Source organism: Phragmites australis, chromosome 8 (assembly GCF_958298935.1).
Source record: "Phragmites australis chromosome 8, lpPhrAust1.1, whole genome shotgun sequence".
Classification (NCBI taxonomy): Eukaryota; Viridiplantae; Streptophyta; class Magnoliopsida; order Poales; family Poaceae; genus Phragmites; species Phragmites australis.
This window is the reverse complement of record NC_084928.1, coordinates 31,357,227-31,427,680: the sequence shown is the minus strand read 5'-3', so window position 1 is coordinate 31,427,680 and position 70,454 is coordinate 31,357,227. Positions and strand designations below refer to the sequence as shown.

General features: G+C 42.6%; 7 protein-coding genes across 8 annotated transcripts; 4 read left to right on the top strand and 3 right to left on the bottom strand.

The window, feature by feature from the left end:
- Positions 1-6,087: 6,087 nt before the first annotated feature.
- LOC133927052 (cellulose synthase A catalytic subunit 5 [UDP-forming]-like) lies at positions 6,088-12,421 on the bottom strand. 2 transcript variants are annotated; one of them, XM_062373310.1, is made up of 14 exons: positions 11,808-12,420; positions 11,075-11,273; positions 10,794-10,993; positions 10,639-10,714; positions 10,380-10,554; positions 9,730-9,996; positions 9,299-9,644; positions 8,799-8,936; positions 8,457-8,582; positions 8,139-8,351; positions 7,783-8,044; positions 7,520-7,707; positions 7,027-7,377; positions 6,088-6,915 (listed from the first exon to the last, which is right to left on the bottom strand). In XM_062373310.1, the coding sequence occupies exons 1-14, from the start codon at positions 11,886-11,888 to the stop codon at positions 6,331-6,333; spliced, it is 3,207 nt and encodes a 1,068-aa protein (XP_062229294.1). In that variant the 5' UTR covers positions 11,889-12,420; the 3' UTR covers positions 6,088-6,330. The 2 variants fall into 2 exon arrangements, with proteins under 2 accessions (XP_062229294.1, XP_062229295.1); XM_062373311.1 differs by lacking the exon at positions 6,088-6,915 and having other exon boundaries at positions 7,087-7,334; positions 11,808-12,421.
- An 11,869-nt stretch (positions 12,422-24,290) lies between these two features.
- On the bottom strand, positions 24,291-26,342 carry LOC133927739 (uncharacterized). The gene is made up of 4 exons (XM_062374150.1): positions 25,822-26,342; positions 25,561-25,756; positions 25,241-25,431; positions 24,291-24,990 (listed from the first exon to the last, which is right to left on the bottom strand). Exons 1-4 carry the CDS (start codon positions 26,340-26,342, stop codon positions 24,291-24,293), a joined length of 1,608 nt encoding a protein of 535 aa, XP_062230134.1.
- Positions 26,343-27,430: 1,088 nt separating this feature from the next.
- Positions 27,431-28,061, top strand: LOC133927738 (uncharacterized). The gene is made up of 2 exons (XM_062374149.1): positions 27,431-27,742; positions 27,924-28,061. Exons 1-2 carry the CDS (start codon positions 27,431-27,433, stop codon positions 28,059-28,061), a joined length of 450 nt encoding a protein of 149 aa, XP_062230133.1.
- Positions 28,062-37,201: 9,140 nt separating this feature from the next.
- On the top strand, positions 37,202-37,682 carry LOC133927737 (uncharacterized). The gene has a single exon (XM_062374148.1). It carries the CDS (start codon positions 37,202-37,204, stop codon positions 37,592-37,594), a length of 393 nt encoding a protein of 130 aa, XP_062230132.1. The 3' UTR covers positions 37,595-37,682.
- A 10,059-nt stretch (positions 37,683-47,741) lies between these two features.
- LOC133927049 (AT-hook motif nuclear-localized protein 18-like) lies at positions 47,742-49,260 on the bottom strand. Its single transcript, XM_062373307.1, has one exon. It carries the CDS (start codon positions 49,183-49,185, stop codon positions 48,178-48,180), a length of 1,008 nt encoding a protein of 335 aa, XP_062229291.1. The 5' UTR covers positions 49,186-49,260; the 3' UTR covers positions 47,742-48,177.
- Positions 49,261-55,080: 5,820 nt separating this feature from the next.
- On the top strand, positions 55,081-58,216 carry LOC133927051 (uncharacterized). Its single transcript, XM_062373309.1, has 3 exons — positions 55,081-55,320; positions 55,411-55,951; positions 57,167-58,216. Exons 2-3 carry the CDS (start codon positions 55,429-55,431, stop codon positions 57,580-57,582), a joined length of 939 nt encoding a protein of 312 aa, XP_062229293.1. The 5' UTR covers positions 55,081-55,320; positions 55,411-55,428; the 3' UTR covers positions 57,583-58,216.
- A 2,132-nt stretch (positions 58,217-60,348) lies between these two features.
- On the top strand, positions 60,349-67,080 carry LOC133927050 (cinnamoyl-CoA reductase 1-like). Its single transcript, XM_062373308.1, has 6 exons — positions 60,349-60,517; positions 61,202-61,371; positions 61,919-62,104; positions 62,584-62,746; positions 62,976-63,165; positions 66,787-67,080. The coding sequence occupies exons 1-6, from the start codon at positions 60,397-60,399 to the stop codon at positions 66,917-66,919; spliced, it is 963 nt and encodes a 320-aa protein (XP_062229292.1). The 5' UTR covers positions 60,349-60,396; the 3' UTR covers positions 66,920-67,080.
- The last annotated feature ends 3,374 nt before the right edge of the window (positions 67,081-70,454 follow it).

The window sequence follows — 70,454 nt, the reverse complement described above, 5'->3', positions numbered from 1 at the left end:
AGATCTGCCAGAATTCTGTGAGTGCTGCGCGGGAAGCATCAGAAGCGAAGAAGATCCTGATTACAACCAAGATTTTGAAGAAAACTCCGGAGAAGGCAAGTCCTATTTCCTTGATCATATTGAACCTATGTTTTCGAATAATATACATGATCAACTAAAATCGGACTTATTATCGCATGTGCTATATATTGCATTTCCTTCAAACTACTTGTAGTAGTTAACCCTATCAACACTGCCATGCCATACATGTCATCATCCAGAATACATATCACCCTAGGAATACCTGTTGTTAAATATATTAACGATGGACGACGTCTTGATATCTAGCATGCTTAGGATTGAATACATCTCCTCTGAGATGTCTTTTTTAAAATACGTCTCCTCGGAGATATTGCTTTTAAAACACTTCTCTTAGAGACCAATTTGCTATTATCAACAATAACTCATATACCATGATTCCTTGATGGTTGTGAATTCCGTGATGGTCGAGAAATCCTTGATGTCATGTGGGACATGGAAGGTGATGTGTAAAAATGGGTGAAAACTGTTTTGGCGCGGGCAGGTAGAGTGATCCTCCGGGGAGGATGCTCATGGGGGCTTGAGTTACATGATGGTATTCATTGCCCATGAAGATGCCTAGCCCGGCCGCTTAAGGACCGAGTCTTGCGCCGTCATGCTTAGTCACCCCGTGCAACCATGCGTCCTGTATGGGCAGGACTTGATTTTCCTTCACTAGACTGAGTTGGGCATCATACCAGGAGGCTGAGAGCAACGAGCAGCCAGGGGTCTATCTGTCCCGCTGTTTGGAGGTTCAGGGACCGGCTTAGGCTTAAAAATGGAGGCTGGCCTTCGGAACATGCAGCTCTGGAACTTGGCGTGTCTCGTGGAAAAGCCCGGCAGGAAAGGTGTTTGGAGAGTCTCGGTATGATTCGCTCCTCCGCTTGCAACGGTTGGAGGCTGAGCATATCGTATGGGTAAAGCTGTACAACCTCTGCAGAGTGTAAACCTATTCGAATAGCCGTGTCCACGGTCATGGACATGCAAAGCATTGACCTCACTTGAATAGACTCCGGGTGCGTGCATCTTGATGTGTGAGTGTGTGGACTAGATGTCCGTGTGATGTGGTTCCTGGCTCGATCCGCCAGAAGCTGTGTGGTACTAGAGGTACACCAGATGTGATAAAAGGGACTGCGGAGTGAGGTATAGCCCCTCCCAGGACTGAAAACCCCCAGATACAACTTGTTACCAGGTCACCTTCTAATACGTTGGGGACTTGAGGTGATACTCAGTACCAACAGAAGATGCCTGCCTTTGTTTCAAAAGCTTTGTTGCGTTTATTTCAAAAGGGTAACAGTGGAGAATATAACTTGATACCTGCATAAAACCTGCTTTACGCTTAAAACTATGCCGTAAAGCCTTATCCTTGAAATATCCATTATGCATTTATCAACCCCTTTGAAGTAATATAGGACTTGTTGAGTACCTTTCGTACTCACTCTTGCTGTCATTCAGATGAAGAAGCCGATGCTGACTTCGCCGGAGGAGAAGCCAGAAATGAAGAATAGTATCTAAAGTCGCGTTCGCACCCTCGTTGCTTGTGGCTTGAGCTTTTGTTCCGCTGTGTGCTTTGATGGCCGCTAGGCCAGATATGTAATATACAGTATGGGTTGTAACCTTTTGTACTCTAAACCATATTAATTATGCACGAAGTTTGACTGTGATATCATTCTGTTGAATTCTGTGCGTATCAGCTACTTGATCCAGGGACTGATACAGGAGGCACAGGGGAACCCGGGATCGGGGTCCTGACAGCTACCCGAGAGATCGGGAGCGGGAGAGATTTGTTGGCGGTCAAGATCGCAAGATAGATGTCACATGTTATTATCGGAGCGCTTACTTCAGGTGGAAACAAGTCATGCTTTGAGAAGCATGCTAGAGTTTCACGGTTTGATCTCAAAACTATAGGAGGATTGGAGGAGTACGTGGCACTATCGTGAAACTTGCGTCGAGACGAAACTAAGTCGTAAAGGTGTTGTAGCCATTTGATGAATGGAGAATAAAATAGACTAAAATACCTTCAGTGGTAGGTAGAAGTGTACTACAAGAGATGAGTATTTTAGAAAAAAAATTGAAAACTTGAGAAGTTAAGTTTTCTAGGCCTATAAATAGAGTGGTAGAACTATGAGAGAGGATGAACCAGCCATTTGAGTCCCTTGTGCTACTTATATGAGAGTGTTATGTTAATGTTTTAGAGGAGAGTAAGATGGGTGCTTAGCCTATGTAAAATGTGAGAGTTTTGAGATTTTTTTTATAATATGTTTAAAATATGGCTGACCTCTTTGAGTAATGAAATTTATTTTATTTTATATGCTTGAATTCCCCTCCTTCTAATTTCTCTCTTTTGGTACCCTTTCCTCGTGTGCAAGTTTTTCTTCTCCAGTGTTGATTTTCGTTTTTCTTTTTTTAGCTGAAATTTTAACACCTTGAGAAGATTGTTCTTTTTGATGCTAAAGATATAAAATTTACATACACATACAAATATGACAGAGTCTTGAATTCCTTTTCCTTTAGACCATCATATTGAAGATCTTCTTCGTCTGGTGTTCATCTCTTGTTCCTTGAGTGATCCTTTTTCAACAATCAATCTTTATGTGAGAATGAGTCATGGATTACTTTGCTGCGGAACCTAATGTTGGATTCTAACTATGAGACACACCTTTTATTAAATCTTCTAGTTTATTTTTTTATCTTTCTTCGGAGTTTCTAAAATTTTTGGGTAGGTGTAGTTTTTTCGCTGCGTATTTGTGTCGTATTTTATTGTGATTATCTTGTAGAGGTACGTTGGGTGTTCGATTATGAGAAAACTATTAACTTCATAAAAAAATTACAGAGACACCTATTCATTCTAGTCGTCATTCTCGATCCTACATGATTCCTCTTACTAAGACTATCTCCAGTACATACTCTAAAATTTTATCTTTTATACCATTATTACAGTATCATCTATTTTTCTCATCTTCAATAACTATTCTATTTTCTAACTACTATTATTTTACTCCTCCCTTAAAACCCAAATACATGCTTGGTGCCGTCCGCATCCCTGTGCCGCTGGTTGCCGTCTCTGCCGGAGCGCTCGTCCGCTCTCCGATCGGTAAAAACATTAACAGTGATAACATCACAGTGTTTTGCAGTTACTGCTGGAGTCGACCTAGCGTCGTATAGAACATCGTCACTGACAGGTAGAGCCACACATGATCTACTTCCCAGGCCGGCCGGGTTCAAGATACATCATTTGACAGGGCTTTTGTTGGGTGCTCGTTTGACATGTTGAAACAGCAAGACATGGGATACATTTGTCTTGCATTTTCTGTCCTGGCTCGCTGATGAGACGCTCCAGCTACTCCGCCAAACAGCTCCGGGAGGTCATGTCTCGTTAGTACTACATGTACATTCTACTTTGGCATCAACGAAACTTAATCGCCTACCCAAAGCACACACAGTTCCATCCACATGTTCTACACGAAATGTAGTAGGAGCCAAGGACTTCAACATTGTACAGCTGAAAACTAATGCAACTTTACTTTGCCCTTCAAAAAAGCTAGCCAGTCCTTATTACCGGCCAGGATTCCAAGCACCCAAAGTTGGTGGTACTAATACTCCATATGTTCTCTTTTGTGATCACATTAACGGCCATTAATCGACATGTATCATGCACTACTTCAGCAAACCTACAACGACGGCAAATTGCTTTACGAGCGCTAGCTAGTACTATCTTCTAATGGAAATATGAGTGTAATTAAAGAGAAGTGCTAATATTAGAGGCTGTGTGGCAGCGTTTCAGCTCTAAATCTATAGTGGAGTAGATCTATGAGTAGATTGATTGTAAAAGCGAGTAATATAACCTTAACTAGGTGGATTGATTTTTATAGGAGTGGATACATATTTAAAGTAATATTTTGACCTTCTTATATAATTACATAGAGATGTAGAGAGATTCATATATCATATTGCTCTATAAAATCATAGAGTTGGTCCGTTTAGCGAGATATCGTTTAGATTCATTATGGATATTAGATTTAGAGCTTTGCCGAACAACCTTAGACAATCTTCAATCATATTTCTTTCATTTCAATTTTTTTTTTCTGATTCTTCTCTCTATTCTCGTTCTTTTTATTTTCTCTCATTTTTAACACCTTATATTTCAAAAAATCCGTGAAGATAAAAAGAGACATCATAAAAAAAAAAATCTTAAAAATTTCTTCATAACCGTAATTATAAAGAAAAGCGTTGAAACACTAAAAAAAATCATTTCGTGAATAGACTTCGTCTTATACCTCCGAGTACGGACCAGCTCTATTAATGCCGCTTAAATTCAGTTTAACGACGCGTCGACGCCGGCTCGCATCTGCAGTCACTGAAACTGCACAGCCACACATGCCTCATTGCCTCCGTTCCATTTCCATCGATCTACACAGCGTTCACTGCTAGTACACGCAGCGAGAGTTGGTTAGGTGATGGGTTCGTGTCAATGGCTACGGTACGGACAGGATATTGGGAGGAAGGCGTCCCTTGATGGGTAATGCCAATGCGTTGGCTTTCAAGTTCCAGGTAGAGACACTGTGCGGGACGAGCAAGACAGAGAGCGAGCCATACGTAGGCCTGGTTTCCAATGGAGATGGGGCCGTCGTCCTCGACTCCTTGTCCAGATCCCGCGCCTCCTCCTCCTCCTCCCGAGCGCCGCCGTGACACCCGTCTCCTCCCGCTGCGCCGCCATTGATGGAACCTCGGAGCTTTTAGATCCTCTTCTTGGAACTTGGAACTTTCTCTTGGAACTTATGGAGCCTCCTCTTGGAACTTTTGGAACCTTCAATTGGAACTCTTGTTTGGAAACGTCTGGAACTTTCTATGGAGCCCTTTGGAACCTTTTCCGTTCACTGGTGGAACTTTCAATTCTGTTTTGGTGGGGGTCATCGGAGACGCTCGCCGGCGTCGGAGGCCAAGCCGGTGAGCGGTGGGATGTTGCGCCGAGCGATGGCGAGTGTTCGCGCGGCTGCTCCAATCAATCCCTCTTCTCACCCGTATCCTTATAGTAAAAAAAGATAAAAATCGATCTTCAACCAATCCTATCTGTTCCAATTTTTCACAAATCTCCTCCATCACTCCACATATAGTGGGTCGCAGCTGAGCCTCTATCCGTGCACAGCACCACCACTAGCCCTCTCCATGCTCGCGCACATGCCCGCCACAAGACCCCTTCCGTGTCGATGCACCCGTGCAGGGCCCTCTCGCGCCATCCCGCAACTGCCTGCCCACTCGGGAAGAGGGAGGTCGAGGAGAGAGGAGTTCGGACCGGCATCGGGAAGAGAGAGCTCAGGCCGACATCGGGGAGAGGAGGGGAGAGATAGACTCTAGAGAAAGCAGATATGAGGAATTAGTCGAAACATGTTGAAAAATAAAATATAAAATCTGAATGAGAAGTCTTTAAATAGAAAAAATAGATAATTAAATATAAGTAACCAATTAAATGTGCTCTAATGAGCCACACGAGCAATTCTGTTTCGATTCAACGCTACTTTACCTCCAGGCTCGCCGCAGCTCGCCCCAATGAACGGAAAAGATGCATGCGTGGCCCACCAAAGAATAAAAAAGCCCATACGCGTCCTTCGCCCCCGCGGTCGCTTCCTCCTTCCTCTCCATCGTCTCCACCGTCGGCTCCTGCCTCTGGTTGAGTTTCCCTCGTCGAAATCGGAGCCCCACCCCTGAATCGAGCTGCCCTCTCTCTCTCTCTCTCTAAAATGTATTGAAGAAGCACGGCCATGTTTGAAGCACGCAACTGAAAACCATAGTTAGTATTTCGGAATTTGCGGGAGCACGGCACCTGAGCCGACTAATTCGGGGAGAACAGGCTTTCTTTTTCTGGCCTCGGCCACTCTTTTCTTCGTTTGGTTTTTGTATTGTTTTACCTGTCGGGTACTCTTATTATTATTATAATTGCTTATTATTAATATAACTGGTAGCACTTCTCCCAATTCGTTTCAAAAAAAAAAAAACCCCCATAGTTTTAGTAACAGATGCACAACAAGAAGGTAAACCAAATGTCAGTCTATTGTGTCTGTCAGTATCTACAACAACAGTACTACCTTCTCTTTTGTCGTGTCCTCTTTTTATAAACATATATCTTCCTAAAAGGTTACTTCACTCAAACCTATGGTAATCAGCAATCTCCAATGAATAGGCAAAAGAATAACATTTAAGGGAATAATGAAACGCTTCCACTGCTCTAACACTGCCGAAGAAACCCTGAACTAAAATGCATCTTCTCCTATGTTCTCACTCACATTCCAAACCACAAACCTCTAGAACAGGGCCATCAAACTTGGCAGCGAACGGATTTACACGGACCCACAAAAGAGAGAATATGGCCGTGAGTAGCACTGACAATACAACAACAATGGTCGGCACTCTGTCCTGCTTGCACATCACCCCCTTGACGAACGGGTAGAGATGGAGGATAACCCAGAAGGAGAAGAACAGCTTGCCGAGCAGAGGACCCCAGGATTCGTAGCCGGCCGTGATTGCATCGGATACACCAGCCAAGACTCCAATGACGTTGATTATAAGCAATGTCGTTGGAGGGATCAGTAGTGAGGTCCACTTGAACAAATACAGCTCTGAGAACCCTTTGTCGTCACCTCTCTTCAGGGTGACGGTGAACTTGGTGTTCACACCACCAAGAACCTTAAGAAGCCCTTGGAACAGCGCAAAGAGATGTGACGAGACACCGCCGATAACCCAAAACTGTTCATTTCTCCACCAATCATCGATGCCAACTCCTCCCCATTGCATCTCAAGGATGCTGGTAGCAGCTATGGAGACAAATAGAGCTATGAACAATATGCTCGCATAGATATTCATCTGAAAAAAAGAAAATATAGATATCATCATTTAAAATCTAGAAATAAAAACGTACTAACAAAGTCTATGTTAAAAGTAGTATGAAGTAGTAACATTGTTTTCGTTCTGTACCTCAGGCACAATAAACTTCCCTGATAAGAGGCAAAATGCTGGCAAAGCACAATAAACTAGCAACGGAATAGAAGTCCATGGGTAGATGACAGAGTTGATGTATGACAATCTCTCCAATGGTTTCAGACCACATTGATACCCATACCATATAGGGCAGTGCTTGCTAAGAAAGATCTCCACGGAGCCAAGTGCCCATCTTAGAACTTGATGAAGACGGTCTGTAAGATTGATAGGAGCAGATCCCTTGAATGCTGCCCTCTTGGGCATGCAGTAAACAGATCGCCATCCATGGCAGTGCATCTTGAAGCCTGTGAGGATATCCTCAGTGACAGATCCATAAATCCAACCAACCTAGCCATTTACTTTGCGTTAGCTAAAAAGAATTCTGATGTTAGGTTGCAATTTTTTTTAGTTCTAGGACACAAACACAACAACAATCATGTGATTAAAAAATTGCATGGAAAAGGAAAATGATAGAACTGGGCAAACTTACCTCTTTCCCCCATTGTGTCTTATTCTCATACCCGCAACTTAGCACATGGATGCAATCATCAAGACTTTTGAGCATGTCAAAACAACAACTTTCACCATTCTCTTGTAATGTTGAAGCCAGAAATGCATGTGACTGCCCAAATCTCTTCTCAAACTTTTCTTGGGGCAGCAGATGTGCAGTTTCTCTGCCTATTGAGATAGAAATGGGAATCAGTCTCAATAAATACTAGCGGGAACAAAAAAAAAGCAACGGAACCAACTCACCTGCCACTTCCAAAGCATGTATTTGCTTAGATGCATCCCTGCATTTCACTTTCTTTTGGGTTTCTTGCCTTTTCTTAGCTTTCAAAAAATTTCTTTTCGATCCACAACAGAAGCAGCATGACTTAGGCCAGCAGTTGCATGTCTTGCTAGGAGGTTTTGTCACAGTTGGGGCATCATATCCATACAGAGCATGTCTTCTGAAAACACAACCAGTACCGACATATATTGGTCCTTGGATCCCATCAAGACCTTTCATGTTAATCTGAATAGGAAAGTAGATAAAAATAGAAACATGTTCAGAATATGAGATTGTATAAATTCCAGATAAAGTTAGGACGAATTCATGTAATACATACATCAAAAAACACAACATTGTGGTTTGAATATCTATCATGTTGATCGATCCCATCAAATCTCTGTGGAAATTGAACATAACAAATGCTCTCTCCCAAACTTGGGTCCATCAGAAAGCACATTGCCTCCCTTAGAGCTTTGCTATTGTTCATGTAGTGGTCGCAATCCACATTCAGGATAAAAGGTGCATTTGAGAGAATTGCTGATGTTCGCAGCTAAAATAAAGACCAGATTGTTAGTTGGAGGAAGTAACTGATAGAACAACTTCATATGAATGGTCTTGCTCAAAGAGAAGGCATGTATAGGACACTATAGATTACCAATGCATTCAAGGCACCGGCTTTTTTATGGTGGTCATATCCTGGTCTTTTCTCTCGTGAAACATAGACCAACCAAGGCAACCTATTTCCAGCATCATCGATAACACAATCATGGTCGGTGATGACCTGATGACAACATAACAACAAGCGTAAGAAGGTTAAATTAATATTACAAAAAAAAATAACATGGATCACGTTGGTAGAATTATTTTTGCTACAGAAATTCAAGGCTCAAAAAAGTTTGACCCCAAAAAAGTAACATAACAAAGTCCATCAAGCAATCAAATAAGAAAGGAAATGGAGTTCAAAAAAGGTGGCTGTAGACAAATAGAAGCACCCAACCTGGACCATTCCGGCATGGTCTCGAACATTATTTCCATGCCATGGAGCTCCTTCTGGAAGGGACCATCCTCCCTCGGGAACTTTATGTGAATTAGCAACTACTGCGTTTATACGAACCTTAAATTCTTCATATTCTCTCTGTATGAAAAATCAAAATGCAAATTAAAAATAGTAAAAAATAGTTGCAAACACACATCAGCAAGTATAACGTCTATTAATCCAAGCTAAGGTCAGAATCCAAACATTCTGGTAAAAGGACTCATAGGCAAAGTGCATTGTTAAAGTGGTTGTCGCAAGCATGCTTGTATAAAAACCGTATGATTGTCAGTAGCAGGATAAAGAACATGAAAGTATAGGTTCATTTGACGCTCGCATCCTTGCAACTCTCAGTTTTTGTCTGACTAATGGCATGCATATGGCTTTACCAATTATGTGCATGCTGTACCTATTAAACAAAGTTTAAAATAGTCATGCTTCATAAGCCTGTTATATGAACTAACCTTCATTGCCCGACGTTCTCGGACAAACTCTGGAGGAACTTTTTCTCTTAGATAGTCAATTTTCTGAGAAAAATACCATTCAGGAGCCCGAGGCTCGATTTTGTACTTCTTACAGAAGGGGACCCACTTTCGTGCAAATAGACATGTTTCTGTAAGTGCTTCGAAAGTAAGCATTGCAGCACCATCATCCGACACATAGCAAGAAACTTTATCAACAGGATAGTCCACCGCCAGTATGGACAAAACAGTGTTTGCAGTAATTAAAGGAGGCTCCTTCATTGGATCAACTGTACTGACAAATATATCAATTGGAGCCAGTTCTGATGGTTTTCCTTCCTTCTCGTACCTAAGAGAATGATGGTGCAAATTTTTACAAATTAGACAAATTGCACTGCTTCTATGCCTACACGAAGTTTATAGGGATAAGTTACCTTAGTGATAATCGATCCAAGTATGTTTCTCTCTTTATTGGGTACCACTTGGGAAATTGGTCCAAAATCCAAGAAAAAGCAAACCAAATTTCACAAATAACTGAAGTCAACCATAACCAATAAGCATCCTGAACAGGATTCAGAAACCGATAGTGGAAAAATAAGGCAAGAATGGCCAGCCGCAGAATGATTACAATCCTGTAAGGGTTTATTTTGCTAGAAGGAATAGGTAACTTCCTTGAGAGTTGTTGCTTGGTTTCAGCGCACCTAAAATATATTAGGCAATTGTCAAAGAAAAAACAAGTACAAATCGAAAGGCGCAAAATAGCAGAAGTTGAACTAGCAGGAAAGAAGGAACCATATCAAGAGCCAATAAAATTATTGATCCTAGGTCTGGCAAAAAGGCACCACAATAATATATGACTTACTTTTTAATATATATATATATATATATTATCTAGGTGCAAGTATGATGAATACCCATGCTGACATTATATAACTAGGCTTACTTCATATAGGCCAAACATGCCCTTACAACGTCCAAAGCAGAGAATTTTTTGAAATGACTACCACAACATTTTTTGCACAATCAATTGCAGAACGCGTTCTTTGCGATTGCTGATATTACTGATACAGGATATTACACTCACCTGGGAATATCGCAATCACTGTCAAAATCATTTTGGTCAGATCCTTCACCATCAGATGAAACTTTTTGCATTTTCTGTTGATGCTTTCTTTTCCACTCAACTCTGTTCTTCCAGGCAACAGATCCATAGCCATACAATGCTAGGTCTCTATTGGGATTTATTGGTCTTGCTTGTGCTAGAACAACAGCAAAACAGTGATAAGCTATCAATACAAAAGCACAAGAAAAATAAAGCAAGATTAGCCAAAAGGGAAGCATACAAGGATCATATCGCATGATTTCTCCAGTGTTAGGGTGCACAACAAGAGCATGATGATTGGTTGGAGTTCCTACATGCTGCAAAAACAAAAGCATCGTTTTATCACCTGTGGAACTAGAATACTTGCAGATAGTTTGGGATTTCAAAGCTCATTACCTCTTCATAGAAATGGATACTTGCTCCACTATTTGTAATACTGACACTGTCGATGTCCCATGAGTTCATGGAGCTTTCTGCAACAGAGACACGGTACGGGTGCACTATATTCGATCTTCCAGCTGCACTACTGAAAGCAAACTCACTCTCAATGTCATCAGAACCTTCTTCTTCCTCATCCCCATGGACTCGAGGGCTGCCTAAAGAAAGCAAGTTTACTTTAATTTCTCAATTTAGATACAACAGAGCTAAGAAATTAACTGAAAGAGCAAGAAGCATACCTTTGTGGCGCTTGTACCGGGTCTTGCATCGAGGGCATGCTTGCGTGCCCTCCTGACGCTCATACTCATAACAAGTGCGGCAAACAGGGAAAGCACACTCGTTGCATGCGACGAAAAACTCATTTTCTTCTTGTAGTATATCAATATCATCCCCACATATCTGACAAATATAATCTGGACAGCATTGGGAAGACTCTTGCTGCAATGTGACACAAGCATGAATTGAAATGAAAGTTAAAACTTAGGGAAACCTTGGTTATAAGTGACTGGCATTGCTTAAGCGCGCACATGCTAACACGTCAATACAAAAAAGATCCCAAAATCAAGATGAAATGCAGCAAAATAATGATCCGTAATCATTTGTTTTACCCCCTAACAGTTTAACGATGGTCGATTACAAACAGCTAAAGCTTGGAAACCCATAGTTAGCCGAATAACATAGCAATTCAACATGAAAGTTGGTCGAAGAAAAGGATGGGCACCCATCAGTTGCTACGAAGAACACCCGAAAAATTTACACCAAGAAAGAGCATAAGAAGTACAAATTTTGGCTGAACAGGCGCACAGGGGGGAAATTGTTTGGCCACTTTGCAAAACGAAGGAAGTTTGCACAACTTTTTTCGTTTTTGTAAAGACGATAGAAAAAATACATTAAAAATCACACGAACAACCCCCATCCTCTACAAGCAAAACAACAAAAATGGGTTCATCAGCGCAACGGCCGGCGGTTCACCTTGGCGAAATCGTCGATGTTGAGGACGACGAACTCGCGCCGGGAGCCCGCGACGAGGAACCCGAGCCCTCCCGCGTCCATCCGGCCGACGCGCGCCCGCCTCCGCCTCTACGCCACGGTCCACCGCCCAACTAACCAGGCTCCCGCCCCTCTTCGCGCCGACCCCAAATTGGAACCCCTCCCCCGAGGAACCCGCGCCGCCGCACGCGCATCACAGGTAGAACTCCACCTCTCCTTCCACTGCTTCTTCAATATTCGCAGCGGCCGCAAATCCGCACCTCCCGAACCCAATTCACCCAAACACTCCCGCGAGATTCTCTCTCTCTCTCTCTCTCTCTCTACAACGACCTCCGCGTCCTTCGGCACCACCTAAACCCGTCTCCCCCGCGTCCTTCCGCGCCTCCATCGCGCGGCTGTTCTTCTTCCTCCTCTTCGGTTTCGGCTCCTCGCGCTCTCCTGGTAACTGAAGGTGCATACTCCCTGATCACTCCCGCAACCAGAATTTTTCCACCAACGCGGCACCCATGGCGGCTCCCCGAGCTTAGCCGTGGACCGCCCTCAACCTCTACTACCCTGGGCCATGGCCAACGTATCGGCGCCGAAGGACGCTCTATATATATACACACTATATTGTCTAGACTCAACTATAATTCATGTTAAGTCTAGCCAACTCATGGAGTCAGTTCCTCTCCTGAGCGCTAACCAACCTAGGCACGACACTATGGCCATCAACCAATCTTAGGGTACCGCCAGTATGTATCTCGTAAATCTCAAATCGTACCTAGAGTTATACCTATTTAAGAGAGATAAGAGAGAAGAAGATAGTAATCGGAGAAAATTACAATTTATTATAATTAGTAGGTATAGTAATTTTAGAACTTTGACAATCATGATTGTCGTTACCATCGTATTAATAATAGTTACTAACATATCATAACTGATATGTTTAAAGCTATTCATAATCGTTTAAACAATCTTATCGTAACTGCAATGATTTTTAACGTTATTTTCAGTGATAACCATCGTAACTCAACATTATTACAGGTCACAACTGACGTGCAGATTAGTTGTTATTCGATAATTACAACTACTTACTTAGTTCCCCGCGCGTTATCGGGGGCAATAATAAATACATATCAGAGTGAATAATACGTGATAAGCAAATTGTTGTAACATGTAGACATGATAAAAGGTCACGACCCCAAGTGAACACCTGGAAAGAAGATGGCATTGAAGGATTTGTTAAATTTCTAGATGTTAGAATAGTGGGTAGCAGCAGAACATCGACATGAGATATGTCGCTATATTTACAACCATCAGGCATGTCAACAACAGCCAGTTACTTTTTTTTTTTGCCATAGTCCAATAATTTGCTTAATCCCAATAAATATCAAATTAATGAAACTGTTCTAACAATTACCTGCAGAAGTAACTAGCAAATGATCATCAGCTTCTTCTTTTTTATCTATTGTGAGCACAAATGGATTACGATATGTAAGAGCAGTAGCAATTGTTAATACTGGATTCAGGCACTGAAATACATATCCCATAAGCAGCATTTTTCCAATGTTTGGGTCCAATGGAAGCGTACAGAGATATCATCATGCGCAAAACCAAAGTAGGATGAGCACAGTGTACATAGCTAGTTGGAATAAAACCAAATAGGTAAGAAATCTTATATGGAGATTAGTAGCAAAACTTCGTACCTAAAGAAGTGAGTTCCTTCTTATCATACAGTGTTTGAATGGTTTTAAGTAGCTCAATTGCATTCTTGACAGAAAGTGGATCTGGTGGCTGCAGTTATTTGGCTAAAAAAGAGGATACTGCTCCAAGCTGTAAGCTTTTGATATTAAGGCATAGTTCTTGCAAAGGAGTCCTAAGAATTCCAGGCAACTGAAACTGTGGCATTGCATCGTGAATGACTTTGGGGTAAAGCCTATAGCAAAAACCAGGCTGAACGCAGCCTGCACGACCTCGCCTCTGTTCAATATAGCAAAAATAGGTAACATGATCTTAATGGATTTTCAAGTGACGTGATCTTAATGGATTTTCAAGGTGACCTGGTGAGCAGAGGCTTTTGATATCCACGACGGTAGAAGGCATGCAAGCTTATTCAAGGCATCATAGCTTGTCTCCTTGGCCTTACCACAATCAATTACATAGACAATATCATCTATTGTAATACTACTCTCTGCAATATTGGTTGCCAAATTTTTTTTCTTCTGAAATTACATATATAATCATCAATAAAGAAAGGAGAGTGCTTGTTTGCAGCAGGTACTGCAACTATCCTTTGTTTGAGGGAACTAACACGTCTTGTTGCCGATTGGGTATCATTAAAAGGGTAAGCAAGCTGACCCTCTGCATCATTTAGAGCATTTTTGTTGTAGGCCATTAGGAGAAAATAATTGAAGCAAGGACGAAAAGGATATGACATGTGTGCTTAAAATTCATGCTGGTTGAAATGCCTTTGAGATGCATTGCACATACCTCTATTTGATTCTCAGGTAAACAATTGTATTATTTATGTCTCCATCAACACTTAAGCATCCAAGTGAGGTTTACTCAGATAAATTTTCTGTCCAAATAAAGAAGTTTCGTGTGCCAAAGTTTCAGAAGAGAACATTTGCATTGTTAAAGTTTCAGAATAGCAAAGAAATCATACTTCTCTATGTCATTTCAAAAACTGATATTAACACAGCTACCTCTAGGAAATGCTCTTTTTAGAAACTGAAATTGACATAGTGCCAGAGTGTTTATCTTTCGTATAACGAACGTTCAAGGGGGAGGAAGCTACTAAGGGATTAAAAGGAAGTTTTTGCCAGGGCACACGTACTGATACCATTAATCAACCTCTTGTTGCAATCAAACATGACTTTTTTTTCGGGTGGTCACAATTTTTAATCCAAAAATCATATTGCAATGCAGTATCTTGATGAAGTGCAACATCAAATTAATACCCTCTATTCAATTAGGTAAAGATGTTTTTTAAAGGAAATGGAATATAATTGCAGGAACTTGAGTTGGAGACGTTAATTAAAAGTAAATTGTGCAGGAGGAAATGGCTGCGGAGCTGTAGGTACTTTACATCAATGCTACCAATTTAGATTTGGGTAGGGGAAAATTAGCAATACCTCGATATACTTTTGTTGGGCATTTGAGCTGTGTCCCACACACACCATATAAAATTGATGAGGCAATGAAGCTATGGAGCAGACATGAAGATCAGCTAGCATGTTGGAGTATTATACTGATGCCTCATTGGTAAGCCAAAGTAAAAAAATGTTGATGAGCGTGTGTCAGTGTACAAATTCACTAAAATGATGTACCATCTGTGAAATAGCAAAATAGGTTAGTTAAAATAGGAAGCACTGAAGATTAGCAGAGCAGGTAGTACTAATTTTGAGAATCAACCATTTATGTAAGGATCAACTGGACATACATATGAAACCTTTGCTAATATTGTTCAGATATATATATTCTGCTTCGTTGGTAGAACCTGAATATGTGTACAGTGAACAATATTAGCAAAGATTGATTAAGTAAACAACATAAATGTATATGTAGTAGTACCTGAACTAATGACTCTAGCTTGATATATCTTTGAAAATCTCAGTGTACACTACATTATGTGTTTGGTTTTCATACTCAGCGGAGTTGTTTTCAATGAGCACACGCATGCCTATAGGTGATGTAACGCGTGAAAAAGCAACATATAGTTGCCCTTGAGAGAATACGGGGCTCGGTAAGTAGACACCAACTTTGCTAAGTGTCTGTCCTTGGCTTTTGTTTATTGTCATGGCATATGACACACGGACTGGGAATTGACGATGCTTTATCTTGAAAGGCCATTTCGGATCTGTTGAAATAGAGACTATTCTTGGAATATAAGATTTAGAGCCTTTAGCCTTTCCAGTGATTATTTGAGCTTCAATTATACGATGAGTGAGTTGCGTGACTATGAGTCTAGTTCCATTGCATAAACCATTTGATGGATCTAGAGTTTCTAAGTAACATTATGGGGACACCAATCTTGAGCTGCAAACGATTATCAGGAAGGCCACCCATTTTAATCGTGTTGAGAAACTCTTGAGGGTATAGAATTCTAGAGTGCAATAGTTAGTTGTGGCATCGTCGATGGCATCAGAACTGTAATATGACATTTCTTCAGTGGCTATATGCCGAATAATCGCTCATTAATGATGGCAGCCACTTCATTTGTTGGGGGCTAATATTGCTCGGTCACATAGATAATTAGCTAATTTTGATGCTTGTGGAATTGTCTCATACACAAAAGAAATCAGACCTGCAAGGTTCCTTTGGTCAGGGGGCAATAGAAGGTATTACGAAATTTTAACCCATGATGTATCAGGCTGGTCTATAGGGGTGCTACAAGGAGTTGCGCTATTGCCAATAGAGAGCAACCACTGAGAAAATTGCTCCAATTCAATTCTTGTAGGGTTAGAAAGAGCAGGGCACGTAAGTCTCATGTTTTCAGTCAATTGGAGAACTTTGCAATGCCGTCATAAAGGGGATAGAGTGATTGATGCATTTAGGATTTGTTGTTTTCTTGCATTTGGGATAACCGGTAGAGTTTGCCTAAAATCACCACCGAGTGCAACTGTTATCCCACCAAACTGTTTGTTTTGTGGAACATCACTATTGGATGATATGATATCTCTAAGTTCCGATCAAGTGCTTTGAGGCAATGTTTATGGTTAACAGGTGCTTCGTCCCATATGATCAATGATGTGTGTTTTATTAGCTCAGCCAACTGTGTATTTTTCTTAATGGCACACATGGGATGTTCCTGGATGTCCAGAGGAATTCAAAAATGTGAGTGGGGTGTTCGATCTCCTGGGAGTAATAGAGCTGCTATGCCTGAAGATGCAACTGCTAAAGCTATCTTTCCTCGGACTCTAATACTATTAAGCAATGTATTCTATAGAAAGGTTTTGCCAGTCCCACCATATCCATAAATGAAGAAGGTATGCCCACAACCATTCAAGGCTGAATGTTCTATAATATCATAAATGAGCCTTTGGCTTGAATTCAATAAGTTGATCTGGTCATTTAGTTCTGCCAATGCAACACTTGAACCATAGGCAAGCTATTCCATTATAAATCTATTGGTAAGAATTTGAGAGGAATTTTGTTCTGGTTGTGGTAAGTGAAAGTGCCTTAGGCTATATCCAGCATCTGTGAGCAATTTTTCTAATTCAGCTAAGATATAAGATTTGATATGTTGCTCCATGTAACTGCTGGGACTTTTGAGTTTAATTGTTTTGCATGATATGATATATCTTCTCCCCATGCCTGTGTATACTCATCGAGCAGTTTGATCGGGTTTGTGACTTCACAAAAAAGTAATATTGTGACGAATAATTGTCGTAACTGATATGGTAGTGCCCAATGCGCTGCATCAGCCATAGCATGAAACCACTCCTGATCATCACCAAGCAAGCCTAATGCATCACATGCAGCACGAAATGTTAGGTGTTGATGGCCAGCAACAGTGTGAAGATCAGAGAAGCATTGTGCTCCTTTGACTATGTGCAGTAACATACGCAGGTAAAACCTCTCCCCTTAGTTAGGAGCAACATTAGCAACACGACCAACCTTGCCGCGACTATTGCGGTGTCTTTCCCAATATTTATGATCACCATGCTATGTCCAATGTTTTGGAAATTCTACATATGTGTGTTCTCGAGCATGCGGATACTGCCTGTTGGCATCAAACCATGCATTTAACTTTGTTATGAGATTTGATGGATTGTCAATCACCTGGTCAAGATAGTTTTCCTCGGTAAATATGACACCATTTTCTAGTGGGAGATGGACAGGAAGGCACTCTACAGATGGATTAGTATAGTGTATATCTAACTGGAGCAAACGCCCTGCTGCATCATTTGGAGTTACACATCTACAATCCAAGTATTCCTTTATTTCATCGACTGTATCAGTAGAAGAATCTGAGCTACCTATCTTTCTTTGAAGTGTAGCTTTAGCACAGTCAGGACCTTTGTTTGTGTATTTAAACAGGTACTTCTCCATTCCGTTGTGATTAACGACTTCAACATTTATATGTGCTTGATACTTAATCAATAGGTCTACATTGTGCGGGACCACAAATATGTTATCAATTTGAATTTCTATTTTTCTTAGCCGTAATGTTTACGCTTCCACAGTTAAGTAATGATTAATGCTCATCAATTTTGATCATATGATTAATATTGTCTCTAATTAATTAATATATTTTGCTTTGAGATTTAATGTGATTATGATTAATTTAATGTCTCATGGATATACACTGACCAACGCCATTATGATCATGTATCATTTAATTAATTCTTAAATTGATTAAGCTATTGAGTCATCATGTCTCAAGCATTTATGTGATCATGACTGATTAAGTTGTCTCTGATTAAGATGGAACCAATGAGAAATCTTAATTAAAGATTTGATGATGTTTGAAGATTATGCTATCAACGTTGATTGCAATCATGTGTCGTTCTCATAGTTTATTTGATCAAAATGGAACCAACAAGAAGTTTTGGTTATAGATTTCATGTTGTTTTAAAAATTATATTTTATTGGCTTATGGTTACATACTAACCAACATTGTTTGTAATCATTTGCCATCTTCGTTAGTGAATCCAGTTTTTCTTCATCTCTGTCCAACGGTGAAGCGAACTAGAATTGTTAAGATTTGTCATTAGCATATGATTAACCTGACCATTGCAGGGTTAATTTTATGACAGATAATTATTCCTAGTTTTGTGGATATTAAAGTAATAATCAGTAATATATCCCCATTATCAATTCAACCATAAGTTCTTCGCCTGTTCCTAGTACTTAATAAAGGAATGAGGTAACTTATTATTGTTAGTACATGATCATTCTTGAGGTTATATATGTTAATTATGCACACAAACATAATGATAATATTAGGCTTCCATTAGCGAAGCATCTAACTAGACATTGATGTGAATTTAATATTCTAATGACTAGTGGGAGCAATTTAAGAAAATTTTCCTTATGATCAGAAAACTTAAGATCTGGAGGAGCAATCCTCCATTTAAATTATGATTATCTAGCAATAACGAAAAAGAATTATGAAGTTTCTCAAAAAGTTCTTGCCAGTACATTGATTATAACAGTGCACAAAGGTTAATGAGTTAGGACATGAAGAATTATTGGAGTCTTTTTGATTCACTTCATTACATTATTTTTTTCTAAGATGATCAACAACACAGAATGAGAAGTGAACTATGATTGTGCTCACAAATATGTGCATTCATAAAGAAAGTTGACAAGATACTAAGATGAAAGACTACATTTATGCTACCAATATTACCTCAAGACCATCAAAGTTTTAAAGCTAAGTCTTAAAGAATGGATAGGAGACTAATGTTGAAATTGTTGGAAAGTTTTCATCAGTACTAAATTATGTTTTTATCCTCCTAATAATATAATTTATGTCTCTATTATGAGAAGTAATTTCCTTATGTTTCACTTTTATGAAATATTTGGGGAACATTAAGCAAATCGTTAACTCTATTAACTTTACTTAAAGTCAAATATTTATGAGAGTTAATCAAAATTATGGCATTGATGATTATGCCATATTTCGAGGGAGAGAATTGAACGTCTCATTAAGAAAGGAAATGTTTCATTATGTGAGGCATAACCCCATGAAGAAATTTCTTACTCTATTAAGTATATGGAAGGATTAAAGATAACCACACATATTTTTCATCGGTTGGTATCCCAGCAAATTAATATCAAAGAATTAAGATATTTATATGTGGAATATTGTCTAAGATATACCACTGAGTATGTTGATTTCAGTGGGAGTAAAATTAACCTCTTAGTTGTTTATATAGACGATATTTTGCTGACTATCAGCAATAGAGATATTAATGTTTAAGACTCAAAGATTTCTTTTCTCTTCTTAGTATTAAGATTGTCTTAGTGATGCCTCTCATGTTTTGACTATTAAGATTCATCAAGATATGTCCAATATTAAGGGAGTTTACTCCGATTATTGAGGGTGATAAAAGTTTTTTCTTACACTATCATTGTTATGAATATTATGTATATTTAAGTTTGTATGCGCCCTTATTAATGTTTGTAACCAAGAAACTTAGCAGATATTGATTCAGGACTGGACCACTGAAAAGCTACTAAAGATGACTCTGCGTTATACATAGAGTGCTAATGATTACATACTTATATATGAGAAGTCTCATAACCATAAAGTTATGCGTTAATCAGACGCCAATTTTGCAAGATGCGATGATACTAAGAAATCCACATCAAGTTAAATCTTCACCCTTACAGGAGGAGCCATATTGTGGAATGACTTTAACCAATCTCTTAAGGCATCATTAATAATGCAAGCTAACTTAAAGAGATCTCAAACTTTGATTCTAGAACTACAAAATTTATTTTCATCATTTCAATGTGCACATGATGACAAATAAAAAAATTGCGCAAAAGGAACATAAATGTATAAGTCATCTCCAAAATAAGTATAAGTGACTATCCTATCGAGATAACATAGTACACTATATGTATTGCGGTTTCAGTGGTGTCTAATTAACTGCTGCAACACATTATCTTTGTGTGCTATTATGTTGAGTGTGGAGCTTTTGTTGTCAGCCTTTCGATCAAGTGAGAGAATGTTGGGTTGATCTCGACTAACCATTTCCTTAAGAATAAGGCAACGGGTTTGACCAACTCCTGCCTATGATCGGTAGGCACGATCTCAACTATTGGCTTGGTTCCAACTCATACCACACCTATAAGAGAGAGGGTTCCTGGCGTCCTATAATGAGTGAAAAAATGCAACTAATGGTCGAGAGGTCAAAACCCTTACCCCTACCGATCCGAGAGGTGTGGCAATGGGTTGAAGACCACTGCCACCACTGCAGGACAACTCTAGCGGCTTCCTCTACGCACGACTACAGCGAGCTCAACATCAATGTTGTATGCATCAAGCAGGTGGAGGTCCACACAACCCATCGGGGTAACTCCAATCTAATCAGTAATCCAATTAGATGTTCATATTCATTAGGCTAATGATCCTATCGAATTAACTCACGTTTACACCTAACATCTGTGTCTCGGTCACCGTGGGAGCCACGACCTCCAATTCAGGGTCCGTAGGGGCTCAGAGGTCATGATGGGGCTGGCCACGTAGAAGACGCCATCACAGCTGGTGATGGCGGTCGCAATGCTCTCGTAGTCCAGCATGTTGGCTTGAACAGCTACGGCCACTCCCTGGCACCGTCCAACACCATCAAGTGGGCGTTCTTAGGTCACCTGGACACCTACATACGTCCGCACAACTACACTTACCATGTCACGTCATAGCACACATGAACGCTCTTGCACGTGTGGGCGTGGTTCAGAAGGCTGGCCGTGAGTATTAGGGGGGTCACGCACGATTCCATACGTGCACCATGTACTCCTGCTGGAGAGGAGGCGTTGCACCAGCTACGAGGCGATGAAGCCTCCCGTGCCTGTCAAGCACACTATCGTCGTCGTCTTGCCTCCGCCAGCCTCCATTGCGCCTCACTGCGCGCTTCTATGTGCGTACGTGTGTTCCTTCCAGAGTTTTGCGGTCACTACATATGGCTTACGTATTTATAGGCCTCTGGTCAATCGGTCGTTCATTTGCAAAGTTTGTTTACATTTGATCGTCCATTAGGCGCGTGAGGAAGCTTGGGTGGATCCAACGTATATGGAATGAGGACACATCCCTTGCTCAATTTCTTATTTTTAATGGACTTAAGTTTTTTCTAAAATTAAAAAAGCTCAATCGCTGATATATCTCTGCTTAATTTTTAAATTAGGTCCACAACTATGCGGAACCGTAGGGTCAGCTTGACCCTGTCTTATGCCTTCTAGCATCAACATAAGGTTTTGGTGGCTTGTTCTAGGCAATTCAGGATTTTTAGAAGGTGCCTATGGACTCTAATATGGATTTTTAGGAGAGCATTTCCTCTTTCACATACAAATTCAATGCGAATCACACATAAATTGAATGGCTTAAAAACAGGATTGTATGTGAAAGACGGCATTACAACCATGTTTTAAGGCACGGCTTTTCGTACACGTGGGCTTCACGATGATAACAGACAGGTTTCGATGAGACCAATGGTCCAGTGGTTCACACCGTGCCAGCCCCACGAGCAAGAAGCCTCCATTTTTGCGTGTTTTGCACGAAACTTTGTGTGCGCGACGACACGTTGCCTTCGGCGGCAAGGCGCAGCCCAGCGTTGCTCGGGCGCTCAGCCCGCCCGTGCACGTCCCGTCTCTAGGTATTTAAGACCCCGGTGCGAAATGCAGAATAAAATTGGAAAATTGGAAAATTTATATAACGAAGTATGCTTTCACTTAATTATATAATTTTAATATATATTATTTCTGACAGTATTTAAAAATATATTAAATATTAATGCTAAAAGAGTAAAAGTAGTACTTAAGTAATAAATTGACATCGTATTCTAATAAAAAGCATCATCCTTTTAGTATTTTTTAAATAAAATTTTAATTATATCTTTATACTTAATTATTTCTAAAACATCATTTTCAAGTGTTATTGTCGTCAATTTATTGAGTATTTCTTATGTCATAGTAGAACGTAAGTAGGTCTTCAACAATTTGAGTTTAGAAAAGTTTCTTTCGTAGATGCAACCGTCACAAAAATGGTTAACAAAATTCTATCTATAATAAGGGTTTTGCTGGATTTTTCTTTTTTCTCTAATTAAATAAGTCCTTAAATAAGTTAATTAAGATTTAGAGGCCTCAATTATTTAGGGGCTTTGTGCAAGTGCCCACCCTGCCCCTACTAGTGGATGACCCTGCTCACGGCCTGGTGGACCGTGCACCTCGGCGGTGGCGTGCTGACACAACCGCCTTGGCCTCGTTCAATTTGACCGTTGTATCCTGGTTTTGGCTCACTTTTTTAATTAATTGAGCAATTTAATTGAGTATTTTCTTCTTATTGATACAATACTAAGTTCTCCTGCGGTTCAGTTAAAAAAATACTAGCGGGCTGCACAGTGAACCGTGTCCATTTTACTGGGACGAAGGATCTGTAGATTTTTTTTAGAGTAACGGGGGAACTTTATTGCTTAACAATCAACGGAATACAAATACAGTCTTGTGGGATTTGAAACCACACATGCCTGCCTACATGCAGCGAAGACGCTGCTTTTGCTAAACTATGAGCTTCACCGTTGTGTTTCCTCCGTTCATGAAGAAACTGTACCTCTGAAACTAATTCCTTATCATCTTAATCTCCACCAATACCACACTATAAGGCCCAAGATTTTTTAGAAATTCCCTTGATAACTTCTTTGCAGTCTGACGCAATTTGAGTTCTCTGAATATTCAAATCCGCTGCCAGAGCTAACCCCTCGCATGCTTTTGCCTCTAGAACAGCAGGTTCAGTCAAGTCCTAAAAAACGACTGCTGATGCCCCCAGAAAACTGCCCCTTTCATCACAGCACACATCAGCTACTGCCCCTATCTCTCCTGATCTTGACAAACCTCCATCCACATTTATCTTTGTCATTCCCGAACTAGGAGGTAACCAGCTCTTTCTTTGTCTCGAACCTGTCCCCAGAGCAACAGCCGAATTCTTCTTAACCGGGATCATATCTATTTCAGACAAGAACTTCTTTATAAAACTGAAGGTGGACAGAGGACTCTGATATTCATTCTCATGTATAGCTCTCCTTCTCGCCCACCATATGGACCATAAAGTCACCAGAACTTTCACAAATTCCTGTTGTGATAACTTTTGATTCAAAGCAAACAACCATTGTTTTGGGTCAGTCCTTTCTTCATCTACAATTGCCTCCGTCAGCTTCTCATCTAGCAGAACCCACACACATCTGGCCATGTTGCAATCTACCAAAGCATGCCTCCACGAGTCTACTGCTGCATTACAAATTGTACAAACCGGCACCGTCGCCATCTTCATGTGGCATCGAGCTTCACCCGTTGGCAGAGATGCCCTTGCAAGCCTCCAAGCAAAAACTCACAATTTTGAAGGTACAACAGTTCTCCAAAGCTTCTTCCAATCGTTTCTAACTCCAGCACCATTTGAAACTTCTACTCGTCCTTCAAGCAAACTTTCTTGGTGACTTCTTGTCTCAATAAGCATTCTATATGCTGATCTAACAGAGAAAATGCCGGTTCTTTCATAGTGGCAGGCCCAAAAATCAGCCTGTGAAGTTAAACTGAGGGGGATCTTCAGAATGGTCTCCACATCCATATCATACAAGTGCATCTTTAATTTGTTTTCATCCCATCTCCTTTCATGTGCAAGAACAAGCTCTGACACTAGTTCTGGCGGTTGTGCCGACTTTGGACAGATTGGTCTCAGATTAAAGTCTCTTGGTAACCAGTTATCCATCCATATATTTGTTTGCTCTCCCGTGCCTATACACTTTACCAGCCCTTGTTTTAAAACTTCCACTCTGCATGAAGTCCTCTCCAAATTTGCGAAGGCCTATCTCCAAACTCCGTATTCAACAGATCATTTTCCGAAAAATAGACTGCTTTCAACACCCTAGCGCTCAGAGATTCAGGACTTTGCAATATTCTCCATGCTTGCCTCGCCAGCATAGCTAAATTGAAGAGCTCAATATCCTTGAATCCTAAGCCGCCCATATACTTAGGCATCACCATTGCATCCCATGCCACCCATGCTGTCTTCCTTTCCCCTGCTTTACTTCTCCACCAAAATTTTCGAATCAAAGCATGTATATGCTGGCGTAATTCTCTTGGCAGCAAGAAACACGCCATGGAGTAAGTCGGAATGGCCTGCGCCACAGACTTAATGAGAATTTCCTTTCCCCCCGCCGACAAGCACCTTTCCATCCATCCTTGAACCCTCTTCCAAACTCGATCTTTGAGGTACTGAAATGCACAATTCTTTTGCTTTCCCACATCTGAGGGTAACCCAGGGTACTGTTCATTCAAGCTCTCATTTTGAATATCAAGCAAAACTTTAATTTCACTTCTCCTATCTTCTGGACATCCTTTTCCAAAGAATATGGAGGACTTATCAAGGTTTACCTTCTGCCCAGAAGCATTGCAATACTCTTGTACACGGTCCCTCACCCAAGATGCACCTTCTACCTTTGCCTTAAAGAAAAGGATACTGTCATACACAAATAAAAGATGGTTTACCCGAGGTGCCGTTGGTGCAGCCTTGACTCCGGCAACGTTATCATCTGCCATCCCTGATTTCAGCAAACATGACAGCCCCTCCGCCGCCAACAAAAATAGATATGGTGATATGGGATCTCCTTGACGTATCCCTCTCGTTGGTTTGAACTCCTGCTGGTGCTCCATTGAAAAGCACCGAGAAGGCTACAATGGATACACACCTCATCACCGTTTCCACCCACCTTGGTGCAAAACCCAGCTTAAGTATTATAGCTTCCAAATATCTCCATTCTACTCTATCATACGCCTTCATCATGTCCAATTTCAGTGCACAGTGTGAATTATTCTTACACTTCTTCTTCTTCATAAAATGTAAACATTCATAAGCAGTAATGATGTTATCTGTAATGAGCCTTCCAGGAACAAATGCCGACTGGTCATCAGAAATTACCTCATGGAGAATCAGCTTCAACCGGTTAGCAAGCACTTTGGATACAATTTTATATATCACATTGCACAAACTAATCGGGTGATATTGAGCAAGAGAAACTGGGTTTGATACCTTGGGAATTAAAACAATGAATGTCTTGTTTATCTCCTCCAAAGAGTCCTCTCCATTGAGCAACCTAAGCACTATAGCTGTCACCTCATTACCACAAATATCCCAATGTTTCTGGAACAAGTGCGCCGGGAAGCCATCAAGCCCCAGAGGTTTTGTTGGGAACATTTGAAATAAAGCATTCTTTATCTCATCTTCACTGTACAGTGCCGTAAGCATATCATTCATGTCAACCGTAACCTTCGTAGGTACATGTGATAGTACCTCTCAATCCCGATCGTCTCCTCCGGCTTGTACAACTGCTCATAAAAGGAAGTGGCCGCTCCTTCTAGCACCTTTGCATTCTCGCACACAGTACCATCTTGAAGGATCAGCTTGTTTATTCGGTTTTTCCTCTTTCTCAAGCTAGCTTTTTGATGGAAGAATTGAGTGTTGCTATCTCCTTCTGCCAGCCACTGCACTTGTGATCTTTGTCGCCACAAGATTTCTTCACGCAAATTCAATTCGACAATTCGCTGATCCACCTTCTTTTCCTCGTATGAAGGTCTGACACGAGCCGGATTCGAGCGCAGCTCAAGCAGCCGCTTACGAAGCGCCCGTAGTTCAGACCGCACATTACCAAAAGACTCCTTCCCCCATGCAGATATAGATCCCGCCATCGTCCTCAATTTTTCGCACATCTCTTTGGCTGATTGACAATGCATCGATCCCCGTGCTTGTTCCAAAGTAGGGCGGAACCCCTCATGTCGCTCCCATGCTGCCTCGTACCGGAACAATTTGTCCATTGCTATGCGCTGATTAGCAGCCTCCATATTATTCAACAACAAAATCGGGGAGTGATCTAACTTAGCGGCTAGCAAATGCCGAACAGTGGCCTGTGGGAATAAAGCACACCGATCTCCTGTAGCAAGAGCCCGATCAAGTCTTACACGACAATACTGGCCGGCAACTCGAAGATCCAGTCAAGACCTATGTAGCCCAGGTCACATAGCTCACACTTGTCAACCACATCTCTAAAAGCTTCAATCTGTCCCCAATCTCTTTCATTCGGTCCCATATGTTCTTCCCTCCTGAGAACCTCATTGAAGTCACCAAGACATAACCAAGGCAAGGATGAGTCAACCTTCAAGAAAGACATCATCTCCCAAGTTTTGTATCTTAGACTTCTGTTCACTTCTCCATACCAGACCGTCAACCTCCAAGGCTCCTTTCCCACCTCCCTAACCTCCGTATCAATATGATACTTTGAGTAGTTCCGCACCATTACTGTCAGAGGGTTCTTCCAGTAGATGCATGAACCTCCACTCCGTCCACTGCTACTCACTCCAAAAGCATGATCGAACCTTAGGGTTCCCGCCAGCCCCTCCACTCGGTACTTCGCTATTTGAGTCTCAACTAGACAAAGCACCGATGGCGCATTTTCCTTCGCAAGATCGCAAAGCTCTTTGACTGTCGCGGGATCGCCAATCCCACAACAGTTCCAACATAAAGTACTCATTGCGCCCTGCGGCACTCCTCCGCGGAGCCTGCCGATAGCTTCTCATTGGTTTCAACATCATCTTCCGCCCTCTTTTTCTTCTCAAGCTGCTTCGATGGTGTAGATGAGCCACCACCTATGCCTCCCGCTCCTTGACTTCCTTCGTAATGCCCTAACAAATCAGACACTTTGGGAGGAAAATCTTATGGGACCTGGTCTACAACTCCATCAAGCTGGACCCTCTCCACACAGCGACACGTGATGACACTAATCTTAATGCATCCATCCCACTAACCACCCCCATTAATCAAGAGATTCCATTACCGATTCCTACCCTTTACTTCTAATCATGATCTCCCTATCGTAATTCTCTAAAACTTCCATCTCAAGAAGACGATGGCTTCGTTCGAGCACGACGCCATGCTCACGGCGGCCTTCGATCATGACGCGATGGCAGCCACCTCGGGCTTCATCCACAACAATGGTCCGGCTGGACACGGGCTTCATCGCGACGACATCGCCAACGCCGTCTTTGACCATGACGATGCTCTGGATGGAAAGGGCTTCCACCACGACTACATCACAGGCGTCGGCTCCAGCCACAATGGCGCTCTGACCGGAGAGGGCCTGCATCACGCCGACGTCGCCGATGCGAGCTTAGACCACAATGGCGCTCTAACTGGAGAAAACGCTGCAGAGAATTTGGAGGTAAGCCACAACGATCTATAGTTGTCTTACTGATGCTAGAACATTCAGGTTTATCAAAACTGAATGGTATATACATAGCTGACAGGAAAATGCCCCCAGTTCGTCTGATGGTCACTTGTGGGATATTTTCTTTGATTCAATAAATTTATCACTAATTTATGTACTTAATGTATGTCTATAGGTGAACAATCAAAGTGCATCCTCAGAAAATGTACCAACAGTGGGAATGTGCTTTGCATCTGAAAAAGAGGCTCACAACTTCTATAATTCTTATGCTAAAAAGATTGGATTCAGCATCCGATGGTGCCATAGGAAATAAAGAGCAGATGGCACTATATCTTCAAGATATTTACTTTGCAGTAATGAAGGTAAGAAGGGTATTCATCCAACTCATGAAACAAAGAAAGAACAAGCTTCTTCAAGAACATATTGTGGGGCTCGTGTTCAGTTCTCCATCACCAGGGAAGGTATTTGGAAGATACAAAAAGTTATACTTGAACACAATCATTCTTTTGTAAGTCCGGATAAGGCGCATATGCTTAGGTCACAACGTCAAATGTCAACTGCCGATTAGCACATAATGAAGAAAATGCGGGCAGCAGGAATCAAGCAATCTGAAATATTCAGTTTCTTTGAACAGTGGTCTGGCGGAGCTGAAAATGTTAACTTCTTACAGATTGATTGCAACAATTACATTAGAAGTGAGCGCAAGAAGTAATTAGAGACCAATGATACACAAACACTATTGAAGTATTTAAGGGATAAACAAGCTCAAGACCCTTCATTTTTTTATGCTGTGCAAATAGATGAAGAGACTGGCCGGATATCTAATTTTTTCTGGGTTGATGGACAAGCTATCATAGATTACTCTTGCTTTGGGGATGCAGTTTCTTTCGATACGACATTTCAAACAAATAAGTTTGAAATGCCATTTGCTCCTCTGCTTGGAGTTAACCATCACAAGCAGACTATTGTTTTCGGTGCAGCATTATTATATGATGAATCCGCTGAGTCATTTGTGTGGCTTTTTACCACCTTCCTGCAAGCAATGTCAGGTAAACAACCTGAAACAATTTTCACTGATCAGTGTGCTGCGATGGCAAAGGCGATTGTTATGGTTTTCTCAGACACAAGCCATCGTCTCTGTTTGTGGCATATCTACCAAAATGCTCCAAAACATCTTAGCCATGTAATTGCCAACCACTCAGAATTTCTTTCGGAGTTCAAGAAATGTGTGTATGAAGATAGGTCAGTGGCACATTTTAATAAGGTATGGAAAGAGTTGTTGATTAAGTACAAAGTTGAAGGAAATTCTTGATTAGAGAATATGTACAAGTTGCGTGAGAAGTGGGCTACTGTCCACCGGCGAGATTCTTTTAGTGCAGATATGACGTCAACTCAAAGAAGTGAAGGGATGAACAATGTATTCAAGAAAACTTTTCGCAGAAAGCTTTCTCTTTCAGAACTATTAGATGAATATGACAAGTGCATTGTTCGTCTTCGCAAGGCAGAAAAATATGAAGACTACAAATCACGCCATACCGACCCAGTGGTTTGTATAGATAACTTGCCTTTGTTGAAGACTGCAGCTAAATCATATACAAGGACCATCTATTCTGTTTTTGAAGAGGAATTTAAGAAGCAGTTTGGTCTCTCATGCAATCTGCTGTCCAGCGAAGGGACAAACAATACTTACAAGGTGACAGCTTTTGATGATATGGATGATGAAGCAGTACTGGCTCTTGACTCAAGGACTTTGGTTATATCTTGTTCTTGTAAGTTGTATGGCTGTATAGGTATGTATACACGCTCCATAAATTTATAATTAATCTAGTCAGCTTGTATTTACCTTACAAAAAAATCTAAATCATGTAGGTATCTTATGCAAGCATGCTCTGAAAGTTTTCAACAGCTGCAATGTTGTCACATTGCCAAGTCAGTACATATTGAATAGATGGACAAAATATGCAAAGCAGGATCTATTTTCTTCTAAACTACCAAGTGACAAGGATAGATTAGAACCCCAATTTTCACATATTTCTCGGAAGATGATTTCACTTGCATTGAAGTGTAAACCTTCAATCGAGATTCTTGCATATCTGAACAATGGGATCGATAAGTTGTCTTTTGAAGTAGATGATTTGCTTAGTAAGTTAAGCTTGGATGAAAAAGAGGATCCCGGAAGCTACTTCGAGTGCACAGATGAATTCGCCAAAACACGGATATCATTTAGAGCTCCTATTAGGAAAAAAGGCCCAATGACTAAAAGATTAAAGGATGTACTTGAGGGAAGGAAGAAAGGAAAAAGTAAGGCTGCATCAAAGATATGTACATTTTACTCTTCATTTTTTTAATGTCTGACTTAGTACAAATTTTCTCCCTGATTCCATATATATATGATGTGTATGATGTGTAGGGAAAGGGAAAAGGTGTTCCAAAAATGCAGTTCAGAGGGAAACAACTAATGTAGCTCCTGTTGAACATGTACCAATCGATGTAAGATTAGTATAGTATCAATATTCTATCTCAGATCAGTAACTCGAAGCCTAATCTTGTGTTCCATTTTCTTTATTGCATAGGGCACACTGGAATTCAATGTTTGTGCTAATAATATAGCTCCATCATCGACCACTTTGTCAGTTGGTGATTATCTTGGAATATTTATTCCAAATATCCATGGAGAATTTACAAGTCTGCTACTTCAAGCTCACCGAGATGCTACAACACTGTCTACTGTTAGACGATTAGATTTCGATGAAGGACATAGTAGAGGAAGGTTGAGGAGTGACTTTTCATCATGATCAAGAGCTGGAGCACGAGTAGCAAATGGCAGTAGCATATTTACTTGAGCAAAAAAAAAGACCGCTTTTCTTGTGATATTTTCTTTTTATTTTATTTTCTATCGTCCAGTCAGTGTGTAAACTGTTTGTGATTGCATAACTGACATACCAGATTAGTGAGAGTACAAACATTCAGTCATGACAGAACAAAACCATAGTGTTTGCCATGATAAGATAAAAACAAAGTTCGGAGAGCAGAGCGTTATGCAAAACGAGTACTACAAACTTGATTAATATACAAAATCTCCAAAAGCAAAACGAGTTGCATGTGTGACTAGTGAAGTATGTTTGATCTAGCTAGTAATTTACAGAGGATAACAAGAAAGAGATTGGATGACTGCTTAATACAGTGCTACAAACTTGATTAATTTATGGTCGCAAAAAAAAATTGATTAATTTACAACATTGAGAATGAACAAAGGTGGAACAATTGTGACTTGTACAAAAAAAGCCTGCATGCAGGCAGGCACGCGCCCGATGAGGTATTCGGCGGGAAGGTATTGAATTTGGCATCGTCGTCAACTACGGTGCCGGCGACTCCTCACAGGCCTCTTCCAACCGGAGCGCCGTGGTGATCGGAGGCCACGTCGGTCGCCGGACATGACATCAGGGAGCGCCGTCGTGGTCAACAAGGTTGTCGTGAAGGGCTGAAGGCTGTTTCTATTCGGCGCACCGTAGTGGTTGAGGCCTCTCTGGCCATGCGCGCCGTGGTCGAGCCCTGCAGGTTGAAGGAGCAGATCGCGGACGGAAGCCATAGTTGTTTTCCGATTCCCATTGTATACCTGATGATTGCATATGGTAATAGGGAATGGATCGTTGGTTTAATGGGATCCCTTGATTAATGGGGGTGGTTAGTGGGATGAGTGCATTAAGATTAGTGTCATCACGTGTTGTTATGTGGAGAGGGTTCAACTTGATGGAGCTGTAGACCAGGTCCCATAGGATTTTCACCCGACACTTTGTTTTGAGTGAGCAAGAGTTGTGGAGTTAATCTGTTATCAGACGCCTGTGGTGGCCTGGTGGGCCGCCGTGCATATTGTGGCGTTATGGAGTTACATTTCCCACGGGCTTTCTCAAGGAGTATTGATGCTCGACAAAAGGCCATCAGGCTCTGGCATTGCAAGAGAAGTAAAGCAATATTCCATCAAAGCTCGGCCAACGCTCGGCCGTAAAGCAATATTCCATCAACAAAAAAGTGATACGAAACACAAGACAACATGCTCGCTGTGCCAACCGCGAGACGAGATGCAGAGAATGTTTTGTAGCCCAAGGATACCTAGCCTAACCAAGTAACAAACAATAAGCTGGCGGCAGAGAGCCTGTCGCAATGCTACGTTTCATACTGTCCCGTTAAATTGCCGCTCTTCACGGCGCAGAATATATCCACTAGTCACGCATGGTGCGGCTATAATATTGACTCTACCTACACGCCACAGCTCACGGGATGATGAGAATATCAGAGCAATTTTGTAGTACCGGTTGACAAATCTCTGAACTTAGGATCACGTCGCTGACAAAACAATATATACGCAGAACACTTTTGACATTACTTACCACTAAATATTCCAGACCTACGCCCAACGATTTTTTTTTTCACTAGCAGGGGCCAAGAATCCATCCGGGTCCATTGTGTTAAGAGTGTAAACGAGTAGAGACTAGAACTGGAGAATTGAAGTGAAAATCTTGTGTCATTAATTGATCTCATGTTATTCTAACTGTCAAAGGCAGTTAGAGGAGGGAGAAGATCAGCTGCAACACATTGTATGCTTGCTCGCGCGAATTCGTGCGCTGTCTGTCTCCAATCGATCAACAGGGCTGGCCCCGAGAGGTCGAGCGGGCGGCCGTCCTAACCCCTAAAACCAAGAGAACTCCTCTCGTACAACTGTATATAATATATATATATCTAACACTCCATACGATAACAGATGGAATTAGATCTAAAGTAGCAGGTAGTCCTAGCAGTCTACACAATAGAATGTAAGTGGTATAGTTACTTCACTACTACAGAACACCACATATGTAGCGTCCTATCAGTACCGATTCGACAGTAATCGGCACTGAAAACATATCAGTGCCGGTTCTTAAACTCCTGCGCGCGAACAACAGCCGAGGAGATAAGAACCGGCACTAATAGTCTGATAATTGTTACTACCACAGCTCATCTTAAAAAATTTATAACTTTTTCACACGAAGTCGGATGGGGAAAAGCTTTATATGAAAATTATAGATCTCGCTGAGATCTACAACTTTGTAGTTGAAAACTTTTTAATTTGAGATAATTTAAATACCCAAATAATTATAATAAAGTTGATGTAGTTGTCGATGATAGCTCACATTAAAAAATTCATAACTTTTTCACACGAAGTCAGATGGGAAAAAACTTTATATGAAAACTGTAGCTCTCGACGAGATCTACAATTTTGTAATTGATCACTTTTTTATTTAAGATCATTTATATATTGAAATAGCTATTCAAACGTTCGGTTAGAAGGTGTCAAAAGGATTTATTTTGCTACTATACTCATAAACGGACGATAGTTGAGATGGTTAGAGTGGTCATGCATACGCACAAGCTATGAGGTTTTGAGTTCGAGATTTTGTTGCCGTATACAAGCGAATATCATATGAGTTTGCGAATATTGGGCGTGGTCGGGTGGGTAGCCTCTGGTCGGATGTCTCTGGTAAAAAAAAATTGCCAATTGGAGTCACCAGCCGACACTGATAGTGATTTTTAATGTCAATTCTATACAGTCAGTGACTATCAGTGCCAAGTAATCAGTGTCGGTTCAAAACCCGTCACTAATGATGATTTTGAGTCGGCACTGATGAGATGTTTTGGTGTAGTGCTCCGATCCATAAAAAATCAAGTGTCTTGTCTGCCTAGCCTATTTGCTTGTTTGCCTGTTTTATATTTTCTTCCGTACAGACAATCCAGATTTATGTGTTTTATGGGATCACGACTCCAAGGTGTCTATCATGCCCGCAGCTTTGACCAAGGACATACATTAGCCATTGCCATATGAGTTTTTGTCGCTAATTTTTCTCCTCTATAGTTTCTACTCCATCTAAAATGTACCCGACCCTTGCTGAAATCGCACGTCTGAAATATGAAAAGATCTCCACTTACTCTGGCGATCAATGGATCCAATATTTGTACTATAGTGCTAACACCTACGAACAGATAGCTCTAAATATATTATAGCTGTAAACTACCTTCTGTATGTATCGATAAGTATCTAGAGTTACACATAGTAAATTATGCATAGGTACGTGAGTATTTCTACCTAACTAGCATATATTAACGCAAGCATACGTACATGTATTTCGATCTATCACAATTTATTCCTAGAAGTATTTACGATAATTTTATTCTAGCTTACCGTAACAGACGCATTACAGGTTATTCAAATTTATTGTAAATACTCACGTGTACTCTACTAAAATATTATATTTATAATTGATATATAAATATTTTAATATTTATGTTCAATGATCCCGCTTCTAGTTTAGTCTCGGCTCACTGAAATCGCCGGCCCTGTCGATCAATCGGAGATCTAATGGGACCGGAACAACGAGGGAGAGTTCAATGTGGAGGCGTCAAATGTCTCGCGCGGATGCGGTGCGCGCGTCTAGTGGCAGCGCACCGATCGACACGATTGCGAGAGGCTCGTCGTCGTCTTTCTCCCGCAGCTTTGCTTGCTCGTCTGCGCCCAACGCGCGGAGATTCATGTATGTTGCGCATATATAGTGCCGACGTGCCGTGCAATCTCGGCCGTGTTTTTGTCTGCGAAAATGGTGCGCGGCAGCAGGGCGCCTGCACGCGCTTGTCCGGTACGGTGTCTCTTGCTGGCCGTCAGATCCTGTGGAAACTTACCGGATCGGCGCGGCTCTACCTGCCGATGCGGCATCGCCGTCGTGCGAGCTGCCGCCGTGGCCTACTTGTCGATCTAGTGGCCAAGCTCCTCTGGCTCCCAAATCCCTCTTGGTGCCTTGTGAACATTGTCTTGACTCATGAGCTAGCCACCGTGCATTTTTCATCAGAGATGAAACATAACTAGATATAAACTCCATGCATGGATCTCCTACCGTAATTGAGCAAGTGCCAGCTTGCATGAACGACAATTTCGTTCAATTTAGTTGTTGATTAGGTACATTGAAATTAAATATCGAGAGCATCTCTAATAACATAGTTAATAGCTACAAGATTTGTACATATCATCTATAGGTACATCACCTTCAATAGATCAGCTATAGCATAATCTCATATTTAATACAGATTCACATGTAATAGGATTTATAATAGGTAATAAAGTATGCATGTGTCCATAGACAGACTATTATAGTTAGTACATAACTTTTCTCTTCTTCTTTTTTACAGTGCCGCCTCCAATTGCACGCCATTCATTGGAGGGCAGAGGCTTGGTGCGGAACGGGAGTCTCGAACTTCTGCCGGTCAAGCTCCCACTTAGAACCTAACCACTGGACTCCTTACCCATCCGTATAGCTTTTCTCTCTTCGTTCATTTATCCTTTCACGTAGACAAAAATATGAGGTGAACACTCTTATAACTAGCTGACAAAGATTTATTGGAACGCCTTGAGTATATTTCTGGATCAACCCCCCTTCAATTTACTCAGGCTGTTTAGTTCACCTATTGTGACTCGTGAGGAAATAGACGTCCATGCATGAAAAAAAGAAAACATGAATACAAGTGCTGATTTTATCACAAAATTAAACAGATACTTTGTTAAAATTATCATAAAACTACAAATTTAAATAATAATTTTATAAAACTACAGATTTATCGCCGATTTTATTGTAAAAATATAAATTCTAGGGGAGTTCCCAGCTCCGTTACCATGACGATGTGCCTCACTTACAGTCTCACAGCAGCTACCAGCTCATGAAACGAACTGTTCAGGAGCTCATAAAACTATTATAAATCGCAAAATTACAGATTTAAACAATAATTTCACAAAACTAAAACTTCAGCGCCGATTTTATTGTAGAAATATAGATTCTATCACAGACTTGTTAACCTGACGAATGGGTCCTACTTGCAGTCACATAAACTCCCGGACGGTATGTTTCATGAGCTGATAGCTGTTGTGAAACTACAAGTATAGCTCAGTCGTCATGGTAACGGGACTGGGAACACTCATCTAAAATATGTAGTTTTGCGATAAAATCAGCGCTAAATATGTAGCTTTGTGAAATTGTTGTTTAAATCTTTAGTTTTGCGATAAAATTGACACTAAATCTGTAATTTTGTGAAGCTATTGCTTAAATCTGTAGTTTTGTGACAATCTTGTCAAAGTATATGTAGTGTGTGTGTATATACCTTTAAAGTCAATTCTACACCTTGATTAAAAAGAAAGAAAAGAGTCAATTCCCTACACCCAGGTCTGGGCTGGAAATGAAGCTCAAGGCTCCTCAGCCAGCTCGAGCTCAGCTTGGCTCGGAGGCGAGCTGGCTCCCCAATCCACGCGTGCTCTGTTTAAGGCCTTCAGGGTTCCATGGTTCCGTCAGAGACACTCCGCCGCCACTCCGCCGAAGACACCACCGCACGCCACCTCTTCGACCATGCAACTGCAGTCCATGGAAGTATGGAACCAGCGGGGCTGGCACTGCGGAGGAGCAGCAGCGCGAGCTCGGAGGTGGAGAACCTGATCTAGGGCAGAGAAATTGGTCCACACATCCATGACCGCCTGCGCATGCGTCCCCTTCCCTGTGGCACACCGTCGACCACGCCTCCAGGAACCTCCACACAGACCGCCCATCGACCACGCCGTGGTGCAGCGCTACGCCGACCGCTAGCTCGCCTTGCAGCCACGTGACCTGCGCGAGTCGCGACCCTCGTCTCCGCTGGAAGCTGGCCAGCATCGAGCACGGGCACGAGCCACCCAAACGCCTCCGCATCGTGGTCCGCATCCAGGCAGGCTCTAACAGACTTGGCTCGTGAGCCAATTCGAGCCAGCTTTGAGCCCGAACCAAACCCTTTTTCTAACAAATATCAGCACAAACATGGCACTGATCTATGGTTCTAACAAAAGCGGTGATTAGTGAGCATTTTCTTATGGGATTTGCTTTTGTCAGCCGATTAAAAAAACATTTTTGAACTTCTAGTCTCAATGCACTCACTTCTTCACCGCGCAGTGCATCTCACTCTGTCGCCCAACCCTCCTCCATCTCCGATAGCGGGGAATGATGTTAATATATAATTGCCGCTCCCGTCAAGCTAACCTGACAGGTGCTGGCCGTTGCCTTGCCTCTCCCAGCCGCCGGCACAGTCCACCTTCCGTCCTCCACCACCGCGGCCAGCAACGCCCTGCCCCACCCCGCGCCGGCTCGCCGTGAACGAGCCCAGTCGACGCTCGTAGAATAGGAAACGTGTTTTGTTATATCATTGAAGTGAATCACCATACTTTGAAATGCATGGCGACATTTCCTGAAACGGTAATTACGTGCATGGGTCCGCATGCTGCGTACGTCCGGGCACACGTCCTGGCCTACCACCTGACCTACACTACTGCAGCTACCGATGGCGGTGAGCTGCGAACCGCTGCCACTATATACATGCAGACCAAGCGTAGCTCGATCGCCACCAAGCAAACGCACCATGCTCCGTTTCTCTAATGCTGTAGCTCCGCAGAAACAGGAAGCGATGGTCCGCCAGGTGAGCTGCCACGGGAAGCTGGCCGGCAACTGGCGCGGCCGCCGCAGGCTTCGAGTGCGCGCGGGCGGCGTTCGGTTGGGCCTGCTGCTCCGGCTACGCGTGCGGCTGTCCGGCGTCGTCGGTCTGCTCCTCCGGAGCTTGGAGGAGCTCGGGTGCCGCCCCGGCGGCGGCGCGGCCAGGTGGTCGGCGCCGAGAGCGCGTGGGCCGGCGCAGTGCCAAAGCCGGCGCCCCGAGAGGGATCAGAGCTCCTTCTACGCGGAGGCCATCGCCGACTGCCTCGAGTTCATCAAGAGCAGATCGTCCTACTGTCCTGTGAGGGATGGTAGGGGTTGCTAGTTTAACATGCGACAACTCCTGGTGTTTTGTGGACTTATGGTGCATAGTGTTTTTTCCCCTTACCTTAGTGTCACTTAATTGTACCAAGAATTCTATATGATTGGTATGAAATAATTCATATGATAGCTAATCAAGTTTAGGTTGTGATTGCTCCCTTCATGTACACAAAACATCAACGTGATGTCCATGCATGGTCATTTGAAGTCATTTAATTTCTCTAATGCATGGATTGTGTATGAGGGCGGTAAAATTATTCAAATTTGAACAAGGAATTCAGTGAGGAAGTGGCCACTGTGGTGGCTTGCATTGGGAGAATCCAAGAGCTTTGTATTTCTCTTGAGACAAGTCGAGAGTCCCTACGGAGTACTGATCGATCCATTAAACGACTAGGAGTACTAGTGTTGGAAGTAATACATACTGTCCTTGTCATCTTACATTTGAATTAGGAGAGGCGGTTAGAGAAAACCTATTCAATGTAAAGAGTATCAAGTTGGAAGGAGGGGCCATGTCCCACTATGGTATGAACTAAGCTCCGGCCCTGAGTAGTGTAATGAGCTGTCAATAATATATTTACAAATGGTTCCACTCTAATTAAGGGCTAGTTTGCAGTTTCTATGCAGTGCGGTGTAACTAAAAGTGACATAAAAATCAGCTGCCAAAAACATGGTGCCATATTGTACAAAACGAATTAAATTAAAGCGCATACATAAACTATTCTCGATAGATAAGTCATTCTAGAATTTCTATACAACTTTTTTCTCTTTTTTTCCTTCTCACTCTTGCTTAATAAATGGTACTGCTCTTACAAATAAATGAGTCATTTTTTCTAGTGCATTATAAATGAAGGACAATAATATCATTTTATTTACCTTTTAAATCCTTACCCACAAATCTTAAATGACCTAGATTTATAATCAAAACGATCGTTCTAATTCTAATCCCAGAAGGAAACGGAGGCTTCCAAGAGGCTTGACCCTGTTTCCCCGTATAGCCCAGCGACACCTATTCCGCGTTACCGTTTTGTTCAATCTATCTGTTTGGGAGTCGGTTTCTGCCCATGTTTTTGGGCCGCAAGGTTAAGGATCCGGATCCCCTGACGGCAAACATTGCAACGCAGGTGATTTTTATAAAAAAATACTGTTCTAATTTACCTGTTGCTAGATACTGTATCAATACAACTCATCCGTCCGGAGCGTGAAGTCAGGGATCCCGATATCAAGGTTAAACGGGGTAGCCATCTGGTATTATGATAATCGACCTCAACGCATATGGAGCATGTAACAACATTTACCAATTTTGAAGTAGAATTTGTGCAAGATAACGTACGTAAGCCTAAATGTCAAGCGGTATTTCACCCGAAAAAGAAGTCAAGTGGAATAGTAACAAACAGAAAATGAGTAGAGCTTTTCAAAGGGCAGAGAAGCTTTCTGTGGCAGCAAATGACTTGTGAAACTATAAATGACACTTCCAAATGCGTCAGATAGAATGCGTAGCACATGCAGAATTGAATCGGCACAGATAGAATTACTGTTGCAGCCTCGATTACTGTAGACAAGCTTGGCGATCCATGGACTTTATGTCTTTATTAAAGCACTTCAAAGCTACCGGGGGATAAGCTAGTCAGCCAGAAGATGCGTTGATGTCACGATCCAGTTCAAACTGTTGAGGAAAATATGAATTTTGATATTTTGGTGGGCCTTTTCTCTTGTGGACTGGCTGGGCCATTGGCCTTTGGTGCTGTTATTGCCCATGCGTGCTGTTATTGCCCATGCGGCTGGAGTACATGTGTTAGTGTTTGGTTCAGCTAGGGTATAGAGAAAAAGAACGAGTCTAGAGAGAGGGAGAAGGTGGCAGTAGCATGTGGGAGCCGGTGGTGGCGTAACCACCCTCCCCGTTCTCTTCGGGAGACGGGTGGTGATGGATGGCGTCGTGGCTCCTATTTGTAGGCCCTCTCTTCTTTGCTTGTTTGTCATTTTTTTGAAATCCTCTCTATGTGCTTGCTCCCTCACAGATTTCTCATTTGGCTTTGGGATTCATCTCTTGAGCTCAACCTGAGAGGAAGCTCGGGCTTTTGGCTTGGTGGTCTTGAACCACAAGAGATTGGTGGAGGTGCTCTGTGCTTGGTGCTCGTCAGAGCTGTGGTTGCCGGGGCTCGCTCGCATATGTCGATGTGGTGCGGTGAGGCCTTGTATCTCTGTCATCCCTTTCACCGGCAGCATCTAGCGGGTGGTTAGATTTTTGGGACAGCTATTGAGTCATGCCTTACCTCGATTACCAACTCGTTTCAACGATTCTCCCTGTGAGTTTCCATCTTCTTTTTTTATCTGAACAATCTAGATGCATGGTTATAATAATCAGTGATGATTGAATACATTGAAATTGGATTAGATAATTGAGTATAGTAGATAAGATTTTGTTGGTTCTCTAATTACTAAAAGGCATAGACAGCAACCATGTTTGCGCTTTGTTTCTATATGATCGGTTCTAGTATACCGATTTTGAGTTTCTGTTGCTTTCAGCTTACTACCTACTTGCATTGAAGGCCTTGACATGAGCTACTGTTATCTATGATTTGGGCTTAATTTGTTATGGTTGGTGTATGAAAGAGCATTAGGTTTGGTGCTTCTGTAACTGTGGTTACAAGCTCCTGCTGTTCTGTTGTGTTGCTAGTTTCTCGTTATATAGGAGCTTATTTCTCTTCCAGTGTTTAATCATTTGATCAGTAATTCTGTCCAGGATGCTGTAGTAATTCAAAGAACTGTTTATCAGGATCTTGTCTAGCTGTGATCTCATTTTTCTTGTTCAATTTGTGATATGTCTAAAGATCAGCTTGGGAGTAGATCTTTATAGGTCTGGGGCCGGCTGTTAAGAATCCTTTAAGAGCAAATTTGACACCACATCATGATGTTTAGTACTGTTTCTGTATAATGTTGAATGATCTCTTTATTTTTGTGCTGACAGCTCATTCTTCCATGAACATATATTTTATATGTTATGTTCTATTCTTGTTATAGTTTTTATGGTATATGAATATATATGCTCTTATTATCGTATATTTTACAACAATCCAGACATCCAACTACTTCTGTGATGGCTAGCTCCAGCTCTTCTGCCCTACCACTATCGTCCTTGGACGCGATCAAACCTGAAAGCTTTGATGGAACTAGCTTTAAGTGCTGGCAGACCCGGACGAGGCTTTGGTTGACGGAGCTTCAACTTTTCTGGGTCCTCACCGAAGAGCCGCTCACCCCTCCAGGGGAAGCCGTGCTAGACAAGGTCGAACTCAATCGCATTACGGAAACCAACACTTATCGGTCGAATTTGAATGTAAATTCAAAAAAATATGAATTTTGGTCAAATTTTATCCATATTTGTGATATTCAACAGTTAGCGCTAGGGGAAAAAAAGCTAGGGGTGGCCTTTATGCATGAGATCCACCCTAAGCATTAAAATATGGAAGACACTGGTTTTCAGTGGACTGAAAAAATGAGGGATATAGTCGACGCATGTCATTTCCATACGATCGAGATCAAACCGTGTATGGATCTTCAACTACCTCTAGCCACTTGTCATTTATTGGCTCCAACGCCACACTCACGTAACCTGCCTTCCTCGCCACACTCTCCCCTCTTTCGTCTCCGGTAGCTCTCCTGTCATCAAATCTGCGCTATCGCCTGTCATTGCACTAACATCTCTATTTTTTATCATCACCACTACCATTCACCGGTCGTCCTCCACCACCCACGTTTAGGAGATTTTTTATTTTTATATTTTGAAATTAGATATCTATTTGAAAAAATTACAAAAATAGGTTAGTGTCATGTTTTGGAAGGGTGGCATCAAGCTATCGTCCATTGAAAGGTTGACAACCCATTGGAAGGGTGACATCAAAATGTCACTCTTCCACTTTAAAAAAAATAAAGATGTTATCTTTCCAACATATGACAGATTAAAAAAAACAATGTGTTTCATTGCTCTCAAAGTTTAGAACACTATGTAAATAGTTATGAAAAATTCTGAAAAAAATATATTATAGAGCATGCTATATCTATCTCTCAAAAAAATTCAACTCAGATAATTATTTTTACAATGAGAAGCAAAAAAGGTCAAATTTCATTATACATAGCCTGAACAAATCATATTTTGTCTAAATTTTTTAAAGCTAAATCATTGTATCATCTAAAATATACATTTTTTTAAAAAAAAATCATGACTATTTTGATAGTGTTTTGAATTTTGAGAGTAATAGAACACAATGTTTTTTATTTTTTAACCAATCACCAGGGCAACACATTGCTATCACCCTTACAACTGGTATAGTAACCTATTTTTTTTTTCAAAAGAACTTCTAGTTTTAAAACTTTTTGTTTTTTGAAATATAAAAATGAAAAAAATCCACGGCTAGCGGCTCGCCACCATGCCGGTTCATTTGTCAACGTGAGCTTCCACGTAAGAGCATCTCCAGCAGCATCGTTAATCGGCTCGCTATCGGTAAATCTGATCAAAAGACTGAAAAATATGGATCCAGCATACTCGCCAAACGGCTGGCCATCCCTGTAGACTTGTCATCCCTCTCCGCTTGCTTGGCAAATCTGGTGATCGCCTCCTCGCTCGCCATCCAACGACAGCACCATGAGAAACCTAGAAAGCTAGCTAGCTATGTGCGCACATGTGTTGATTTTTCCATTTTATTTCATAATTTTGTTCTATGATCTAAAAGATGTCTACAGTTCAAACAAATTTTTGTGGTAACAACATAACTGGAAGGAAACTATTTTGACAAGTTGTACGCAAAAAGTCCGAGCCAAATTTGAACAAAAATTATTCAAAATGAATAGTTTTTCAATTTTCACTGAATTTTTATAGGTTCAAATTGACTTCCTAAAATTCTGAAAAATTCACCACAAATCTTCACCTTGATTATAATAATTTGTATAATTATTTTCAACCCTATGTTGCATAATTAATTTGTGAGTTCCTTACGTGGTAACTGCTCTTACAAATTTCTACAATATATATGTTTGTGTGGTAACTATTTTTATAAATGTATGCTTATATGGTAACCACTCTTATAAATTACTATAATATATGTACTTATATGGTAACCGCTCTTATAAATTCTTATAAAATAGCCGTTAAAATAAAACTGTAGTCGTTATAAATAAAATATAATATATAAAATATGGAGAGTAAGATTTAATTAGTCTACTAAAGTATCTAAAAATATAGAGAGTTTTTTTAAATAGATAATTAAATGGAGATATAACTAAGTCAAATTTGACTAGTGTGCAAGTTGCTTTAAGCCAGCCGTGAGCTCGTAGAAGTTCACTTCATCGATCGTCTCCAGTAATGGAATCTGGCGTCACCGTCATCGGAGAACCAGGCAGGCTGCGTCGCCCTGGGTTTCAGCATTTTCACCCTGCGTCACCTTGCTCGTGAATCTGCACACGCAGTCTCAAGAACCTGGCAGGCTGCAGGCCGAGTCACACATGCTGACATATACACAGAGATAGAGAGATGGCCGACTAGGCCATGGTCAGAGCCAGCGTCAAAGCTCTCTGACGTGCCGTAGCTAGGTGAATAGACTCTTATTAAAAGAAATTAATTGGATAGACTTCTTTTTTATTTTATCCAACACATAGAAGTAATTAAAGAACCGATAACATATAACTCTAAAGATAAAATATAAATATAATATTTTATTTAAGATCATTTTATAACCTTAGTTATAAAAAAACATGTAACTTTAAAAGAAATTAAGAAGAGGGTCACGGGTGAAAAGCCTCTCTAAATTGATATACTTAAAGGGAAGGGAATGTAATATCCAAATTTGTATTATCGTATGTGTATTTTATACCTCTAACAACAAAAAGATCAACTTTACAAGGATGAAAAAAAACTACAGCTTTAAAAAGAAAATAAAAACCACAACAAAAAAGAAAAAACTTACGAGAGAAGCGAAAAACAAAAAAGACTAGAAAGAGATGAACACAAACTCATGCGAGAAAATCAACTTCATTAAATATAGATATTAGCTCTATTTTAGACAGATTAAAAAGTATATTCCTCTTATAAAAACTCTAACTTATTACAAAGGCTAAGTTTATCATCTCATCTCCTCCAAAATCTATCACTAAGCTCTTAAATACCTGACTTAAGGTTCCCCTAAAGCTCTACCCCTTTATTTATAGATCTAGAAATATGTCTTAGCCTTTAAGTTTTCTTATTCCCAAATACTCATAGTTTACAATGGTCTCCTACTTACCACAGGATATTTTGGTCTATTTTCGTTTCGTCCATCGAACGGTCATGACATCTTCGTGACTTTACTTCACCTCGGTGCTTTCTTCACGATAATGCCACGTGCACTCCATCTCTCCACGTTTTTTAGGCTAAACAGCGAAACCGCATCGTATGCTTCTCAAAGTGTGACTCACTGCTACTTGCTTTGACCTCAAGTAAACATCTTGATGTCAACACGTGTACTCCGTATTATGATCTTGACCATCGGCAAGTCTCTTCCACTTCTGATCCCTCGAGCCACTTTTTTATCACTTGCATCGGCATCTCTTTCGTTTGACTTTGTCATCATATCATTTTCATCTTTCATTTCATGTTTTGCTTGATTTCTATGTGCACAACTAGGATCACACTTAACTACGCCTGGCCTTTTAGATCGTCCGATATCAAACTCCTTGCTTGGCCCTGATCATCTCACCGTCGACTGTCAAGTTACATCCATCATCTACATAATATTAGACAAGCAAACATATTTCTTCAATTCCATTATAGGTTAGTTCAAAACCAAAATACTCTATGGCAAGCACATCCCGCAGAAAAATTGAACGTCGGATGGTCCAGCGTGCACACCTCTTGAGCACCAGACCATCCGACGTGTGCAAACTATTAAGCCAGCAACTTCTGTAACCTCTCTACACTAAATGCTCCGACGTATTTTCCAGCATGGACACCTCCAATCGCCGAACCATATGACGTATGCAACTCATCCGGACCAGCAATCTTGTAACTTCTCTGCAAGAATTGTTCCAACATTCAATACTTACATAACAAGACCATACGATCTCAAAGCTTGATTTTCTTCGAAAACTTCTTCTCTGTAAGAATTAATCCCGCGTTCAAAGGGTACCTTGCTAGACCATCCGATGTACTGATTTTCTGAGTTTCACCTCCTGAAACAATCCAACGTGCTTAATGACTTATTATCGGGCCATCCAGCATGCATAATCTTCTCTGTACCGGACCTTCTGATATATGTAAATTTTCTATAACAGAGACAAAACTTCCAACTTCATTTCTTTTCAACGTTAGTAATCATGATTATCATTTCAGTACATATACATGATCAAACAATCTAAAAATCATTTAACCAAATTTATAGAATCTTATCAATCATTTATTACACATAAATATACATATTTTGACTCGTTACATGGCACTAACATTTCCACTTGTAACATTTTTTACTTAGGCTAAGCCCAACGGTTTCCCTTCGAGGACGAAAATCCTGTCGTGAAGTGATTTTCATTCCTTTTAGCGTTCTAACGGTTTCACTTCACGGTTCTCTTCACGACGGGATTCTCATGATCATTCACTTCAGAACGGGATTCTCTCGGCTTTTCCTTTGCGATTCTACTCGAAAGGAAGCTGTTAAAAATGATAGAAAATAAAAGTAACCAGAACGGAAAAGAAAATCGAAAAGAAAACAAAATAAATTGAATATGATTGGAGATGGTTTTACAGCCTTGTCCTCTCTCATGTTGCTTGTTGCTGACAGGCGCCAGAAGAAGAGAAGCCCTGTAAAGACAGCAGTAGAGCACGATGGCTGACTGGCTGCACCACGACTCCGACTTGAAAAAGATGATTCAAAGAAGCAATGCAAGCAAAGGAGAAAGGACCATCGACCACAGTACACGGAACTCTGGAGGGTGGAGGCCAGGGATCGATAAAGCTGCAGAATCCTACAGTCAATCTGGGTCCCTGCAGGATCAAATCTTATGGACACTTCTCCCTTCCTCCAGCCCTGCCCTATCTTCTCTTCTCTGCCCCATGCATGGCTAGAGAGAGGGAGGGAGAGAGAAAGCAAAACAAAACCAGACACCATTACTGCTGTTGCTTCCTTTCTTGTGCCACGGGTACACTCAGTTCCTTGCAGTTTGACCCACCAATGGCATCTTTGGCCAGTCCCTTGCTTCCTTTCGCCCTCCTCGAATCACTCCAAACTCAAAGCCTAGGCTTTTTGGTTGTTAGATTGGTACATCTTGCCATCTTTTGGAGCAACTCTGCCGTTACTTTAGACTCTGTACTGTAAAGCTGGAGCGGTCGATCCTTTCTCTGATGTGTCAAAACTCTAGGTGAGAGTGCAAGAGGTGGTTTTTCAAAAAAAAAAAAAGTGCAAGAGGTTGAGTGTCCAAGGTACATGCCCCTTTGAAAGTTACAATGGCAGGCTGTTGTTTCTATACAAAACATTCAAGCAGTAGTGCTTTACCGTAAAAGAAGAACGAGACTACCCAGCAAGAACATGCTGCATAGAGAAAACTATGGAGCCTCTTTGAACACAGGAATAACAAAACATACAATAGAAAAAAAAAACACTTGGTAGCAATACATTAAGACACAAGAAAGGTATCATCTGGATGGAGCGAAAAAGAAACCACAAGAATTTGATGAAAGATAGACACGAAGGAGAGTTTACACGAGGGAATACATCAACCCATTGGTTCCTTGTATTAAATTTCCTCCAAATTCTTATGGATTGATGTATACCCTCATATTAAATTTATACTTATATTAAATTTGCTCCAAAATTCCTAGGGACTGATGTCTTCCATGGGAATTTCATAGGATCCTAAGACACTCAATCGTTTGTTCAAATAGACAATACCGGAAAATATCTATTCAAACTTCGACAATATTTCTCTTTAAAAAAACCATACACCCTCTAGTAAAAAATATTTAAGATTTTGAACATGACACTATCTCTAATTTGTAGCTTTGGCTACTGTTTTAGACTAGGATATATTTATGAAATCTAACAATTCTATGACATTATAAAAGTATTTCTCAAGAGTAGTTTTCATGTTCCAAAGCTAAATGTTTCTAGTCAAGATTTAAAATGACACGAGTTCGTTTAAAATATCAAAAACGTCAAATATTTATGACTGCAAGGAGTACTTTGCAAACGTTGAGTTGTGATATTAAATGCCTACGAATATTACCAACTAAGCTAGGCTTAAGGGCTCTTGAGCTGTGATATTAAATGCCTGCGAATATTACCTAGCTAGGCTTGGTTCTACTAATTTGGAACATAGAACATCAAGGTAAAAAAGAAGGTTAAAGTGGAAACAGTGGTAATCGAAGTCGAGTTAAAGTGGAAAAAATGGTAATCGAAGTCGGTGTACTTAGTACTGCGTTACAGAAAAGAGAAGTACAGTACTTGCCAGTATTATCATGCAAGAGGATAACAAGAGAAGAGAGGCACATAGACTGATCATTGTGGCATTGAACAATGGAATACATGTTCGGTTTCTTCTTATGCTGAATGTCTATTCGCTCCACGAATGTCAATAAATTCGGTCACCAATTAAGCCTCTTCAGACCAACAGAAAAATGGAGAAAATAGGAATTAAGCTGAAATTTTCTTATCAAATGGCTCACTACTGAACTAGGAATTTTAGAGAACTTCTAAAATGAAGTCTAACCCATGGAGAAGTTCAGTTCTCTCTTCTAATCCCCGTGTTTTTCTTACGATCGATCCAAATGGTCATTACTGTGTTCGCAATCTTCTGTTCTATGATTGCATCTCTATTGGATTCATGTTTTGTTTTTCTATTTGTTTATTTTCATATCTGCATTCGTAAGAGGCCCTAAAATGTCAGCGGTGAAGGATAAAAACATGTACTAGCATACTAACTAGGATTTGGGCTTAGGCAAGTGCATGCATTTTGGGAGGTCAATCGGAAAGAAAATGGCAAAACGAAATAAAGAACTACGGCGAATTGAAACACATGACGATTTAGGAATGTATTATTCAAAAAATGGTTTAGTATTGTAGCCAACAAAAAACGTACACCAGAAGCATATAAGAAAGGTTAAATGGGAACTGAATAACATGGGACCATGGGCTAGTGACAAAATGCAGCACAACTTAGCAACTCAATCCCAAATCTCTCATTGCATTAATCAAATACAAGGAGGATATGATAAATGAGCTCCATTTACTTGCCCTAGGCTAAAAGCCAGTTTCTAAGTATCAACCAAGCTTGTAAACTAGAACACTCACCTCACACAAAACACTTGGCCTGCCTGATGTACCTCCAAGCATGATGCTGATCGCTCAATGCACCAAAGCATTGGTTCCTTCTGGTCATATCACTCCAATTTTCCACAACAAGATCACAACTGAAGGAGAAGGAAATTACAAGAGCCCAAGAAGGGCACCAATGAATCAATTCCATGCATGCTGCATGCTGTATTTGCCCAACAGTCAACTTGATAAAACCTAGTTCTCTAGTGAATTTTAAGATCAAGAAAACCAAGAACGCCAAGAACCATGCTGAGGTTGCTCATACGCTGCCTCCCCAGGGGTACGGCGGCGAGCGATGGTCGGTGTAGGCCGCGCCCATGACCTGAGATTGGGAGGGCACCAATGGCAGCTGCGGCTGCCCTTCTTGCCCCGATGAGGTAGCGGTGGAGAGGTCGGGCTTGACGTCGACGTCGGCGGCGTCGGGGAGGGGGAGGCGCTCGTAGACGGCGTTGGCGAAGGTGGCGGCGAAGATCGTAACGGGCCCCGCGGCGACGAGGGGCCCCAAGACGCAGCCGCCGACGACCTGGCCCTGGCCTGCGGATAGCAGCACGGCGAGGCCGGACGCCTCTGGCGGGGCGGGGGGCGGCAGCACGGTGCCCGTCACGGAGAGGAGCTCGAAGCGCCCGCGCAGCGGCGCCGCCACGCCGCGCACGGCGACGTCCCCTACCGCTCCGGACGCGCCCAAGATGCAGACGCCGCGCCCCCGGCGGCGCGCGTACTCCGCGACGCACGCCGCCACGTCGGCCCCGGGGGCCACCTCAAGGACGTGCGAGTGGAACGCGTTGGGGCTGTCGCGCGTGATGATCACCGGCGGCTTCGGCTTGTTCTTGGACCCCAGCGGCCGGCCCCGCGGCCTCCGCAGCGGCACGATGGCCCCCGCCGCACCCGGCTGCTGACCCTGCTGTTTGCCCTCCGGCGAGGTGGCGGCGGCGGTGGCTGGAGCCGTGGGAGCTGACGCTGTAGTCAGCGCCAGCATGGACACCGCCTGCTGCTGCTGGTGCTGGGGCTGCGGCGGCGGCGGGAAGTCCAGTGGCGCCTGCCACCACTTGTTGCTGCTGGCCATGCACGTACCCTCCAATCTGCCACTTACTTGCTCTACAGTAGTATCCCACAGCTTCTTGCCTTCCTGCCTCCTCTTCTTGGATCTTGAAGAATAGGATAGCAAGAGAGAGAAAGAGGAGGGAGAGAGAGATGGAGGTGAGCACTGCTTTGCTGCTTTGGTGCGTCGGTTCCGCTTGCACTTTGTGCTGTGCTTAGTTGTATCCATGCGGAGGAGTCGGGAGCAGCATATGGAGCGCCTCGTGACGGCCGGGCAGGTGGAGCTTCGCTGCCGACACCGTCCTCCTCGCCGAGATACGTGTCGCGCGCGGCCAATCTGTAACGCTGGTCGCCGCCCGTTTCTTGCGACATCGCGCTCCCCGTTCTCACGCGCCAGGGCGAAACCGTCCGTGAACGTGGACCGGTGGCGCGATCTCTCATCTTGCTAAAAATGTGATAGCCGGTTTTGGAATTCAATTGTATTTTCGCTCTGATACGATGTTGAACTTTATGCATCGGTCATTTCGACCAACGATTGAAGTTGTTTCTGGAAATTAACCTGGCGATATACGATGTTGAATTTTATACTTCCAGCCAAAGCCTTGTTTTTTTTATCGAGGAATGAAGATCGGATGAGATTTACGTATACATGTCATGATATCAACTTTGTTATATAATACACAACGTTAGGATAGATACAAAATGGCTTGATTGACAAGACTGGTCTATTCTTCGAGTTGGAGCTAAACAAAAACTTCACTGCAAAATGCTAGCCCACTGCATCTGACCTTGCATTCTGTATTTCTTTGGTTATTTATGATCTATAGAAATCTGAAGTCGTGGAATAGGATTATCCTGCTCGCTAAAATATGTTTGATGGCAAGTGGTGGCCCTTAGTCAACTCACTGATCTCGACGTTAGTTTTTTTTAAGGTAGCCAGCAACTTGTAGAGTTGCAGTATGCAAACCTAATGACTGAGGTTAGTAGGCACCACACTGTTCTATTGTTCTATATATCGACCTGATGATAGAATGAGTATAGCACAAAGGGTACACATGTTTGGAAGGTCTCATTCTTAGACCATCTCTAATCATATTTCTTTTATTTCATTTTCTTTCTAATTTCTTCTATCCGTTATCGTTCCTTTTATTTTCTCTTATCTCTGACAGTTTCTTTTCAAAGGGATTCATGAAGAGAAAAATAGAGAATCTCATCCTAAAAAAAATGATCTTAAAAATACTTTTATGACGAGAGCTTTGAAAGAAAACCGTTAGAGTACTTTAGAAAACAAAAATATCTTTATGAAGAAAACATTATCCGCGCTTGCGAAGGGAACCTTATCCGTGAAGGGATTCTCTTGGATGGTCTTAGCTGAACTCAATGGTGCGAAGACTGACAGCCAAAGGGCCACCGTTAGGGCATCAACTTGAAGATCCCAAGATCGAAGGGCGGACCTTCAGGTCGAAGAGATGCATCTGAATTAATGTTTAGGAGGAGGGGTGCAAGATCCACACCCAACGAACCTCCAGCTATCAGAATTATCGACTCTTGGTCCGCCAATCTAGGGGTAGGATAATGTTTCTTAATATCCCCTGATTTAGCATCATATATCGGAGCAGTTCTAAAAGGAAGCAAATTTATAAGGTTATTCTGAGAAAGATCCCCACGAGACCTTCATCTATGCTATTTACCTTTGATCCAACGACCTACGTGTGTGGTGAAAAACACATATCAACATCTCGCGAGAATCTATATGTAAAACCGAACCTTATAAAATTTACTTCCATCTTAAAACATCACTTAGAGTGGTGTTTTAACTTTGTACTTCCGATATCGAGCTCCTTTACAAGGGCATGTGTGTATTTTTTTTAAGAGTTGGTTGGAGTTATAAATACCCTCACACGGAACTGTATCGGGTAGACATTCTTGAGATTTCAACCACCCAATATGGTATTCGCCTTATTATTGTCAATCTCCAAGTAGCTTTCGTGCCGTTCATCCTTCTGGGGTCTGGACACAACGTCCTCTTTTCTCACTTGTTTGGATTGGTATTCACAGCACCGTGACTCGGCTCAATACAGGTGGGCGTGGAGATTAAAATTTCATCAAAATTTTGATCAAATTTTATGAATTTTAAAGAGAAACGAAATATTTAATTTTGAAAATTTTTTTACTGACATGTGAGATCTACAGTATCGATGACAAAAAATATCAAAATTTCAGTGATATTTCAAAAAAATTAGTATTTTCGTTGGTGGAAAAAACTATAAAACGAAATTAAAAACCCATGATGGGCGTGATGTGATCCTACACCACCCTATGTGCTACACTAATTCATCATGTTTATGCATGCCTGTAACGAATGCTTTCTCCAGCCCCGCGAAGTGACTTAATAAAGCTATGCACTTTGAAGCCGAACCAATTCCCGTCTCCGGTCCAGGTACACCGGTCCAAACCTTTTTCTCGATCCACGCAAGATCCAGCGAATTTAGCATATTTTTAACTATATTTTTTTATTTCATTCCCTTATTGATTCATCTCTTATTCTTATTTATTTTATTTTGTTCATCTCTAACCGCTTTTTTTAATAGATTCGTGAAAGAAAATGAGAAAATAATATCTTAAAAAGAATAGCCTTAGAATTTTTTTAAAAAAAATCATAAAAAAACCGTTAAACGCTAAAGAGAATAAAAATCTCTTTAAAAAAATATTCTCGTCCGGATTAAACTCACTTAGAATGATCTAAAACCCTAAATGCTTGCTTGGCCATTTTAGCCGGCCACAGGCCCGTAGCAAGTCAGCAGTAACATGCTCGCTCCGCCATCCCCTTGGAAGCCGACAAATCCGCTCGTCATCAGTACTAATCCGGCGATCAGGCTACGTGTCCCGGTTAGCCGGCGTATTAAAGTGGCGGGAGCGGCGCCGTGCCGTGGCGCCGGGGTGAAGCCCATGTGCTCGCCACCAGATCAGCGCGGGATCATTACCCGACAAAACTGAAACAGGAGCTTAAAAAAGCGGCCAAAGCCTTATCATCGTCAGGGCCCTAATCCTACCGGCAGGATGATTAGTTTACTGTTCACTGCTGCATCCCTTTGCACTGACTGCAAACGATGATATGTATCTCCACTGTCATGTTACGTACTTTGATTCTCTGCTTGACTATTAAGAACGATACTAATAATGCTCCAGGCTATGTGCACGCAAAGGCCGAAAAGTGGTTTTCTATTTCATTTTAAAAAGGAGGGAGCTTAGAGGTGACTTGCAGTAGTGCAACAGTCGGCGGAGCAGAGGTTATCCTTGATGTGCAGTGGATCTGAACTAAATCCAGACCAAATCCCTGTCGACGATCACCGTTAGATCATCTTCCAGAGATTTCCGTTAGAGATCAAAATCTCTTTACGAAGTGATTTTTCGTTTTTTTAGCACTTCAACGGTGTTCCCGTCACGAAGAGATTTTCAAAGATATTCCCTTCAGGACGGGATTATCTCTTATTTTTCCTCACGAATCCCTTAAAAGGGAAGCTGTTGGAGATGAGAGAAAATAAAGAAAATGAAAACAGAAAGGGGAATCGAAAAGGAAACGAAATGAAAAAAATATGGTTAAAGATAGTCATATAGGGTATATCGTCAGCAGCATACAACCGAATCTCGAGCGTCAAATTGATCTCAATATGAAGCGGGTTCGTTCATACAACTACAAATAGCGAAGTGTTTGATGTGCCATGTGTGCGTTTTTTTTTTTACTTTGGGATGTGCGCATATATGGGGTAATTAACTATTTGTCATTATTAATGGTATGTTCTCAAATACTATTTTACCGAAAACTTCGACAAATTGTTACTGAGGCTCACTGTACACTTCATAATTTGCCACTCACGCAACTAGGAGTGGACACGTATCTCATGGGTCCCACAGGCAATGTGGCAAGGGCTGCGAAATGACCATTTTGCCCATCGCCTCTCTGCTCTTCCACACTGTGGCCGCCTCGAGCGCAATCGGCCCGCACCGCTGCGCCATGGCCCCAGTCTGCGCAAGGCAGTCACACCGCGCCGCCCTGCCTTCACGCCGTGCTGGACCTTCTCTCCGGCGCCCATCCCCTCTCCGACCTTCTCCCGCGCTGCGCCACCATCTTCCCGCCATCCGGCCTCAAGCAGAGCCGCCACCGTCGCGTCGCGCCGTCCTGACCAAGCCGCTAGCGCCGGTGCTAGCGCAATGCCATGCTCCGGATGCTAGCGTCGGTGCCCCAGTGTCGTGCATTCGTGTGCAGCTGGTCGAGCAGGTCAAGCGACACATCCGGGTCACAGGTCCCTATAGCCGCTGTGGCGTTGACTGCGGCCACGTCAGCATCGGCCTAGTAGGTGTCGGCCCGCGCCGGGGCGGGGACGGAGGAGGAGTTGAAGTCGTCGCTGGTGGGGAGGAGCGAGTCATCGGGGACGAGGAAGGTGAAGTTGGGGAGGACTTGCAAGAGCGAGGTGGTGATGATAGCGGAGGACTGGAGCCATGGGTCGGGCAGCTGGCAGGTGACGACGACGACGATGATGACAAGGACGGCGAGGACGAATAGGGAGAAGCAGATGTTGCTAGCTGCCTTGATGAGCGATTGCACGACGGGGACCTCGACGACGGAGGAGGAGGAGGAGGCACAGCGGTGAAAGAGGGGGGGGGGGATCCTCGCTGCCGTCAGGGGTGTCGTCATGGTCGGAGGAGGACATCTTGGATCTGGAAGAGTGGGAGTGTAGGTGAGATGGCATGCGCCCTGGCGGCCGATGGAGAAGGGGAGCCAATGAGCTAGCGCAGTGGACGAAGAAGGAAAGGAGAAGAAGAAGGTCATTTCAGTCAATTCGTCCTCGTGTCCAGAGGAATATTCCTCTAAGATGTTGCCCCCACGTCAGCGAAAGTGGCAAAGTATCTACAATCCAGCGAGCCCCGGTGATAATTTGTCGAAGTTTTTCGATAGGATGATATTTAAGAACATACCACTAGCAATGATGACAAATAGTTAATTGCCCCGTATATATTGTAGCATAACAATGTAGTGACTTGTGATCTCTCCCTTTCATGCCCAATAACAATGACACTGTTCTCGTGTCTAATTGTCTATGGGAAAAACATTTTTTTTAGAGAGGAGGAAAAACAGTCCTACTGATAGTCTAATTATTACCCGGAATTTGTATTTGCCAATGTAAAGAGTCTATGGCACGTCGATCTCGCCAGGCCGGCAATTCCTCAGCACTAAGAAAGCTCACATTAGATTTCAAGGCCCGTTTAGTGAACTCAAGGCAGCAACTGAGCAAAGTTTGCTCCTGGGGAGGAAAGTCAGCGGCCCAGGGGCTTGCTCCCAAAAAAAAAATGTACGAGACGTCCAATGAAAAAAAGCTCCTGATCCGCCAAGATCTCCAATTTTATCTAGGCTTTTGCTTCTTAAAAGGTGTAACCAACATGAGGAGTTGGATTACCAGCCTACCACACTGCACAAAACTGTACATGTGGAGAGAGAGGGGCCTGACATACGTGAACCTCGAACACCAGAAGCGTCGCAATTAAAGATGGCCAAATGAGCCGTGCTTATTAGGCCGGCCCGAGGCACGGAACTGTAGGCACGGCCCAGGCACGGCCCGGCCCGAGCCGAGATGGGCCGGGCCGGCACGGCACGAGGCCACGGGCCGTGCCTGGGCCGAGCGCGCGGCACGGCGGGCCGGCACGGCACGGCCCGGCTGAGACGGGCCGGCACGGCACGGCCCGGCACGGCCCGGCTCAGGCACGGTTGGCCCAGGAGGCACGGCCGGGCCGGGCCGGCACGGCACGCGGCGGCCCATCACGGCACGGCCGGCCCATCACGGCAAGGCCGGCCCGGCACGGCACGGCCGGCCCGGCACGGCACGGCCGGCCCGGCACGGCACGGCCCACCGTGCCGGCTCGGCACGCGGCGGCCCACGGCACGGCCGGGCCGGCACGGCACGGCACGGCCCACCGCGGGGGGCACGGCCCGGCCGGCACGTGGGGCACGATGGGCCGGCGGGGGCACGCGGGTTAACGGGTTAAACGGGCCGGGAACGGCCCGTTTAACCCGTTAACCCGATATTTTTGAATTTTATAGCCGTTTTGTGACCGTTTGAGTTCCAAAAAATTCGAAAAAAATTGCAAAAATCACCATTTTTCACCTATAAATAGAGGAGCACCTTGCCCTTCCATTCCACACCAGCAACACCATTTTCTCTCTTGTTTCCTCCTCTCATTCTTGTCTCAAAGTTCGTGAGAATTAGCGATAATTTGGCAAAATTAGTTTGAATTATTGCAAAAAAATCCGAGCAATTCCAAAATCGTCATCCTGCTGATTTGCTATCTTGAAGTTGAAGAAATCTTGGTGATTTTTTTGCATCGTTGTTGAGTCTTATTTTATTATTAGTTTTATTATTTGATTATTTCTAACTCTGAATATTTGCAATTTTTGTAGTGTCATTCGACATTGATCATGGATGCCGGTGATCATGATACATCCATAGATCATGATTTTTTTCTCCAAGGACTCACAGGGGACTACGGCCCCTTTGATACTAGTGCTGCAGGTGATGATGGACCCGACGGTGAACCTCCGGTTGGTTCACATCCAGATCCAGGTGATGCAGCAGGAGTGCCATCGTCAGGCTCTACAAGTGCGCACACATTAGCAAGCAGCGGGTCTAAAAGATCAAGAGCCGGTACTTCCGATGTTTGGCAAGACTTTGAAAGGATCTACAAAGAGAAAGATGGGGTAAGTGTCAGGTATGCTAAGTGTTATATTTGTAAAAATGAATTATCTGCAAAGCCCTCGGGTGGAACGGGGCACTTGAAGAGGCACGCCATAAGTTGCAAGCGAAAGAGTGGAGCAGCCATGAAGCAGACGGTGTTGCAGTACAACCCCGACGGCTCTGTTCATCATTGGGAGTATGACTCTGCCAATGCTCGAAAAGAGCTATGTCGCTTCATTGCAAGAGCGGATCTACCACTCAATATCGGTGAGTCTGCTGCATTTGAAGATTACATTAAGCAAGCTCATAATCCTAGGTTCACGTATGTTTCTAGACAGACAACTAGTAGGGATATGGTAAAATACTACAATACGTGTCGTAGCAAACTTAAAGAAATGTTGCAAACATGTACATTTTCAGTTGCTTTGACCTCGGACATATGGGCAGGTAGGGCTAGAGAGGATTATCTTAGTGTGGTTGCTCATTTTGTTAATAATGATTGGGAATTAGAAAAGAGAATAATAGGTTTTCGCTTGATTGACAACGCGCATACCGGTGAAAATATTGCTGAAAAAATATCTCAAGTAGTTGCAGACTTTGGCCTCACGAATAAAATATTTTCTATCACTTTAGATAATGCCGGTGCAAATTCTAGAGCAATGGATATTCTTACTCCGTTGTTTAGTACTTATGCTGAATCTTTCTTGTTACATCAACGTTGTGCTTGTCATATTATCAATCTTATAGTAAAATCCGGTTTGAAGAGGTTATCGCGATACTTAGAAGATTTTCGTACTGCAATATCTTTTGTGAACTCCTCTAACCAACGAATTGCAGCATATAAACAGTATTGTGTTGCAATGGGTGTGCGTCCACATAAGTTTGCTCTGGACATGCCGGTGAGATGGAACTCTACTTTCTTGATGCTTAAAAATTTGATACCATATAAGAGCACATTTGGTGTGTTTATTCATACACATTACCATCAGCATGTGGGTCAAACTTTACTCACAGAAGCGCATTGGTATGTTGCTGAAAGGATACTGGAGTTTCTTGAATTTTTTTATGATTCAACTGTGAGTTTATCAGGAGTTTATTATCCAACATCTTGTTTAGTAGTGCATAATATTGTTGAAATTGCTACTCATTTAAACAACTATGAAAATGACAATCTTTTAAGAGATTGTGTAGTTCCTATGAAATCTAAATTCTTAAAGTATTGGAAAGAAATTCCTTTGTTATACGCTTTTGCCTTTATTTTAGATCCTAGAGCTAAAATTGCAGCTTTCTGTAGAGTTCTCGCAATTCTAGGTGATGCTCTTGGCCATGATTATTCTAATTATTATACTAATATTCGTTCTAAGTTATTCGAAGTTTATAGTAAATATGAAACAAAGTATGGCGGAGTTCGCCTGCAACGACCTCCACTAGCACCCACAACAAGTAAGACGACGACAACGTGGGGAAAAATATTTGGTGCAGGTTCTTCATCAAGAAGTTCAGACTCTTCGTCACGATCGTCTACGGGCACCGGAATTCCAACATCCGGAGGGGAGCTAACTACCTTCATCGACAGTGACGTTATCAGCCACGAACAAGAAAACTTCAACATACTGCAATGGTGGCATGAGCACAAGACGAATTATCCAGTTCTTTCACTGTTAGCGCGAGATTTGTTAACGGTTCCTGTATCTACAGTTTCTTCTGAGGCTGCCTTCAATCTTACAGGAAGGATAATCGAAGAGAGAAGAACAAATCTGTCAAGTGAGATGGTTGAAATACTCACCATAGTAAAGGATTGGGAACAAGCTGAAGCACGAATGCAACACACTGCAGAAAATACTGAGCTTGAAGAATCATTCCAAAATTTGTATCTAGATGCTGATGAGAACGTGTAATTTTAAATTTTCTGAGCTAGGTTGTACTCTTTTTTCCTTTGCTAGAAAGGTTTTTAATGAGGCAACCTATCAATAAAGCTCATTTTTAGAATTAATCATGTGCCCCTATTATTTCTAAGTTTTTTTATTCATGTTTTTTGTTTATTTTTTTAAAATACCCCCCGCGGCCCCACCCCCACCTACCTCTCCTCTCATCCCTATAAATACCATCTACTCCATCTCAAACTCCACCCTGCCCACCCATCTCTCTTTTCCTATTTGCTAGCCAAGTAGCCAGTATTCACTTCACATCAAGAAACTAATTCCATATTTCAATTCATGGATCAAGGCGCCGAGAACTCAGGTGTATGGTCTCAAGTGTGGCAACATTTTGAAAAGGTCTTCAAAGAAATTAACGGGGAACAGGTAAGATTTGCTAAGTGTAATATATGCAGTATAGAAATAGGTGCCAGATCTTCACATGGAACGGGACACTTGAGGAAGCATATGAAAAATTGCAAGCAAAATTCTGGGGTTTCTAATGAAACCATGTAATTTTCGGAGCATAATCATTGGTTGTACTCTTTTTTCCTTCTAGTAGAAAGGTTTTTAACGAGGCAACCAATCAATAAAGATGTTATGTATTTATTTTCCATATTTTTTATTGTTTTTTTGATTTTTTAGCTATTATTTTTGATTTTTTTTCCTATTTTTTTGAGTGCTGACGGGCCCAACGTGCCTCCACCGTGCCGGCCGGGCCCGTCGTGCCTTCCCGTGCCGGCCGGGCCCGTCGTGCCTTCCCGTGCCGACCTGGCCCGTCGTGCCTCCACCGTGCCGATCGGGCCCGTCGTGCCAAACGGGCCTATCGTGCCTCCACCGTGCCGAACGGGCCCATCGTGCCGAACGGGCCCATCGTGCCGGCCGGGCCCATCGTGCCGACCGTGCCGTGGGCCGGCCCGGCACGGCACGGTGACAGTTGGGCCGTGCCGTGGGCCGACGGCTCGGCACGCGGGCCGGCACGGCACGGCCCGTAACAGTAAATGGGCCAATCGGGCCGTGCCGATTTCGGGCCGTGCCGAGATGGGCCCGTGCCGGGCCGGCCCGATTGGCCCATTTGGCCATCTTTAGTCGCAACCATAGTACGTTAGTGGACCGGACCCTTTACCCTCCCTTCCCAGGGTGCTTTCATCGGCGTTGAGTCGGCAGAAGATGTGTTACAAATTCCCAGGGTGCCGCCCCGATTTTGCGCACCACCCTGCCCAGCTTTCCCTTCTTCGAACAATGTATGTCAAAACAAAAATATGTTTTTGATGAGTAAAAATTGTATACATAACTTAATCGTTAGATTGATGAAGACTAGCTTTCGTAAGGACGATCTGATCGATGTCGTGAAAGCAGCTTCTCGAACGTAGTTGAAGTCGAGTGTTGGATTGATGAAGACGAGCTTCCGCGAGGGTGATCTGATCGATGTTGTGAAAGCAGTTCCTCGGACGTAGTTGAAGTCGAGTTTGTAGGCACTGTTTCAAAAATCCCGCTCTCCTTTCTCCTCGGTGCACACCGATCGGAAAGAACGGCAAGGCTAGGCAGTAGAACGAAACAATGCAGCGAGTGCCAAAGAGAAGAGGATGGGGAAAGATGAGACGGAAATCAGAGCTAACCGGCGCATATCATGGCTCTTAAATAGCTAGAACGCATCAATACTGGCCCATCAAAGAATGGTAACTGACGTGGTTTATGGCAATTTAAAAATGATAGTTTTAATCTCATTAAAATGTCATTAACATGAATGATCAAATGCACTGAACAGATATGTGAGGACATCATAAAGCTAAGCAATACCAGGGACATGTGCTTCTGCTGGTTTAGTTGTGAACACATCTGGGAGGACTGGGAGGAGGAGGAGGGAAGAAAGAGAAGTAATACCTCAAGCAGCTCTCCTCGGTGGCATGTGGAGGTCAGCGATGGTGGATAGGTATGTGGCATCGTGTTCCTCAGTGTCGTGTGAACGTCATCGGTTGGAGGAGACGATATCGACCGGAGAGGCCAACATCGACAGGAGGAGACGACATCGATTGGAGGAGGCAAAGTCAACTGAAGAGGCCAGAGTCGACTGGAGGAGGCGGTGTCGACACCCGGAGGCCGACGGCGATGACGAGAAAACCTTGGTCGCGAGAGCACAGGGACTCGAGCGACATTGGTTGCTGCTGTCTTTATACGATGGTATTTACGGGTAATTTACACCAACTCGATTTGACTCTACGCAAAGCCCATCTAGGCTTGCTTCTTGGTTGCAATTCAATTTTAATTTTTATGACATCTCAACTCGTAAGAAGTAGTTTTGAAAAGTGACCTGTTTAGTTGGTCTTTCGATTTCTAGGAGAAAAGCTTGAACTAAGCCTAACCAAACGAGTTCTAAATTATATACACAACGAAGTTTGTTATGCACATAAAGTAGGTACTAGCACTTTTTTTCTTTACAGATACAGGAGAGGATATTCCAGCCCTATTTGGACTGAGGGATATTTTTAATTCGAGTCAGAATTAAATTATTTTCTGTGACCCCGCAGAAACGAAAACATATTTGCCGTGAAACTCGTGAAATTAAAAACTGTTACAAAATCAGAACTTTGAGAACATCCTGCTGAATAGAGACAAAACTGGAAGTCTGTAGAACCGTAGAACCACTCCAGAGAGAGCGAAAAAAAACTGATGTTGACAACCAAAAAGGAAAAAAAGAAAACGTCCCAAAAAAGGATAACACTTGGCCTAGACCGCTGTGGACGTGCCCGTTCACTTCACCAGCATTCAGCGGCAGCACAGGGCGCAACCAAAAGCATGGAGGCGGCGAGGAAGAGCGTGTGCGTGACCGGCGCCGGAGGCTTCATCGCGTCGTGGCTCGTGAAGCTCCTCCTCTCCAGGGGCCACTTCGCGGTCCGCGGCACCGTGCGCAATCCTGGTAAGGCCGCACCTCGCAGCTATCCCCGCGTCCCTTCGATCTGTCGTGCCCGGAGATTTCTCGGTTTTGCCACCGACGATTTCTGTCTACGCGGAAGTAGATGCGCGTAAATAGAATTCAGTTGTTGAAAATTGAAATGCATAGATGCGAAGTGGGAAGATTTGGGAATGTGGAGCCCCAGTTCTTAGGTTTAAGAGGGCAGACAAGCCGACTGACCATCACACAGGAGGAATTGCGTGTCACATCTATTAAATTGATAGTAGGAACTGTCATATGATCGCCATAGCAAGTTACAACGAAATAACTAATGTAACGTAGAGTTTTTTTTTCCGAGCATAATGTAAAACAGAGTTCACACAATTTCTAGCCTGAAAACGTGATACAACCTCAAACAACTGAAGAAAGAGTTCAGAAAGCTTCTAGCCTAGTATACAAGTTGTTTCCAAAAATATACAGGAGAGCTGCACATCTTTGCAGAAGACGATAAAGTTCAAATATGAAGCCTGAAACAAACAAGCAAATAAAGGAGACAAACACTGACAGCAAGCTTGAAAAAAAAAATCAGGGCCTGAAAAAAAAAACCAACTTTTCCTTTTTTTAATGGTGGACCAAGATTTTATTTGTTATGATGGACCAAGAAATTTGTTATATATGGTAATAATTTTTTGTGTGTGTCTGCTTTAGGTGATAGCAAGAATGCTCATCTCAAGGTACTGGAAGGTGCCGGGGAGAGGTTGCAGCTTCTCAAGGCTGATTTGTTGGACTACAACAGTGTTGCATCAGCGGTTGCCGGTTGTGAGGGTGTCTTCCATGTAGCTAGCCCTGTCCCCTCTGGTCGGTCCTCCAACCCTGAGGTGAATTTGTCAAGAACATCTATTTCATTTTCTGAAATTTTGAGGTCAAATAAGGGGGTATAGCTGGTTGAACGCGGTTATTTCATAGACTGCAATTGATGCTATAGTTGGCAAGGCTTCGCTTCCAAGCCTTCAAGCTAGCTGTGAAGTCTAACTTGACATTGAGTTTTCTCAAGGATCTTGGATGATAAACCAGGGAAAATTTCAGAATCCCCCCTAATTACCAATTCTAATTCATATGAAACATGCTGAATTCATTGGCTATCTATAAAAAAGTGTGCAAAGTGCAACATTTTGACGATCCTTTCAGGGTATCTGTGCCTCCCTATAAACTTAGCTAATGACAACAGACAATGATTTTCATTTCTTCTCTGCGCAGCATTATTGTAGCTTGGCTCTCTGGTCCTATGCTCACTACCCTTGTTTTGTTTTTGTTTTTTAGTGCTATTATATAAATATATGTAAAAATTGGCTAATTTATAGAAATAAACACATACTATGATAGTTTATCTCTTTTGCGCCTTCTACAAAAATTGCTGATTTACAGGCGGAAGTTATAGCTCCTGCTGTAACTGGCACAACCAATGTGTTAAAGGCTTGCTGTGAGGCAAAAGTTAGGCGAGTTGTGTTGGTGTCTTCAGTTGCAGCTGTGTTCAGTAATCCTAACTGGCCTAAGGGCAAGGTCTTTGATGAAGACAGCTGGTCAGATGAGGAGTACTGCAGGAAGAATGAGGTGATATAGTTGATCCTTTAAGTAAAGCAATGCCTTTGCTCGTGCTAATGTTTATGTGCAAATATCGATGTAACATAACAAGTAAAGATTTATCTTTTCCTATCACAGTTGACTTCTAATATGACAGTTTAAATTTATCCGAGTTCCCTTTTAGCCAAATTGGAGTATTGAGTATAGCTTTATATCCAAAATGTACTCTTAATTTTCAGTTAACCACAATATGGTTTGGAACCCCATTGCTATTTTCATATGCTGAAATTTGGTTGTGACTCAGGTCACAGTTTATGCATTCTTTTCTTATTCTTCTAGTTGCTCTTCCAAAACCGTAAGTGAAGCCACGTCAACAGTTGGTTTGCTGTATCATATGATGTCCTTGCACTAACCACAGAGACTACGGCTGGTCTTTTGTTTCTTTGTATAAATAACTTCCTGCTCTGGCTTGCCTAAAAAGACTTTTTTTTTTTTTGCTAATCCTGCAGGATTGGTATTACCTTTCCAAAACTCTGGCGGAACGTGAGGCTTTTGCTTATGCAGCAAAGACGGGGCTGGATGTTGTAACTATTTGCCCGTCATTGGTAATTGGACCCTTGATGCAGTCTACAGTAAATTCGAGCAGTAAAATCCTCCTCAATTATTTCAAAGGTAGGGTTGTTATTTGCTATCTTAATTTTCTTTTGGTTTACATTCAGTTATATATTTGAAGTGATAATTTAATCGATGATGTTTATCTATTGCTTGTTTCTGATTCCACAAATCATATTGATCAATAGCTGGAAAGTACTCATCTACTTAAGACCAAGCTGTTCAGTTTACCAACTTAACGTAGCTGTTTAGTGCTTTTTCTGTGGAAGTAAACACGTTTCTTTTGCAGGAGATCGTGAGACTGTAGAAAATAGACTCAGAACTCTAGTGGATGTTCGTGATGTTGCTGATGCTCTTCTTTTGACATACGAAAAACCAGAGGCGTCTGGACGATACATCTGCAGTTCACCTCCAATAAAAGTTTCTGATATGATAAACATATTGAAGAGCTTATATCCAACTTACCCTTATCCCAAAAAGTAAGCCACTTCCTCCGAAATAGTTTTGTTGTCTCGTACATGTAATCAAACAGTTTTTATTCCCTCTCACACATCCTTTGACACACATATGTAAGAACCAATTCTTATTTTCATTGTTGGATATGTGTCGAATAATTATACGGAGTTGGTTATATATAAGACTTGGTGTTGTATTAGTGGTACATGATAGAATCCTAGTAGGACTCTAGTGGAATCCTAGTAGGACTCCTGTATCTAGGTATCCTCATAAATATGAGAGGAGGGTCGCTGTTTGTAGCTATGATGGTATAGCGACAGGTTCGTAGTGGGCAGCAAGTCTGCGGTAAACCCGGGAAGCGGCCGGTGTTGCTAGTTAGGGAGGATCGTCCGTAGTCATGTCCTGGGGATGTAGGCTTTGGCTGAATCTTGTTAACAAACATCGTGCCTTTGGTGTCGTCTGTGATCGTGTGCATCATCTCGGTAGATCCATCCGTTGCTTCCGCTGATAGCTTATTTCATAACAAGTGGTACCAGAGCCATAGTTGGATTGGATCTAGAGGTGTTACGTGGAAGATTAGGTAGAGGTGCAGAATTATGCTCTACAAGGCGTTGTGCAACGTACGGATGGTGCGGGGCGAATACGGTGCAAGGTGAAGCATGGCGGCGGCCGGTGCGCACAGGAGGCGCGTGTGGCCGTGGCGGTATGGAGTCGTCGAGGAGTCATCGGACGCGAGGTGGTTTGCGGAAGGGCTCGGTTGGTGGTGCTGAGCAAAGGAAATCTGCATGTGAGTCGGGCGGTTGCACGATCTGCGGTGTCGAGGACAACGGGCGCGGAGTCTACAGCTCATCGGGTGCCACATCGTGAGGCCATGGTCGGTGTGGCTTCATGGCACGGGCATCACACAGAAGTTGATGGGCTCGGGCGTGAGGTGGACGAGCCGGACACGGCAGGCAGAATCGTACTCGGACGACGCATGGAGGCCAGGCAAGACATGGCAGGTTGGACAGGAGTCGTGCATGGACTTGGACTCATGGGTGTCAGGTGTTGCATGCAGAAGGCCCCACATGGGTATTGATGCACGTGGTTTCGGTTTGGTCGGCTGCAGGTCGGCGTAACAGGTTCGGTTTGGACTTCAGCGACGTATTGGCTTGGCGTGGCGGCGTCGGACTCCAGGTGGGCGACGTCAGTCGCGTGGTGCTGCGACCCAGTGGGCGTGAGTCCAGGTGGTGTCCGGCAATTGGAGGCCAAAGAAGGGCCGGTCCAGTGATGGCACGTGAACCAATGGCTGAGACAGGGCTAGACTGGTGCAAAAGCAGTCGAGTGGGTCGGGATTTACGTGCGTGGGGTCCAAGACCAGCTCGAGCGCCAAGCAGAGGGGCGCTAGGCCTGTAGCGCTCGGTTCTGCATGGGCATGCAGCGGCGTTTGATTCTGATGGCTCGGCAGACGACGTGCGCGGACCGGTGGGTTCGTGTTGGGCGGTTCGACGATGACAGGCGGGTTTAGTGATGAACCCGGGCAGACAATTCGCGGCAAAGACGAATAGCCTGGTGATTCAGCGAGATGAAATCAAAGTTTTGGTCAAGCGTCTGATGGATCGGTGTATAGGTGGCAAGGTGTGTCGTGCGGACGTGCACGGGATGCGCAGGTGTTGGAGTGCGATAGGAGGTCGCAGACACGAGGTGTGCAGGTGCTGGAACATGACAGGAGGTCACAGACGCTGATGAATATTGCGACAGGCGAAGGAGGAGAGGCAGTCGATAGATTGGCCATACCTTAGGCTGGTGTTGCGGTGCTCGGTGATGAGCATGGGCTATCGATGGTGTTTGGTCGTGATGCACATGACGACTGATGATAGTTTGACAGTGGTGGCCGGACAGTTTGCGGGCACATGGCAGACGGTCTAATGAAGGCTGGTGGACAGTTCACTTGGAGGGTGAACATACCGTGATGCAGGGCGGATAGGCTGACGGTGACAGGCCAATCATACCGCGGTGGCAGAGATGAAGAGACTGACAACAATGATATAGGAGCGTGAGGGCTAGTGGTGGTTATTCTCTGTGGCGTGGCAACACATGGCGCGAGCTCAGGATGCATGATGTCATTGGAGAGGGCTTGTGTGTTTCCAAATTAGCAAGGACGCGGATCGATTCGAGTTGTACGCGTACGGGTTTCTGAAGTGTGGATCGATGGGCGTAAAGAAGCTTCAAGGGCTGAATTGGAAGGAAGTAGAGATTGTGGAGATCTTTACTTCCAACTGGAGTAATCTGGTTGGTCTGAGACTGTAGGAGGCTACGGTGTAAGATGTCGGAGAATCGTAACCTAAACAGTCAGGTGAAAGAGCAATGCTAGTGTGGCAATTTCTATGTGTGACTTGGAAAGCAACAGTGAAGTTCTCAGTATCAAGAAGCAGTAAATTGGGAGCGTAGATGTCGGATTCAGTTGATTTTTTCATGTGACGTCCAACGTGGAGTGGTTTTCTTCATGAAGTCTGGTGATTTTGTTTGTATCTACTTATATGACGACGCGGGCTACCGTGTTGTTGAAGTAAGGTATTATCAAAATCAAGATCTATAATGGAGTTGTGTGCTTCAGGGAGTCAGACATGTGTCAAAGCTAAAGAGGAATCTGATTTCGCTTAAAGAGGCTGTGTTGATTGAAGAGAAATGTGCTCAGTTGCAGGTGGAGTCATGGAGACTGAAGTTGTAGGGATAGCAGTCTCTGGAAGGCGGTGAGTCTGAGTAAAACTCATCTGGCAGCTCTTGTTGAGCGGCAAAGGTGACAACTCAAGTCCGATGTACATGGAGGTTCACGCATGGCGACTTCAAGATGGTAGATTATTTGTCAAGGTGGAGTTTGTTGGATATATGTCGAATAATTGTACGGAGTTGGTTACGTATAGGACTTGGTGTTGTATTAGTGGTACATGGTAGAATCCTAGTAGGACTCTAGTGGAATCCTAGTATGATTCTTGTATCCAAGCCTCCTCATAAATATGAGAGGAGGGTCGCTGTTTGTAACCATGACGGCATAGCGATAGGTTTGCAGGGGGCAGCAAGTCTGCGGTAACCCTGGGAAGTGGCCGGTGTTGCTAGTTGGGGAAGAGCGCCCGTAGTCATGCCCCGGGGATGTAGGCTTTGGCTGAACCTCATTAACAAACATCGTGCCTCTGGTGTCGTTTGTGATCGTGTGTATCATCTCGGTAGATCCATCCGTTGCTTCCGCCGATGGTTTATTTCATAACATCCATATCTATAAATGCATAGCAGCGGTATGACCTAACAATAGAGGGATGGATAACATGTAATTGGTGTAATAAACAATTTAAAACCACCATGTTTTCATGTTATAATGAAAAAAAAGATTTTTCATCGGAAAGAGGTCTATGAAGACTTTTGGCTTCAATTTGTTGCGCATCTGCACCATCAGTCAAGTAGTAGTGTCAATCTAAAAGCATGTTGATAAGAGTGGCGTATTGTCCAATTCAAATACTTGCATGCATCCGCACAATTTGGGGAACTTGGATTTTAACACTGAATGTTCGATAAACCATTGAATGCTTATTGATCCTGTTGTTCCCTTCATTTTCACTCACTGTTGACATGGGTGGAACTTAATTCTTCTATGTTCCAATGGTTTGCAGCTTTGTGGAAGTGGAGGACAACTTGGCATACAGTTCAGAGAAACTTCAGAAGCTAGGGTGGACCTTCAGGCCTATAGAAGAAACCCTTCAGGACAGCGTCGAATCCTACAGAGCATTTGGCATCCTGAATTGAGCGTCCAATTGTGTGGCCATTTCGTCCATTTGTTACTTCCAACCTCTTTCTTATTTCTGTAAGCAGTGGAACAGAACTTCTAATCCCCTTCAGATTCATGTAAACGGGTGAAACAGAACGTGTTGGCCCCAAATTAAATAAGCGAATCGTGTTCAGCATCATATTTTTGCCAGCCTGTTTTATCTGAGCGTTTGAACCAAATAAGTAACCCAATGCTGACGGTTTTACGGCTTTGTGGCGTATTATTATCGCAGAAATGTACTTTGATGCTCTAGTGCACATACTAGTGTGCATCTGACGTTGTGTTTGAGTAGAGGTTTTTGAACGTGCAGTCATGAAAAGACGGTTGTCGACATGAAAATAGACAGCAGAGAATTTCACAAAAACGGTGAAGGAATGATTCTGGATGATCCCAGAATTGTTTCTTCACATCCCAATGGACAACAATATCGATTTTGCTAATAATCTGTTGACAGATTTTTATATCAAAAATCTCTTAGATTTTGAGCCCTCCAATCTGCTTTTGTAATTGTACTCTGGCTGATGGATACTTTTCCAGTATCGGGTTCGAACTTGTCCGCAACTCTCTCCTCGGAGGAATCTGAAGAGACCGGCACTGTTTTGAATTTGACATCTCGGTTTGCTGGCTCTCTCCGCTCTTTGTCACCGGTAGTCATTAATTACCATGAGTTATTTTACTTGCAGTAGTTAATCAATGGAAGGACTAATGTTGTCCATTTGGATCTATCGGGCTAGCCTAGTTAGGCAGGACCTGGTTACGGCTCGGCCTAACATGCTCATTAAGTTTTGCGAGCCATGTCGTGTCGAGCTGACTCGGGCACAGTTGTGGCACGGCAGCACGGTGTGGCCCGGCGTGGCACGGAGGCTCGACAGTGCATGTCCGACACGTAGGGCATGGGGGAGCACGGTGGAGGCACGGGCATGAATAATGGCTGAAAATAGAAAATAGAAAATAAAAAATAATAGCTATAAAATTAAAAAAATAAAAAAATAAATAAAAATAAAAATGAGCTTTATTGATTAGTTGGCTCGTTAAAAACCTCTAGAAGGAAAAAAAAAGAGTACAATCTATACTCTAAAAATTACATGATTTAATTAGACACCTAGAATTTTGCTTACAATATTTAATATGTTTCCTCAAATATCCCGTTTCATTTGTAGACCTGACACATATTTCACTGCTGTATATATTACACTTAGCAAATCTTACATATTCCTCTCTAAAGACCTTGTCAAAATATTGACATACAAATGACCATGCACACGAATTCTCAGAGTCTTTGATCCATAAATGGGAAGATGGAATTGATTTGTTGAAAAGGAGAGATGGGTGGGTAGGTGGCCAATGGTATCACTTGAAGTCTATGAATTAGGATGGTAGCTGCTAGCTATTTATAGGCTAAGAGAGAGGTGAGTGGTGGCGGATCGTTTTTGAAAAAAATAAAGAAATTAAAAATAATATGGACACATAATTAATTCTAAAAATGAGATTTATTAATAGGTTGCCTCATTAAAAAAACTTCCTAGCAAAAGAAAGAAGAGTACAACCTAGCTCAAAAAATTAAAAATTACACGTTTTCATCAACATCTAGATACAAATTTTTGAATGAATCTTCAAGCTTAGTGTTCTCTGTTATGTGTTGCATTCGTGTTTTAGCTTGTTTCCAATCTTTTACGAGGGTGAGTATTTTCACTATCTCATTTATGAGACTTATTCTTATCTATTTGATTATCCTTCTAGTAAGATTGAAGGCAGCCTCTGAAGAAACTGTATATTAAGACCATTAACAAATCTCGTGCTAACAGTGAAAGCACTGGATAATTCGTCTTGTGCTCATGCCACCATTGTAGTATGTTGAAATTTTCTTGTTCATGGCTGATAACGTCACTGTCGATGAAGATTGTTGTCATGTCCCAAAATGCTAATCACGTGATAACTTGAGTTTAAACATCATAACTTGAGTTTAAGACTGAAGGCATTCATAATCATCATAGCATTATGTCTATGCGTATTCGTTTGATAACTTAAGTTTAAACATGTTTCAAAAGTACTTGGAGGTAGTTTAAAGCACTTTAGGAAAACCCTAAATGCCTTGGAGATGAAAAAGAATAGAAACATGGGAAAATTAGGAAATTTCAGCAAAAGGCCATTCTCACGGTCTGACCGGGATTCCCCGTGGTTTGACCACCAAGGGGCAGCCACGTAGGCTTGCCACGTGGGCTTCTCGCGGTCTGATCGCCACAGCATAGAGGCTCCACTAAAGCAAGTAGACCAACTCTCACTCACTCACTCTCTCACAATCTCACTCTCACTCACTCCTTCACCCACACTAAGAGAGAGATCACCTCGACACCCACAATGATTGAATATCGACGTAGGGGACTTCCTCGAGCTCCCCGGAAGCTTCCTCGAGCTCACCCCCTTCACCCTTATCGTCAGTGAAGTTTCCACATGAATTCATCCACCTTAAGCCCCAAACCACCCTGGATCCTAATCTCTAAATCGGAGTTTCCTTAGAGTGATCCCCTCTAATAAAAAGCTTTCCTCCCCTAAGGTGAGGCATCCCCTACCAATTCTCCGTCATTCTCAAGCTCGAGTCGATCCAAGATTAACCCTAGCCTTGGGCTTATCCATGAAGTTTTCCAAGTTTGGCTCAGCGAAAGTTATCCAAACCACCCTAGAAGCACTCCACTAGTTCCATATAACATTTTGATACCCTTCCTGGTCGAAGGCCTCGTCAGAGCCTTCGCCGACGACCTCACAAAGGTGCTGCCAGCAAGATCTCACAGTCTAACTGCCGACTAGGCCGGTCTAATCACCGGTTAAGAAAATCAAAACCCCAGTCGAACCCATAGTCAGGAGTCTGACCGCTGTTGGCCGGTCTGACCGCAGAAGCTCGCTGTCTAACCGCCGGTCAGTCTGATCTGACCTCCAGAGGTCAAAACCTTTTGCACACCAGTGGTCTGACCGCCACTTCAACTTAAAACTATATGCACTTAGGTTGTCTTACCCAGGGTTTCAAACTTTGGAACCCTAATCATTTGGTGGTATTTTGCAAATGTTTTTGAAACGTGACGCTCTATTAATTTTCAAGCATGCATCATATGCACACTTTAACATCACTTGATTGTTTTTTACAATGCATTCTTGATTCGTTAGAGAGCGTTACGCTGAGAGTCCAAGCGAGTGAAGGCAACGCCAATCTACCAGAGTTCTGTGAGTGTTGCATCGGGAGTATCAGGCAACCACCAGAGCAGCAATGCAAGCATCTAAGTATACTCAACCTATTACTTTGGATCTCATATTGTATAACTTGATAAATTACGCTTTATGTATGTTTGTATTGTTGGGTTTTGATGGGTAGAAGCTATGTTTATTAGATGGTTCTATAAAAAATATTCTCAATACATGTCTCATTGTAAAGAAGTGAGCTAGATATCTCAATTAAATCATCACAAGAAGTGGAAGCATCTACCTTATGATTGAAATTAAATAAAGAGGTAGATTGCTTTA

Bases quoted from the DNA above. Each gene is read 5' to 3' on its own strand.
- LOC133927052 (XM_062373310.1), bottom strand. From the start codon at position 11,888: ATGGACGCGGGAGGGCTCGGGTTCCTCGTCGCGGGCTCCCGGCGCGAG. The intron at 9,645-9,729 runs GTAACTTATCCC...TCATTCTCTTAG, and splicing joins TTGGATCGATTATCACTAAG to GTACGAGAAGGAAGGAAAAC. The intron at 8,045-8,138 runs GTATGTATTACA...TTTCCTATTCAG, and splicing joins ACAATGTTGTGTTTTTTGAT to ATTAACATGAAAGGTCTTGA.
- LOC133927739 (XM_062374150.1), bottom strand. From the start codon at position 26,342: ATGGACAAATTGTTCCGGTACGAGGCAGCATGGGAGCGACATGAGGGG. The intron at 25,757-25,821 runs GTACTATCACAT...GGCACTGTACAG, and splicing joins GAGACGATCGGGATTGAGAG to TGAAGATGAGATAAAGAATG. The intron at 25,432-25,560 runs GTATCAAACCCA...TCTGATGACCAG, and splicing joins TCATTGTTTTAATTCCCAAG to TCGGCATTTGTTCCTGGAAG.
- LOC133927738 (XM_062374149.1), top strand. From the start codon at position 27,431: ATGGCTTCGTTCGAGCACGACGCCATGCTCACGGCGGCCTTCGATCAT. The intron at 27,743-27,923 runs GTAAGCCACAAC...GTATGTCTATAG, and splicing joins ACGCTGCAGAGAATTTGGAG to GTGAACAATCAAAGTGCATC.
- LOC133927737 (XM_062374148.1), top strand. From the start codon at position 37,202: ATGCTCCGTTTCTCTAATGCTGTAGCTCCGCAGAAACAGGAAGCGATG.
- LOC133927049 (XM_062373307.1), bottom strand. From the start codon at position 49,185: ATGGATACAACTAAGCACAGCACAAAGTGCAAGCGGAACCGACGCACC.
- LOC133927051 (XM_062373309.1), top strand. From the start codon at position 55,429: ATGGATGCCGGTGATCATGATACATCCATAGATCATGATTTTTTTCTC. The intron at 55,952-57,166 runs GTGAGTCTGCTG...TATTTGGTGCAG, and splicing joins GGATCTACCACTCAATATCG to GTTCTTCATCAAGAAGTTCA.
- LOC133927050 (XM_062373308.1), top strand. From the start codon at position 60,397: ATGGAGGCGGCGAGGAAGAGCGTGTGCGTGACCGGCGCCGGAGGCTTC. The intron at 60,518-61,201 runs GTAAGGCCGCAC...TGTCTGCTTTAG, and splicing joins CGGCACCGTGCGCAATCCTG to GTGATAGCAAGAATGCTCAT. The intron at 61,372-61,918 runs GTGAATTTGTCA...GCTGATTTACAG, and splicing joins GTCGGTCCTCCAACCCTGAG to GCGGAAGTTATAGCTCCTGC.